Source organism: Callithrix jacchus, chromosome 6, assembly GCF_049354715.1.
Source record: "Callithrix jacchus isolate 240 chromosome 6, calJac240_pri, whole genome shotgun sequence".
NCBI classification, from domain to species: domain Eukaryota; kingdom Metazoa; phylum Chordata; class Mammalia; order Primates; family Cebidae; genus Callithrix; species Callithrix jacchus.
Genome location: NC_133507.1, coordinates 33,496,096 through 33,568,022, shown reverse-complemented (window position 1 = coordinate 33,568,022; position 71,927 = coordinate 33,496,096). Strand labels below are relative to the sequence as shown.

The following is a 71,927-nucleotide window of genomic DNA, read 5'->3' as shown; positions in this document are numbered from 1 at the left end:
TCTGTCACCCAGGCTAGAGTGAAGTGGCACAATCTTGGCTCACTGCAACCTCTGCGTCCTGAGTTCAAGCGATTATCCTGCCTCAGCCTCCTGAGTAGCTGGGATTACAGGTGTGTGCCACCACACCTGGCTAATTTTTATATTTTTAGTAGAGGCAGGGTTTCACCATGTTGATCAGGCTGGTCTCAAACTCCTGACCTCGTGATCTTTCTCCCAAAGTGCTGGAATTACAGGCATGAGCCACCTCGCCTGGCTATTCCTTTACTTTTCTAATAAACTTGCTTTCACTTTACTCTATAGACTCATCCTGAATTTATTCTTGTGTGAGGCCCAAGAACCCTCTCTTGGACTGGGATTGGGACCCCTTTCTGGTAACAATATGATGTGAAGAGGATGACACTTCACCTCCATGACCTTCCTCTCAAGAATCCAAAACAGTCCAACCATTAGAAAAACATTAGACAAACCCAAATGGAGGGACATTCTATGAAACACTAGACCAGTACTCCTTGAAACTGCCAAGGTCTTCAAAAACAAAGCCAGTTTGAGAAATTGCCACAGGTCAGGAGAGACTGAGATATGACTACTAAATGTGATGTAATATTATAGATGCCATCCTGGAACAGAAGGACATTAGTGAAAAAGCTAGTGAAATTTGAGTAAAATATGGAGGTTAGTTAATAATAATGAACCGGTTGGGCACAGTGGTACGTGCCTGTAGTCCCTGTTACCCGGGAGGCTGAGGAAGGAGGATTGCTTGAGCCCAGGAGTTCTGGCTCATAGAGCACTATGCCCATTGGGTGTCCACACTAAGGTTGGCATCAGTATCATGACCTCCTGGGAGTGGGGGACCACCAGGTTGCCCAAGGAGGGGTGAACCAGCCCAGGTCAGAAACAAAGTAGGTGAAAACTCCTGTGCTGATCAGTAATGGGATGGTGCCTGTGAACAGCCACTGCACTTCAACCTGGGGAACATGGCAAGACCCCATCTCTAAATATATACATCGGCTGGGCATGGTGGCTAGCACCTATAATCCCATAGGCTAGCGCCTATAATCCCATAGACCCCATCTCTAAATATAATACATAGGCTGAGGCAGGTGGATTGCCTGAGGTCAGGAGTTTGAGAACAGCCTGGCCAACGTGGCGAAACCCGTCTCTAACAAAAATGCAACAATTAGCCCAGCATGGTGGTGCTTGCCTGTAATCCCAGCTACTTGGGAGGCTGGGGCAGGAGAATCACATGAACCTGGGAGGCAGAAGTTGCAGTGAGCTGAAATTGGGCCACTGCACTCCAGCTTGGGCAACAGAGCAAGATTCCATCTCAAAAAAAATTAATTAATTAATTAAATACAAAACTATTCTAAAATTTAAATTTTTTTTTTTAAATTTTTTATTGGATTATAGGTTTTGGGGTACATGAGCAGAGCATGCAAGACAGTTGTGTAGGTACACACATGGCAGTGTGCTTTGCTTTTCTTCTCCCCTTCACCCACATTTGGCATTTCTCCCCATGCTATCACTCCCCACCTCCCCCTCCCACTGGCCCTCCCCTTTTCCCCCCAATAGACCCCAGTGTTTAGTACTCCCCTTTCTGTGTCCATGTGTTCTCATTTTTCATCACCCACCTATGAGTGAGAATATGCGGTGTTTCATTTTCTGTTCTTGTGTCAGTTTGCTGAGGATGATGTTCTCCAGATTCATCCATGTCCCTACAAACGACACGAACTCATCATTTCTGATTGCTGCATAATATTCCATGGTGTATATGTGCCACATTTTTCCAATCCAGTCTATTATCAATGGGCATTTGGGTTGATTCCAGGTCTTTGCTATTGTAAACAGTGCTGCAATGAACATTCGTGTACATGTGTCCTTATAGTAGAACGATTTATAGTCTTTTGGATATATACCCAGTAATGGGATTGCTGGGTCAAATGGAATTTCTATTTCTAAGGCCTTGAGGAATCACCACACTGTCTTCCACAATGGTTGAACTAATTTACACTCCCACCAACAGTGTAAAAGTGTTCCTTTTTCTCCACATCCTCTCCAGCATCTGTTGTCTCCAGATTTTTTAATGATCGCCATTCTAACTGGCGTGAGATGGTATCTCAATGTGGTTTTGATTTGCATCTCTCTGATGACCAGTGACGATGAGCATTTTTTCATATGACTGTTGGCCTCATATATGTCTTCTTTCGTAAAGTATCTGTTCATATCCTTTGCCCACTTTTGAATGGGCTTGTTTGTTTTTTTCCTGTAAATCCGTTTGAGTTCTTTGTAAATTCTGGATATCAGCCCTTTGTCAGATGGGTAGACTGCGAAAATTTTTTCCCATTCTGTTGGTTGCCGATCCACTCTAGTGACTGTTTCTTTTGCCGTGCAGAAGCTGTGGAGTTTCATTAGGTCCCATTTGTCTATTTTGGCTTTTGTTGCCAATGCTTTTGGTGTTTTGTTCATGAAGTCCTTGCCTACTCCTATGTCCTGGATAGTTTTGCCTAGATTTCCTTCTAGGGTTTTTATGGTGCCAGGTCTTATGTTTAAGTCTTTAATCCATCTAGAGTTAATTTTAGTGTAAGGTGTCAGGAAGGGGTCCAGTTTCTGCTTTCTGCACATGGCTAGCCAGTTTTCCCAACACCATTTGTTAAATATGGAATCCTTGCCCCATTGCTTGTTTTTATCAGGTTTATCAAAGATTGTATAGTTGTATGTATGCTGTGTTGCCTCCGGTGCCTCTGTTTTGTTCCATTGGTCTATATCTCTGTTTTGGTACCAGTACCATGCTGTTTTGATTACTGTAGCCTTGTAGTATAGTTTGAAATCCGGTAGTGTGATGCCCCCCGCTGTGTTCTTTTTGCTTAGAATTGACTTGGCTATGCGGGCTTTCTTTTGGTTCCATATGAAGTTCATGGTGGTTTTTTCCAGTTCTGTGAAGAAAGTCAATGGTAGCTTGATGGGGATAGTGTTGATTCTGTAAATTACTTTGGGCAGTATAGCCATTTTCACGATATTAATTCTTCCTAACCATGAACATGGAATGTTTCTCCATCTGTTTGTGTCCTCTCTGATTTCGTTGAGCAGTGGTTTGTAGTTCTCCTTGAAGAGGTCCCTTACGTTCCTTGTGAGTTGTATTCCAAGGTATTTTATTCTTTTTGTAGCAATTGCGAATGGCAGTTCGCTCTTGATTTGGCTTTCTTTAAGTCTGTTATTGGTGTAGACGAATGCTTGTGATTTTTGCACATTGATTTTATATCCTGAGACCTTGCTGAAGTTGTTTATCAGTTTCAGGAGTTTTTGGGCTGAGGCGATGGGGTCTTCTAGGTATACTATCATGTCGTCTGCAAATAGAGACAATTTGGCTTCCACCTTTCCTATTTGAATACCGTTTATTTCTTTTTCTTGCCTGATTGCTCTGGCTAGAACTTCCAGTACTATATTGAATAGGAGTGGTGAGAGAGGGCATCCTTGTCTAGTGCCAGATTTCAAAGGGAGTGCTTCCAGTTTTTGCCCATTCAGTATGATATTGGCTGTTGGTTTGTCATAAATAGCTTTTATTACTTTGAGATACATTCCATCGATACCGAGTTTATTGAGGGTTTTTAGCATAAAGGGCTGTTGAATTTTGTCAAATGCCTTCTCTGCGTCAATTGAGATAATCATGTGGTTTTTGGTTTTGGTTCTGTTTATGTGGTGAATTACGTTGATAGACTTGCGTATGTTGAACTAGCCTTGCATCCCCGGGATGAATCCTACTTGACCATGATGAATAAGTTTTTTGATTTGCTGTTGCAATCGGCTTGCCAATATTTTATTGGAGATTTTTGCATCTATGTTCATCATGGATATTGGCCTGAAGTTTTCTTTTCTCGTTGGGTCTCTGCTGGGTTTTGGTATCAGGATGATGTTGGTCTCATAAAATGATTTGGGAAGGATTCCCTCTTTTTGGATTGTTTGAAATAGTTTTAGAAGGAATGGTACCAGCTCCTCCTTGTGTGTCTGGTAGAATTCGGGTGTGAACCCATCTGGACCTGGGCTTTTTTTGTGTGGTAGGCTCTTAATTGCTGCCTCAACTTCAGACCTTGTTATTGGTCTATTCATAGTTTCAGCTTCCTCCTGGTTTAGGCTTGGGAGGACACAGGAGTCCAGGAATTTATCCATTTCTTCCAGGTTTACTAGTTTATGCGCATATAGTTGTTTGTAATATTCTCTGATGATGGTTTGAATTTCTGTGGAATCTGTGGTGATTTCCCCTTTATCATTTTTTATTGCATCTATTTGGTTGTTCTCTCTTTTATTTTTAATCAATCTGGCTAGTGGTCTGTCTATTTTGTTGATCTTTTCAAAAAATGAGCTCTTGGATTTATTGCTTTTTTGAAGGGTTTTTCGTGTCTCAATCTCCTTCAGCTCAGCTCTGATCTTAGTAATTTCTTGTCTTCTGCTGGGTTTTGAGTTTTTTTGATCTTGCTCCTCTAGCTCTTTAAATTTTGATGATAGGGTGTCAATTTTGGATCTCTCCATTCTCCTCATATGGGCACTTATTGCTATATACTTTCCTCTAGAGACTGCTTTAAATGTGTCCCAGAGGTTCTGGCACGTTGTGTCTTCGTTCTCATTGGTTTTGAAGAACTTCTTTATTTCTGCTTTCATTTCATTGTTTACCCAGTCAACATTCAAGAGCCAGTTGTTCAGTTTCCATGAAGCTGTGCGGTTCTGGGTCGGTTTCTGAATTCTGAGTTCTAACTTGATTGCACTATGGTCTGAGAGGCTGTTTGTTATGATTTCAGTTGTTTTGCATTTGTTGAGCAGTGCTTTACTTCCAATTATGTGGTCAATTTTAGAGTAGGTGTGATGTGGTGCTGAGAAGAATGTGTATTCTGTGGATTTGGGGTGGAGAGTTCTGTAAATGTCCACCAGGTTTGCTTGCTCCAGGTCTGAGTTCAAGCCCTGGGTATTCTTGTTGATTTTCTGTCTGGTTGATCTGTCTAGTATTGACAGTGGAGTGTTAAAGTCTCCCACTATTATTGTGTGGGAGTCTAAGTCCTTCTGTAAGTCATTAAGAACTTGCCTTATGTATCTGGGTGCTCCTGTGTTGGGTCCATATATGTTTAGGATCGTTAGCTCTTCTTGTTGTATCAATCCTTTTACCATTATGTAATGGCCTTCTTTGTCTCTTTTGATCTTTGTTGCTTTAAAGTCTATTTTATCAGAGATGAGAATTGCAACTCCTGCTTTTTTTGCTTTCCATTAGCTTGGTAAATCTTCCTCCATCCCTTTATTTTGAGCCTTTGTGTATCCTTGCATGTGAGATGGGTTTCCTGGATACAGCACATTGATGGGTTTTGGATTTTTATCCAATTTGCCAGTCTGTGTCTTTTGATTGGTGCATTTAGTCCATTTACATTTAGGGTTAATATTGTTATGTGTGAATTTGATACTGCCATTTTGATGCTAAGTGGCTGTTTTGCCTGTTAGTTGTTGTAGATTCTTCATTATGTTGAAGCTCTTTAGCATTCAGTGTGATTTTGGAATGGCTGGTACTGGTTGTTTTTTTCTATGTGTAGTGCCTCTTTTAGGAGCTCTTGTAAAGCAGGCCTTGTGGTGACAAAATCTCTGAGTACTTGCTTTTTCGCAAAGGATTTTATTTTTCCTTCACTTCTGAAGCTCAGTTTGGCTGGATATGAAATTCTGGGTTGAAAGTTCTTTTCTTTAAGAATGTTGAATATTGGCCCCCACTCTCTTCTGGCTTGTAGTGTTTCTGCCGAGAGATCTGCTGTGAGTCTGATGGGCTTCCCTTTGTGGGTAACTCGACCTTTCTCTCTGGCTGCCCTTAGTATTTTCTCCTTTATTTCAACCTTGTTGAATCTGACGATTATGTGCCTTGGGGTTGCTCTTCTTGCAGAATATCTTTATGGTGTTCTCTGTATTTCCTGCATTTGAGTGTTGGTCTGTCTTGCTAGGTGGGGGAAGTTTTCCTGGATGATGTCCTGAAGAGTATTTTCCAGCTTGGTTTCATTCTCTTCATCCGCTTCTGGTACACCTATCAAACGTAGGTTAGGTCTTTTCACATAGTCCCACATTTCCTGGAGACTTTGTTCATTCCTTTTTGTGCTTTTTTCTCTAATCTTGGTTTCTCATTTAATTTCATTGAGTTGATCTTCGACTTCAGATATTCTTTCTTCTGCTTGGTCAGTTCCGCTATTGAAACTTGTGCATGCTTCACGAAGTTCTCGTATTGTGTTTTTCAGCTTTTTTAATTCATTCATATTCCTCTCTAAGTTATCCATTCTTGTTATCATTTCATCATATCTTTTTTTAAGTTCCTTAGTTTCTTTGCATTGATTTAATACATGTTCTTTTAGCTCACAAAATTTCTCATTATCCACCTTCTGATTCCGTCATTTCGTCACAGTCATTCTACATCCAGCTTTGTTCCCTTGCTGGTGAGGAGTTTTGTTCCTTTGTAGGAGGTGAGGTTTTCTGGTTTCGGGTGTTTTCCTCCTTTTTGCGCTGGTTTCTTCCCATCTTTGTGGGTTTATCCGCTTGTCGTCTGCGTAGTTGCTGACTTTTCGATTGGGTCTCTGAGTGGACACCCAGATTGTTGATGATGAGGTATTTCTGTTACTTGATTTTCCTTCCACCAGCCTAGCCCCTTCACTGTACGACTGCTGAGGTCCACTCCAGGCCCTGCTTGTCTGGGGTGCACCTCTAGCAGCTGTGGCACAGTGAGGGATGCTACCCGTTTCTTTTTCTGCTGTCTTTGTCCCAGGATGATGCCTGCCAAATGTCAGTCTTTTGGATATAGAGGGGTCAGGGAGCTGCTTGAGGAGACAGTCTGTTCTTATTAGGATCTCATTTCTGAGCTGTGAGCTCTGTTGTTTATTCAGGGCTGTTAGGCTGCTATGTTTGATTCTGCTGCAACAGAGCTCATTAAAAAAAAACCCTTTTTTTCTCAAATGCTCTGTGTTTGGGGGTTCGGGCTTTATTTTTCCATGTCCGTTGAGGTGTCCTGCCCAGCTAGGATGCAGACTAGCCACTGTTTGCCTGCCGAGTCTCCGCCCTGCTGTTGTGTGATTTGCCCTGTTCCTGCAGGCTCTGCTGTGGTCTCCGCCACGCCCTGTGGCAGAGTCTTTTCGTTGTAGCATGTTGCCTCGGCAACGGCAGGCTGCGTTAGCAGTGGGCGTGTATTTCAGTAGGGACGGGTTGCCTCGGTAACGGGAGGCTGCGTCCGCAGTGGGCGTGTATCTCAGTAGGGACGGGTTGCTTCGGCAACGGCTGGCTGCGTCAGCAGTGGGCGTGTATCTCAGTTGGGGCGGGTTGCCTTGGTAGTGGTGGACACCCCTCCCTCACAGAGCGTCTCGGACCGTCTGCTCAGGATAGTTTGAAATCGCGGTTTTGTTCGTCCCACTGGGTACCCCGAACGCTCTGTCCCTTCAATCCCCTGGGCTGGCCTACTGTCCGAGTCTCATTCAGTCTCAAGTCCAGCCCTCTCAAGTCTCAGGTTGCCGGTTCAACAGGGCACCCGGACAAGCGTGCTCTGTGGGGATTGCTGGGTCGGGCCGGCCGCCGCTGCCCTGGCTGCCGTCTTCGCCAGGCAGACTTACTGCCTGGCGTCCCGTGTCTTTTTTATACTTGGGAGTTTCCCTGTTCTGTGGGCAACAAAGATCAGTCTGGAAATGCAACTCCAACTCACCTCTTTGCGGATTCAATGAGAGCTCCAATCCTGGGTTGTTCTCACAGCGCCATCTTGAGTGCTCCCCACACTTGTACCCTTTCTCACCCTTTTCATGGGTCTTTTCTGGAAAGTCTTTCTTTCTCTTTTTTTTTTCTTTTGTGTTTTTGAGATGAAATCTTGCTCTGTCACCCAGGCTGGAGTGCAAAGGAGTGATCTTGGCTTGCTGCAACCTCCACCTCCCAGGTTCAGGCAATTCTCCTGCCTTAGCCTTTCTAGTATCTGTGATTACAGGCCCCCACCACCACACCTAACTAATTTTTGTATTTTTAGTAGAAACAGCGTTTCACCATGTTGGCCTGGCTGGTCTCAAACTCCTGACCTCATGATCCATCTGCCTCTGCCTCCCAAAATGCTGAGATTACAAGTGTGAGCCACCATGCCCGGCCTTGAATGTCTTTCTTAAACACTTCCTCCCTCAGGAAATTTTCTTAGACAGTCAAGTAAAAACGGTTATCTGTGCTCCTTGATCTCTGGTTTAATGTCTGTAAGGTCCTGAGAATGCCTTGTCTCGTCTATGTCCATCACATTCTTGGTGGATGTGACCTCACAAATCTTTCAACTCAGCCCTCTAGGTCCTTGTGTGCATTAGTGGAGAATAGCATTAACATATGTGGGCTTTTGGTTCAGTGCAGTTTGAATCCTGAGTATGTCACTAACTAGTTGTGTAATCTTTGAAGCATTGTTAACCTTTCTGATCTCAGTTACCTCCTCATTTTTAAATTGAGAATTCTAGTAGTTCCTACCTCATAGGATTGTTGTGAAGGTCAAATGAGGTAATGCATATCAAATACTTACATAAGGACCTAAAGGGCACTTGTTATGAGTTAGCTGCTGTTACTAGTAACCCTTTGTCATCCCTGTTTCAGGGGTTTGCCATGGGGAACCCTGCCATGCAGGCTTGTCTCAGGTTCTAACCCTGTGATGGGGTCTGGTGTTCCATGCGTCATTTACCACTCTTTCCCCATATTTTGGTTTGACTCTCCAATGAGCTCATGATTCCCATGAGCTATTTCTGTCTTTTGATGAGTCCTTAGATTGGTCCTTTGTCTTAGGCCTTGAGACTGCAGTAGAACCCTGTGGCCTATTCTAACCCTTGCCTAGAAACCAATGCCCCAACTCCATTCTGGGCTGACTTCCTGGCCTCCTCCCACAACTTCCGGGTCTCTGCTGTTGTATATTGTCCTGAGATCAGGACATGGGTATTCATAAATGTTCGTTGGAAAGTTTTCAGAGGCAATTAGGGACATTTAGGAAGTAAATGAACACCTTCTCATTGATATGGTGTCTATAAACTAGGAGGTGGTGTTGAATGGAGATTTGACAGAGATTTTAGAATCAGAGAAGGAGGCTTGATCCTAACTCTGAACCTTATGATCTTAAGCAAAATATGCAACCTCTTTGTGCCTGTTTTCTCATTTGTAAACAAGGATAATTATACTTCCTCATAGGGTTATTGCGAAGATTAAATGAGACAATATAAATAAAGCACCTAGCATTTTCTGGAATATGGTAAGCAGTTGGTAAATAGCTGCAATTACCAACAGGTAGTTTAACACTTTTCCTCCATCTGAAAAACCAAGAGTTGAAGAAGTGGCTAAAGTCAGAATACATGACCTATGCTTAACCACAAGGTCCGGAATATCTGAATACCTTTAGGATAAGATAAATAGGTTTCTCTCAAATGAGTTGGTTAAGGAGTTAAGCAGTGAAAGGTAACACTTGAAGTTTCACAAAGATAAAAACTAGTACTTGACAGTCAGTCACTTAATGGTATTCTGAAGTTTATTGTCTCCTTTGTTCTATCTCTAGCCTTAGTTTCCCCAAGGTGTTCACTGTATAGAGAAACAAAGAAACAAGATCAGCAATTGCATAGACCAGGTGGAGTATCCAGTTTATTATGGGCTACATCTGTTCAGAAGACTTATGAACTATATGAAGTTGGTCCTAACAGAGAGGAGCAGGCTGCCTGGCTAGCTCATAGTCCTTTTTTAAAATTTTTTTTTTAAGATGAGGTTTCACCATATTGGTCAGGCTGGTCTTGAACTCCTGACCTCAGGTGATCTGCCCACCTCAGCCTCCCAAAGTGCTGGGATTACAGGCATGAACCCCTGCACCCTGTTCATCATCCTTTTTATGCAAAATTTTACCATTAGTGTATTTGGCAACATTACTTATAAGCTATCCCAACCCCTCCCCATACACTCAAGTTTCCTTAGGTGTATATATTAGTCTTCTGTTGAAGTCTAGGCAAGCTTGACTGGGTTCTTTGCGAAGAGTCTTACAAGGTCAAGATTAAAATAACCACTAGATTAAGGACTTATTTTGAGGCTGTGGGGAGAATCTGCTTCCAAGCTCTTTTAGGCTACAGGCAGAATCAAGTTCTTTGCAGTTGTAGTTCTGAGGTCCCTGTTTCCTTGCTGGCTATCAGTCAAGGGCCACTCTATTTTCTCAAACCTTCTCTCAAGTCCTTTCCATGTGGACCCCTCTATATTCAATAACAGGAATGGCCCATTGACCCATTCCATGCTTTGAGTCTCTGACTTCTTTTACCAGCAAAGGAATCTCTCTCATTATAAATGGCTCATGTGGTGAGCAGAATAATCTCCCCATCTTAAGATAAACTGTTTAGTAGCCTTAATTGCATCTGCAAAATCCCTTCAGAATGGTGCCTAGATTAGTGTTTGACTGAATAACCAAGAATTGAGAATCCTGGGAAATCATCTCAGAATTCTGCCTACACAGCATAGTTATAATCTCCTCAAGAGCTATCCTGTGAGGCCTGACAGTTACAGTACAAGCAATGGGTAAACATTCCCATTTCAAAATGGAGAAATCAGCCAACAAGAAAGGAGCTACAGCCCCCAGGCAAGTTTGAAAGCTAGAAGGGCAGTCACTAAATCTTAAAGCTCTAAAATAATATTTGACTCTATGTCCTATATGCTGGGAACACTGATAATGGGTGGGTTCCCAAGGCATTGGGCAACTCTGCCCTGTGGTTTTGCAGGACTCACCCCCTATGACTGCTCTCATGGGCTAGAGTTGAGTGCCTGTGGCTTTGCCAGGCACAGGGTGCAAGCTGCCGTTGGATCTGCCATTCTTGGATCTGGAAGATTGTGGCCTTCTTCTCACAGCTCCACTAGGCAGTGCCCCATTGGAGAATGTGTATTAGTCTATTGTCATGCTGCTAATAAAGATATACCCAAGACTGGGTACTTTATAAAGGAAACAGGTTTAATTGATTCACAGTTCCACGTTGTGGGGGATGGGGAGCTTACAATCATGGCAGAAGGCAAATGAGGAGCAAAGTCACATCTTACATGGCAGCAGACAAGAGAGCTTGTGCAAGGAAACTCCCATTTATAAAACCATCAGATCTCCTGAGATTCATTCACTACCACTAGAACAGTATGAGAAAAACCATCCCCATGATTTAATTATCTCCACCTTGCCCCACCCTTGACACATGGAAATGGTTATAAGTCAAGATGAGGCTTGTGTGGGGACACAGCCCAACCATATGAGAGTGCCAACCCCACAATTACCCTTGGCACTGCCCTAGTAGAATTTCTCTGTGAGGGCTCCACTCCTGCAGCAGTCTTCTGCATGGAAACCCAGACTTTCCATACATCTTCTGAAATCTAGGTGGAAGGTGGCAAGCCTCAAGTTTTGTGCTCTGTACACTCACAGGCTTAACACCGCATGGAAGCCACCAAGGTTTTTGGCTTGCACCATCTGGAACTGAAGCCCAAGCTGTACCTGGGCCCCTTTGACCTGTGGCTACAGGTGGAACAGCCTGGATGTGAGAAGCAGTGTCCCAAGGCTGTGCAGGGAAGCAGGGTCCTGGGCCTGGCCCAGGAAACCATTCTTTACTCCTAGGCCTCTGGGCCTGTGATCAGAGGGGCTGTAATGAAGGTCTCTAAAATGCTTTTGAGGTCTTTTTCTCATTGTCTTGGCTATTAGTTCTTGACTTCTCTTTTAGTTATACAAATTTCTCTAGCAAGTGGTGACTCCACAGCCTGCTTGAATTCCTCTCCTGAAAAGGCTTTTTCTTTCTTTGCCACATAGCCGGGCTGCAAATTTTTCTAACTTTTATGCTGTGCTTCCTGTTTAAATATAATTTCCAGGTTTAAGCCATTTCTTTGCTCCCAGATTTAAGGCTGTAGGAAGCAGCCATGCCACCTCTTGAATGCAGTGCTGCTTAGAAATTTCTTCTGCAGCTAGGTGTGGTGACTCACACCTGTAATCCCAGCAGTTTGGGAGGCCAAGGTGGACAGATCACCTGAGGTCAGCAGTTTGAGTCCAGCCTGGCCAACATAATGAAACCACATCTTTATAAAAATACAAAAATTAGCTGGGCATGGTGGTGGGTGCCTGTAATCCCAGCTACTCAGGAGGCTAAGGCATGAGAATCACTTGAACCCAGGAGGCAGAGGTTGCAGTGAGCCAAGATCATGCCACTGCACTCCAGCTTGGGTGATAGAGCAAGATCCCATCTGTAAAAAAAAAATTTCTTTTGTCAGATACCCTAGATCATCACTTTTTAGTTAAAAGTTCCACATATCCCTAGGGCATGAACAGAACGCAGCCAAGCTCTTTGCTAGGACATAACAGTTCTCAATAAGTTTCTCACTTCCATCTGAGACCTTGTCAGTCTGGGTTTCATTGTCCATATATCTATCAGTGTTTTGGTCAAAACCACTTAACCAGTCTCTATGAAGTTCCAAACTTTCCTTCATCTTCCTGTCTTCTTCTGAGCCCTCCAAACTCTTCCAACCTCCAAACTCTTCCAACCTATATTATTACCCAGTTCCAAAGTTGCTTCCACATTTTCAGTTATCTTTATAGCAGTGCCCTACTGCTTGGTTCCAATTTTCTGTGTTATTCCATTTTTGCAATGCTAGAAAGAAATATCTAAGACTGGGTAATTTATTTTATTTTATTTTTTCTGAGTCAGAGCCTTGATCCGTCACTCAGGCTGGAGAGCAGTGGTGCAATCTTGGCTCACTGCAACCTCCAGGGTTCAAGCAATTCTTCTGCCTCAGCCTCTGGAGTGGCTGGGATTACAGGCATGCACCATCACACCTCAGTATTTTTTGTTTTGTTTTTCAGTTGAGAATGGGTTTCACTGTGTTGGTCAGGCTGTTCTTGCACTCCTGACCTCAAATGATTCACCCACCTCTCCCTCCCAAAGTGTTAGGATTATAGGTGTGAGCCCCTGCACCTGGCTGAGACTGGGTAATTTATAAGAAAGGAAATTTAATTGGCTCACAGTTCTGGAGACTATATACAGGAAGCATAGTGGCATCTGCTTCTGGGAAGGCCTCAGGAAGTTTCCAATCATGGTAAAAGGTCAATGGGGAGGTGGCACATCACATGGTGAAATCAAGGGCGAGAGAAAGAGAGTGCCACACACGTTTAAATGACCAAATCTCATGAGAACTCACTATCACAAGAACAGCACCAAGGGGATGGTGCTAAATTATTCGAGAGAAAACCGCCCCCATTATCAAATCACCTCCTACCAGGCCCCATTTCCAATACTGGGGATTATAATTTAACATGAGATTTGGATGGGGATAAATATCCAAACTATATGAACTATATGAATTATGTTATTTTCCATCTACTTTTCTACCCTTTTCCAATAATGTCAATTAAAAAGACAAAATGTTATCTATTTTTTTGGTCATGGGGTCTCACTTGGTCTACCTGGGCTGGACCTCAGTGGCAGGATCATGTTCACTGCAGCCCTGACTCTCAGGCTCAAGCAGTCCTCCCACCTCAGCCTTTTGAGTAGCATGTCACCACGCCTGGCTAATATTTTGTATTTCTGTAGAGATGGGGTTTTGCCATGTTGCCCAGGCTGGTCTTGAACTCCCAGCCTCAAGCAATCCTCTCACCTCTGCCTCCCAAGTGCTGGGGGATTACAGGTGTGAGCCATCATGCCTGGCCAGCATGTTATTATCTTAATGTCTATTTCTCTGAATCTTGAGTTTATTGACCAGGAATGTGGGATTTGTCATTAGACAGACCCGGGTTTGAGTTCCAGCTCTGCCTCTTGCTATGTTGGCTTCACATAAGTAAACCAGTTCTCCATTTTCCCAAGTATAAAATAGACATAACAGTAGTTCCATGCAGGATTATTATGAGGATCAGCTAAGAAAATAATATGAAGCACTTAGGATAGTAAGGTCTCAGTGCAGTTGGTAACTGTCCTAACATCTCTGTGGCTTTCACCTCAGACCAACTTTATAATTAAGTACAGAAAGCCTTAATGGAATAAACAATCAGATTAATATGTTGGAGTTAAGAAGAAATATTTCAATGAGGCATGGTGGCTCATGCCTATAATCATAGCACTTTGGGAGGCCGAGGTGGGTGGCTCACCTGAGGTCAGTAGTTTGAGACCAGCTTGGCCAACATGGAGAAAAGTCACCTCTACTAAAAATACAAAAATTAGCTGAGTGTGGTGGTGTGCACCTGTAATCCTAGCTACTCAGGAGGCTGAGGCAGGAGAATCTCTTGTACTTGAGAGGTGGAGGTTGCAGTGAACCGAGATCACAACACTGCGCTCCAGCCTGGGCAACAGAGTAAAACTCCGTCTCAATAAAAAAAAAAAGAGAGAAATATTTCACTTTTTATGTACTTGCAATGTTTAAGACAATTTGGCCTATTTTAGTGACAGCTTTTTTGTAACTCATTTTAAAGTGTAATTGAGTTAGTTTTAGACTTTGGTTTTTGAGTTCAAACCTTACTAAGTTTACACATGGAATCAGGCCATCTAAGAGAATGTTAGCTTCTTTATGTTTGTATGGTTATAAGAATTGCTAAATTTTGAAAAAGATTTAAACAATTGAATGAATGAAAAAGAAAATCTAATATACACATAGTATTATAGGCACAATTTATTCTTTATTTTTAAATTTAATTACTTTTTTGTTTTTTTAAAAAGCCTTGTTCTGTTGCCCAGGCTGGAGTGTAGGGGCACAATTTTGGCTCACTGCAACCTCCATCACCTGGGTTCAAGCAGTTCTCCCGCCTCAGCCTCCCCAGCAGCTGGGACTACAAGTATGCATCACCATGCTCAGCTAATGTTTTTGTATTTTTAGTAGAAACCGGGTTTTAGCATGTTGACCAGGCTGGTCTTGAACTTCTGACTTCAGGTCTCTGCCTCCCAAAGTGCTGGGATTACAGGTGTGAGCCACTGTGCCTGGCCTAGTAGGCATAATTTAAAATATTTGAAGATGTTGAATTAACTGAGTGAAACTTAAAAAAAAATTTGGGAAACTTCAGAGTGCTCCATGTCCTCGCTGCCATTGCAGTTGCCTTTCTCAAGAATGCTTGGGCCAAGGAGCGGGTGCTTGTCCTGTCCCTCACCACTAGGGGCTTAGCTATAATTCTGACCCTAGTCAGCCCCTACAACAAGTACTCCAACAGAGTCAAACAGGCCAAACCCTACAACAACCCAACACACCTCTGAGATGATGAAAACATACTGGACGTGCTCGGCCATCCCCAAAGCACAAGCTCAGAGTGGCTGAAGAAACAGCAAGCACTTCCACTTGCTTGACACGGAGGAGACCACATCCCCTCTGGGCCCCAGTAAAAATGTGACCCCCCCCAAATAAATCATTTGGTTTCTAAGAAATACTTTGTGAAATGTGCTAGACTTATAAATAAAATAATACAATTTGTTTCTTTTTGTTTTTTAATTTATAATTATTATTATTTTTAAAAAGACAGAGTTTCACCATGTTGGTCAGGCTGGTCTTGAACTCCCGACCTCAGGTGATCTACCCACCTTGGCCTCCAAAGTGCTTGGATTACAGGTGTGAGCCACCACGCCCAGCCAGAATAATACAATTTGTAAAGTGAACTTAAAAGCTTAAGAATGAAATAATTTTTTACTTTGTAAGTTTAATAAACTAAACTCTTTCCCATTTTTCTATAGGGGTATTTTGCTCTTACAGGTTTTGAAGTATCTTTAATAGTTTGAAGAAAGACTGAATTGAAAATAGCTGGAGCAGTGGCCAGGCATGGTGGCTCATGCCTGTAATCCCAGCACTTATGGGGGCCGAGGAGGGTGGATCACAAGGTCAGGAGTTCGAGACCAGCCTGGCCAACATGGCGAGGCTGAGGCAGGAGAATCGCTTGAACCGAGGAGGCAGAGGTTGCAGTGAGCCGAGATCGTGCCATTGCACTCCAGCCTGGGCAACAGGTCAAGACTCAGTTTTAAGGAAGGAGAGAGAGAGAGAGAAAGAGAAAAAGAAAGGAAAGAGAAAGAGGAAAAAAGAAAGAAAGAGAGAAAATAGCTGAAGCAAAACGTCTGGATTCAGCCTATGATTTGGCATGCTAAATCATGCTGAACTTGGCCCATTATCTTGACGGGAGTAATAGGAAAAAAATAATTTAAAAAGAGGAATGCAATTGCATTTGTACTTTAGAGAGAACACACTGGTAACTGTGAAGATCTGGTTGGCAGAAGGGAGACTGAATATGATGACAATCTAAGCAGTATAATCACAACAGGGATGGAGACAAAAGCAGACACTTCAGAAATAGACACAGATTGAATGTAGGGTGTGAGGCAAGGAGTCTGGGGTGTTCCCACTGGGAACTGAGTACTTCTATGAATAGAGAATATAGCAGGAGCAGGGTGAATGTTTGACGCATGGGATCTGAGGTATCTGCCCTATACACAGGCGAAAGTGTTCATTAGCTGAAAATATTGAGTGGCTTCCAGACGTCTGGCCTGGATATACATATTGAAGGGTCTTCAGCAGTTAGAGACAAGTGCAGAAAAAGTTACTGAGTTGGCAAAGAAAAAAAACGAAGCGGGCCGGGCACGGTGGTTCACGCCTGTCATCCCAGATCTTTGGGATGCCGAGGCAGGTGGATTACCTGAGGTCAGGAGTTCGAGGCCAGCCTGACCACCATGGTGAAACCTCGTGTCTATTAAAAATACAAAAAGAATTTAGCTGGGTGTAGTGGCGGACGCCTGTAATCCCAGCTACTTGGGAGGCTGAGGCAGGAGAATCGCTTGAACCCAGGAGGCAGAGGTTGCAGTGAGCCGAGATATCGCCACTGCACTCCAGCCTGGGCAACAAGAGCGAGATTCCATCTCAAAAAAAAGAAGGAAAGAAAACAAAAAAGAAAAAACAGAAGAGGGCTGCCGACAGAATGCCGTTGAATACCAATATTTAAAGGGCAAGCCACAAGGTGCGGGGGGAGAGATGTCCCTGATATGGGAAGAGAGTTATCTAAAAAAGAAGAACTTGTAAAGAACAATGTCAAGGGCTCTAAAGGTTGGAGGTTTGGACAGAGCTCGGCTTCAGCATCCACATCTCAAACACCTGGGTAATCTGGTGACTGCTGCTGAATCTGAGAGGACTGAGGCCTTGTTGCTGAACTGCGGAGCGTGGGGCCGGAGGACCTTTACGGCAGTCTAGGGACTGCTTGGGTCCAACCAGACACCCTGGACCTCCTCAAAGGGCGCCTTCTCTGAGTTTGGTGCAGAGGTTAGCTGGGGGACCAGCGAGAGAAGAGAGACGACCCAAGATTTTGATTTCAGGAAGCAGACACCGGCAGCCTTTCGGTTAGAGTTGCAGGTAGGGCGGTGGCCCTGGGGCGGAGCTGTAAACCTGGGCTGGCATTGCTGGCAGGGCAAGCTCAGCGGGAGCGGGTTTGGAGGACGGGCTTTACCTTCTTCCGCCTACCGAGACAATAGCGGGATGCAGAGCAGGGCGTGGTGAGGGGGCGGGGCGGGGCGACTCTGGCCCCACCTATTCCCGGCCGCTCAGGCCAGTGCGGCAGGGCGGGGCCGCTGGGGCGGGGCCTGCGGCGTGGGGTTGATGGGCGGGGCACGTGGCAGGATCTGCATCTGCTGCCTCCCGCACCTCCAAGTTTTCACGGCTTCCTCAGCAGAGACCTGAGGTCAGCCACCATGTCCGCCGCAGGGGAGGTTGATGGGCTGGGTTTGGCCCAGCCGCACTATGGCTGTGAGTGCGGGGCTCCATGGCGCGGGGGCTTCGGAGCCGGGCTAACTGCAGACGAGGCGCGGTTTTCCTGGGGGCTCGGCCGGCCGGGTGGGGCAGGGCGGCTGCCGGTAGCTCGGACCCAGAAGAGCAGCCCCGGCGGGGCAGCTGGCGGAGGGCGGCGAGGCCCCAGGTGCGAGCCCCCTCAGGCTCCGAGGCGGCGGCGAGGACCGCCGTGGCCTTCCCGCCTTAGCTGGGGCTACGGTAGGGGGAGCCCCACCCAGCTCTTCCCACAAACCAGGCTCGACCGAGATTGGGGAAGGCGGCCTAGGGTGAGGTGGCAGGAGGACCACGCAGGCATGTCCCGGGGACTGGGGTTTGGGGACGCGGGCTCTGCCACTGCTCTGTGGAAAGGCGCTGCCCTAGTGTTGCCTGCGGGGTGGACCCAGGGGCTAGACCTAGGTCCAGACCTGCCCAATCCTAGGCTAGCTGAGAGGTGCCATCCTGGGCAAGTGACTTCGGTTTTCTTGGGCTTAGTTCCCTCCTCAAAATTTCAAAAGTAAAATAAAAAATAAAAAAGCAGAAAATCCTCTGACTTCCTCATTTTCTGTTGCCTGCCTGGACTTCATTGAACTGCAGGCATGATTGGCTAAAGGAGGACCCTTGGGGATTTTGAGGTTTTAAAGTATCAACATTTCGCACATCAACAGTTATATGTGTGGTATTGTGCAGCGTTTGTAAAATTAAAGATAAGTAAGATCAGGCCCTGCCTCCAGAGAACATTTTAATCAGACAGACAGGTGTGCAAGCTAATGTTTATAAGGTGCAATAGAGATAAACAATGCTGAACCTGCTGGCCATACAGAATAATGTAAAGTAGAAGGGGCTTGGGGAAGACAGTCTGAGTACGGGAGGTGACTTTTTTTTTTTTTTCGAGACAGAGTCTTGCTCTGTTACCCAGGCTGGAGTGCAGTGGCACAATCTCAGCCCACTGCAACCTCCACCTCCCAGGTTCAAGCGATTCTCCTCCCTCAGCCTCCCAAGTAGCTGGGACTATAGGTGTTCACCACCACACTTAGCTAATTTTTATATTTTTAGTAGAGAAGGGGTTTCACCATGTTGGCCAGGATGGTCTCAAACTCCTGACCTCAAGTGATCCCCCATCTGGGCCTCCCAAAGTGTGAGCCACCACCCCCAACCAGAAGGTGACATTTGAACAGAGCCTTGAACAATGCTGTATAGAAAGTTTGACAGGTGGCCAGGTGTAGTGGCTCCCACATAATCCCAGCACTTTGGGAAGCCGAGGTGAGAGGATTGTGTGAGGCCAGGAGTTTGAGACCAGCCTGGGCAGCATAGCGAGATCCCATCTCTCGAAAAAAAAAAAAAAAAAAAAAGAAAGAAAAAACCAGTGTCCCATGGCTGTGATCCCAGCTGCTCAGGGCTGAAGGTAGGATCATTTGAGCCCAGGAAGTGGAGGCTGCAGTGAGCCATGACTGTGCCACTGCACTCCAGTCAGAGTGACAGAACAAGACCCTGTGTTAAAAAAAAAAAAGTGTTAGGGCATGGTGGAACAAGAGACGGCACATGAGAGAAGGGCATGGATGAAGGTGGTGAAGAGTCGAGGGACACTGTGTGTGCTGGGTACTGAGTGGTGTGGAGTGCACCGTGGTGGGAGGAAGTGCAGAGGAGAGTTTCCAAAAATAGTGGAGACCAGACTGGGAAAGGCCTTGAATGTCTTCCCAAGGAGTTAGGAATTTATTCCATACCTGGTACCCAGGAAGGAAGCAGATGGCTTCAAGGTTAAGCTCGAGCTTTGGAGACAGAGTCTCCAGTGTGAATTCAGGCCCTGCAATTTGTTTGCCATGGGGCTGAGCTCAACCAGCCTCAGTTTCTTCATCTGTAAAATAGGAGCAGTAATCAGGGGATTGTTATGGGGTCTCAGTGAGAGAATGCAGGTAAAATACTTAGTACAATTACTGCCACTTATTTCTGAATAACTGCTGGCATTGGTCATTAATAAAAGAGGGAAACAACATTATCAGATCTGTATTTAGAAGTTCTGGCAGGTAGGGACAGATTTGGGCCAAAATCTCAAGACAGTATTTTTCAAGTTTACATTAAATTTAGTACATATTTATATTATACATTTTTAAAAAGGTCAAGATGAGTATTGTTGAAACCACATAGTTCTTTTTTTTAGGAAGGTCATTGTAGTACATCTGGCTAGCCACACATTCATCAGTTACCCTGACTTTCTAGGTGAGTAGCAGGAAATTGATGCTGTGGCAATCTTTTATCACTCAGGAAGGCAACAGATCCTGGTGTTTACATTTTTTCTTTTATGTTTTAGCTGTCCTGGATAATGAAAGACTTACTGCAGAGGAGATGGATGAAAGGAGATGTCAGAATGTGGCTTACAAGTACCTTTGTCATTTGGAAGAAGCAAAGAGGTAAAGATTGGCTGGCTGGAGAGAAGATTAAGAGAAAGGAACTGATAATAGTGTGAATACAAATAAAGATCTCTTTGAGGCTGAGCTTGGTGGTCCATGTCTGTAATCCCAATGTGTTGGGAGGCTGAGGCAGGAAGATCACTTGAACCCAGCTGTTTGAAACCAGACTGGGCAACATAGTGAGACCCTATCTCTACAAAAAAATTTAAAAATTAGCTAGGTATGGTGGTACATGCCTGTATTCCCATCTACTCAGGAGCCTGAGGAGGGGGGATCACTTCAGTCCAGGAGGTCAAGGCAGCAGTGAGCCATATTCTCACCACGGCACTCCAGCCTGGGTGACAAAACTCCTGTTTTGGGGGGAAAAAAAGAAAAAGATTTCTTTGAGTATGTTGCAGATATAACTGGGAAGCTGGTGGTTGAGGTGGTTGAAGTATAGGTAGGGTATTTATTTATGGCAGTAAGTAGCCTTGATGAGGGTTTATCATGAATCACTGTGATGGGCATTAAGTGTACTGAAAAATTTTCCAAGTTTGTGTTGTTCAGTTTTATGATGACTGTGCATGTTTTGGGCATTACCAACTGTGGGGTGGAAGTAGCATCTTTAGAATTTGAAGTTTATTGGCTTTAATATTTCACTAATTCTTCATGAATTTGGATTATATATGAATTGAGTCTTCTCCCATGACCTGTGGAGTGGGTGCTTGGTTTGAGAGGCTTAGAAGTGTAGTGCTGTTGGTGTAGGTCCATTTGTTAGGCAATATTCAGAGGCAGCATCCTCTGCACTCTTTGTGAAGTGAATGTAAAGCTATTCTTTTCCTTTTTCAGATGCCCCAAGACCTTGTGGTCTTAATTTTAGAGTGTCAATTTGTTAGCAGTGATTCATTTCTTTTGTTCTGGTGCTGGTGTTCTTTTGCAGAGTCCCAGGGTGAATGTAACTATAGATTATGTAGTCTATAAGTGAGCTTTGGTGAAGAAGGCCGGGATAATGAAATATTTATAATTAACATTTAATAAAAATCAAGGATGTTTCAAATGGTGCTAATAGGACTGTGTGTGTGTGTGTGTGTGTGTATGTGTGTGTGTGAATTCTGAAAATCTTAAAATGCTACAAGAAAGTCCAGAGAACAATATAACAAACATCCTTGTGTCTCAGAACTAACAGATGTTAACACTTCAGATATTTCCCTTTCCTCTGAAAACAAAACAAAACCAACACAGCTACATTTAAAGTCTCTTTTGGGCCAGACACAGTGGCTCACGCTTGTGAGCACTTTGGGAGGCTGAGGTGGGTGGATCACCTGGGGTCTGGAGTTCAAGACCCTGTTCAACATGGAGAAACCCCATCCCTTCAGGGAAAACACTAGCCGGAAGCTCACACAGAAGCAGGCTCAGGCCTCCTGTACAAGTATGTAAAGTAGTGGAAGAAGGAAGCAGCTGGTGGGGTGAAGTGGCTCATGCCTGTAATCCCAGCAATTTGGGAAGCAGAGGCAGGTAGACCACTTGAGGTCAGGACTTTGAGACCAGCCTGGCCAACATGGTGAAACCTCATCTCTAATAACATAAAAATTAGCCAGGCGTGGTGGCACACACCTGTAATCCCAACTACTCAGGAAGGTGGAAGCAAGAGAATCACTTGAACTTCGGAGTTGGAGGTGGCAGTGAGCCAAGGTTGCACCACTGCACTCCAGCCTGGGTGACACAGTGAAACTGTGTCTCAAAAAAAAAAAAAAAAAAAAGGAAGCAGCTGATGAAGGAAGAGCTGGACTCCTGAGAGCCAGGGAGGAGCACCCTCCCACTCCCCAGCCCACACCCTACCCTGTCTCAAAAAAACAAAACAATAAAAGATAAACCAAGTTCTTTCCTAGAAAGGACATAGACATGTAAGCAATTAAGCACCATGAAGTATTGTGAATATTATGACCAAATTCAGGGTCCAGAAGAGATACAAAATAGGAGTGAGGCAGCAAAGCCTTCACAGAGGGCAAGACGAGAGCGCTGTTTTGAAGGCTGAGCAGGTGTGGGGAGCAGAGAGGAGGTAGAGCTGGATCAGAAGAGCAGTCAGGACCAACATGGACAAAGAGCCTAAGGCATAAAGTAGCGGCCCTGTACAGAGGGACAAATATTGGCTCTGCTTGAATTTAAGTACAGGAGAGCATGCAAAGAAAGGCGCAGCTGAGGACACAGGCAGGGCTGAGTTCCCGTGGGCCACCGAGCCAAGGCCGAACCTGGGTTGCATTCTAAGGCAGGAAGGAACTCTTAAAATCAACAGTACACCAAGCACAGATGTGCATGTTAGAAAAGCTGCTTGATCGGCGATGGCTCACGCCTGTAATACAAGCACTTTGGAGGCCAAGGCGGACAGATCACCTGAAGTCGGGAGTTCAAGACAAGCCTGACAACATGGTGAAACCCTGTCTTTTTTTAAAGAAAAATAATAAATAAATAAAAAGAAAAAGAGAAAAAAAGAGAAGTTGCTTGATCATGCAGTTGATGGATTAGAGGAAATGGAAAATGGAGGTACAGAGACTATGTTCTAATTCTGGCAATACACTGAATTAAATCATATTAAAATTCCCCAGCTTACCAAAAAAAAAAAAAAAAAACACTCAATGAAATAGAACATTCTTTAAATGCAGTTAATCTTAAAGAGTGAGGGAAACTCTTGGAAACATAAATGAAGAGGAAACCAGACTGGAAAGTGAAATACATGAGGCTGTGAGTGTCTTCAGATATGTAGTCAGTCTCACTTAGCCATGCTATCTAGTATGTGGCTATCTAAATTTAAATTTGGGCCAGGCATGGTGGCTCATGCCTGTAATTCCAACACTTCGGGAGACTGAGGTAGGTGGATCACCTGAGGTCAGGAGTTCAAGACCAGCCTGGTCAATGTGGCAAAACCCCATCTCTACTAAAAATACAAAACTTCGTGGGGATTGGTGGCACAGGCCTGTAGTCCCAACTATTCAGGAGGCTAAGATGGGAGCATCGCTTGAACCCTGGAACTGTACTTTAGCCTGGGTGATAGAGCGAAACTCCATCTCCCCAAAAACATTTTTTCAAGAAAAAAGTGTTTTGCATATTTCTTTTCCTTTCTTCTCTTAATCTTTTCAAAAAGCAATTGCATAAAACTCTAACTGTTGGCTAAGCGTGGTGGTTCATGCTTGTAATCCAAGTACTTTGGAGGCCAAGGCGGGTGGATCACCTGAGGTCAGGAGTTCAAGACCTGCCTGACTAACATGGTGAAAAAAGAAAGAAACAAATACTATAACTGTATTGTTGGGCCTTTAACATATAGACATGTAATACATTTGACAATAACAGCACAAAGAAGGTAGTTGAGAGCACAGCTGTATTAATGCAAGGAAATGACATCAGATGGTAATGTAAATTCATTCAAAAATAAAGGAAGACCACCAGAAATGGTAAAATACAAATACAGTTAGATATTTTTTAGTATCTTATATATAGGCCAGGAATGGTGGCTCATGCCTGTAATCCTAGCACTTTGGGAGGCCAAGGCATGCAGACTGCTTGAGCTCAGGATTTGAGACCAGCCTAGAAAACATGGCGAAACCCCATCTCTACAAAAAATACTTTTAAAATTAACCAGGTATTACAAAAAAAAATTTAGCAGGGCATAGTCCCAGCTACTCTACTGGGGAGGCTGAGGGAGGATAATTGCTTGAACCCAGGAAGCAGATGTTGCAGTGAGCTGAGATCTCACCACTGCACTCCAGCCTGGGTGACAGAGCGAGACTCTGTCTCAAAGAAAAACAAGCAAAAATTAGCCAGGCATGGTGGCACATGCCTGTAGTTCCAGCTACTTAGGAGGCTGAGGTGGGAGGATCCCTTGAGCCCAGGAGACTGAGGCTACAGTGAGCCCCAATTGCACCACTGCGCTCCAGCCTGAGCAACATAGCAAGACCCCGTATCAAAAAAAGTTATATATGTATAGTGTACAATTACAATAGCACCAGAAAAGCAAAGAAGGAATAGAAATAAAGTTTTTTAACTCACTGGCATTAAGTTGGTATAAATCTGAAGTGAATTTTGATAAGCTAATATGTATAAGCTCTAGAGTGACACTAAGACAATAATCCAAAACATAGTTTAGAAATCATTAAAGGAATTAAAATGTTACACTATAAAAACTCAATACAAAAAGGAAAACAAATATAAAATAAAAAAACACTAGCCAGGCGTGGTGGCTCATGCCTGTAATCCCAGCACTTTGGGAGGCCGAGGTTGGTGGATCATGAAGTCAGGAGTTCGAGACTGCCTAGCCAACATGGTGAAACCCTGTCTCTACTAAAAATACAAAAAATTAGCTGGGTGTTGTGGCTCACTCCTGTAATCCCAGCTACTCGGGAGGCTGAGGGAAGAGAATTGCCTGAACCTGGGAGGCGGAGTTTGCAATGAGCTGAGATTGTGCCACTGCACTGCAGCCTGGATGACAAAGCAATACTCTACCTTAGGAGAAAATAAACAAACACACACTTCAGTCCAACCAGAAATGCTCAAAAATAAACAAACAAAAAACCTGGTTGGATGCATTCGAGATCAGCCTGGGCAGCATAGCAAGACCTCATCTCTAAAATAACTTTTTTTTTTTTTGAGATAGAGTCTCGCTGTATCCCAGGCTGGAGTGCAGTGACACAATCTTGTCTCACTGCAAACTCTGCCTCCTGGGTTCAAGAGATTCTCATACCTCAGTCTCCAATGTAGCTGGGATTACAAGCACCTGACACCACAGCTCGCTCATTTTTATATTTTTAGTAGAGACAGGGTTTTGCCATGTTGGCCAGGCTAGTCTTGAACTCCTGACCTCAGGTGATCCACCTGTCTCAGCCTCCCAAAATGCTGGGATTACAGGTGTGAGCCACTACACCCAGCCAAAAAAATATGTTTTTAAATAGCCGGACATGGTGGCATAAGCCTGTAGTCCTAGCCACCCAGGAGGCTAATGTGGGAGGATCATTTGAGGCCAGGAGTTTGAGGTTATGGTGAGCAATGATCATGCCACTGTACTTCAGCCTGGGTAACAGAGCAAGACTCTGTCTCAAAAAAAGGAAAGAAAAAATAAAAGAAGCCTTCAGATTTCAAGTATATAGTAGTCCTCAAGGGATTCATTCCAAGACCTCCAGTAGATGCCTGAAACTGAGGAGATACACACACACACACACACACACACACACACACACACACACTGTTTTTTTCCCTATACATAGCTATGATAAAGTTTAATTCATAAATTAGGTACAGTAGGAGATTAACAATAACCAATAATAGAACAATTATAACAATATAATGGAAGTGAATGTGGTCTTTCTTTCTCTCTCTCTCTCTCTCTCTCTCTCTCTCTCTCAAAATGTCTGAATATTTTCAGACAGTGCTTTACCATGGAACTGAAACCATGAAAAGTAAAACTGCAAATTGCAGACATTACTGGACAGTCATGAAAAAATATTAATGGATGAGCTCAACAGCCAATGAGACACAAGTGAAGTGAGTGAATGTAATAATATATATGAAGATAGTCTCTAGACTGTAGCACAGAGAGAAGACTGAAAATATATGAGACAGGAGACATGAGAGATAGATTGGAAGATCCAAAATATGTCGACAGAAGCTCCAGAAGGAGAAAACAGAAAGAATAAAAGAAAGACAGTAAAGAAATGTGAACTGAGAATTTTCCAAAATTGATGAAAGAACTCCAATTCACAGATTTAGAAATTCATCCTCCTAAACAGGATGAATAAAAATAAACACGCTCCTAGATGTTTTCAAGTAAAATTGTAGAGCTCTAGACAAGAAAAGGATCTTAAGAAAAATCAGTGAAAAACAAATGACTTACAACAAACAACAATTAGATTAATGGCGGACTTCTCATCAGAAGTAACAGAATTCAGAATGCAATGGATGGTAGAAATGAAGCTAAATATTCAGTAATCACAATGGATGTCATATTAAACAACAGATGATCAGCTTGGATTTATTTTTTTAATTTCCACTTATAGGCTTTTACAATAAATAACCCATGGCCTGGCATGGTGGCTCATGCCTGTAATCCCAGCTCTTTGGGAGGCTGAGGCAGGAGGAATCCTCGAGCCCAGACTGGGCAACAAAGTAAGATGCCATTTCTACCCCCCAAAAAATCATTTTAAATTAGCCAGGTGTGGTGATACATGCCTGTAGTTCCTGCTAGTTGGGAGGCTGAAGTGGGAGGATCCCTTGAGCCCAGGAGTTGGAGGTTGCAGTGTACCCCAGCCTGGTTGACAGAGCAAGACCCTGTCTCAAAAAATAAAGAAATAAAATAAACAGAAATATCCCTAAAATATAAAGACAAAGTTTAAAAATGCTGAAAAAAATACACAAATATGATTTAATGCATGTATATAATTAAACTAGGCAAACACCAACTTTAAAAAGTGGGTTTAGCAATATTAATACTGGAAAAAATAAACTATATGACAAAGAATATTCTTAGAGATAAAGTTTACTATATAATCATAAAAGACAGTATACCATAGTAGTGAAGAGTACACACTCTAGAGCCAAACTACCTGGATTCAAACTATTTTATTTCATTTTATCCTATTTTATTTTGAGACAGAATCTCACTGTGTCACTCAGGCTGGAGTGCAGGGGCGCAGTCTGGGCTCACTGCAACCTCTGCCTCCCAGATTCCAGAAATTGTCCGGTCTCAGCCTCCCAAGCAACTGGGACTACAGGTGCCCACCAACACACCCGGATAATTGTTTTGTATTTTTAGTAAAGACAGGGTTTTATCGTGTTAGCCAGGCTGCTCTTGAACTCCTGACCCCAGGTGATCCACCTGCCTTGGTCTCCCAAAGGGCTGGGATTACAGGCATGAGCCACCATGCCAGGCTGACTCCACCATTTAGAAGCTGAGTGACCTTGGGCAAATTACTTAATCTCTCTTTCCTTGATTTTCCCACTAGCAAGTGGGGAAAATAATAGTAGCCACTTCACAGAGTAATTACATGAAGTAAATGAATTAATATACAGAAAGTGCTCAGCACAAAGTGTTATATAAATATTTGCTGCTGTAAAAGGACAAAGTTCCAGAAAACTGTAATTCTGAATGTGTATGTACTCCATAACATAGCCCTAAAATATATAAATAAAAATGGATAGTATTTATGAAACATTGGCAAATAACCTAATTATAGTGGGGAATATAAACATATCTCTCAGTAAGTGATAGATCAAACAGGTAAAACATTGGTACAGACATATACAAGTTGAACCACATCATTAACAAGCTTGATCTAATGGCTGAATTGAGAGCTTTGTACCTCCAAATTTAGATACTATACATTGTTTGCAATTTTACATGCAACATTTACAGAGCCTATGTACAGACCAATTCTTTTTATTTTTTATTTTTATTTTTTAAAAAAGATAAGATACAGGGTCTTGCTATGTTGCCCAGGCTGGAGTGCAGTGGCCATTCACAGGCGTGATCCCACTACTGATCAGCATGGGAGTTTTGAACTGCTCCCTTTCCAACCTGGGCCAGTTCACCCCTCCTTAGACAACCTGGTGGTCCCCTGCTCCCAGGAGGTCACCATATTGATGCCGAACTTAGCGCAGACACCCGATTGGAATAACGCACTACACAGCCCAGAACTGCTGGACTCAAGAGATCCTCCTGCCTCAGCCTCCTGAATAGCTGGGACTACAGACACGTGCCACCAAGCCTGGCCAGACCAATTATTTGACCTCACAGCAATTAGATTAGAATACAATAAAAAGAATAATGACCAATCACCCCCGCCTTCACATAGTTGGAAGTTTAATGACATACTTCCAAATAAATCATCCAAAAATTAGAAAATATTTAGAACTAGCCAGGCTCAGGGGTTTATGCCTGTAATCCCAGCACTTCGGGAGGTGAAGGAGGGTGGATCACCTGAGGTCAGGAGCTTGAGACCAGCCTGGCCAACATGGTGAAACCCCATCCTATGGAAAAAAGAAAAGAAAATATTTACAACTAAATGATCATGAAAATACTGCTTGTCAAATGGATGGGATATAACCAAAGCAGAAAAGGAAAATGTATAGCCTTAAATGTTTGTGTTCCAAAAGGAGAAAATTGAACATTTAATAAGGTAAGCATCCAACTTAATAAACTGGCTGGGCACAGTGACTTGTAATCCTAGCACTTTGAGAGGCTAAGGCAGGAGGGTCACTTAAGGCTAGTAGTTTGAGATCAGCCTGGGCAACATAGCAAGATCCTGTCTCTAAAAAAAATAATAAATTCGCCAGGCATTATGCCATGCCAGTAGCCTCAGCTACTTGGGAGGCTGAGGTGGGAGGACCTGTTGAGCTCAGGAGTTTGAGGCTACAGTGAGCCATGATCACATCACTTCCAGCCTGGGCAACAGAGTGAGATCTTGTCTCAAAATTAATAAATAAAAGTGGGAGAAAGAAAAGCGAGTGCAATGAAAACTCAAAGAAGGAACTATGGCTGGTCATGGCGGTTCATGTTTGTAATCCTAGCACTTTGGAATTGGGTAACGGGTAGAGGCTGGAAGAGTTTTGAGGTATATGCTAGAAATGTGGATGTTAAGGGTGACTCTGATGAGGTCTCAGAAAGAAAAGAGGAGAGCTGTAGAGAAACCCCAATCTTCTTAGAAAATACCTAAGTAATCCTGAACAGAATGTTGGTAGGAATATGGACAGTAATGCCATTCTTTTTTTTTTTTTTCTTTTTTGAGACACAGTCTCACTGTGTTGCCCAGGCTGGAGTGCAGTGGTGTGAACCTTCCCAGGTTCAAGTGATTCTCCTGCCTCAGCCTCCCAAGTAGTTGGGACTACAGGTACATGCCATTACACCTGGCTAATTTTTGCATTTTTAGTAAAGATGGGGTTTCACCATGTTGACCAGGCTTGTCTAGAACTCCTGGCCTCAAGAGAGAAATGACACAAGACTTTGGAACCAAGAGCTAGAGAAACCTTGAGGCAAAAGCTGAGGCTGTCAGCTGCCCAGCAGTTCACATGGACAGCATCTTCCCACTTCCAACACCCACAGAAGCTGCCTGCCAAGGGCCCCCAGTGTCCCCACATGGCCCATCTCAGCAGCACGATGCAGCACTGGGGAAGTGACAGAATGTAACAACAACAACAAAAAACTATTATAGCTGAGATACTTTAAAATTCCACACACCCCCCGGTAATGGTTCAGACCCAAGGTGATTTTATCTGTTCAATGTGGACACCTGATAAAGTTTTGTCCCATGTTAATAATTTCATTAAAAATATGGCCTTATGTCCTATCCGATGCACTCAGTTTTTTTTTTCATTCACTTGGCTTCATCAAAACACAAAGGAGAACATTTTCATTCATTCTGGGATTGAGCAAATGATGGCAGCTGGATGTGAGTTTTGGTTCCAGGGTTTAGACAAAGCCCCCCAAGGGACATGATTGGAATCAGAGCTGAGTGGCTAGCCCTGATCTCTAGATTTGCATAAGTCATGTGGTAGGACACTTGCTCTTTTGCACCCAGCCTGAAATAGCTTATGGTATCTTGAGGAAATTCAAACAAGTAAGAAATAGGGGACTGCGCACCATGGCTCATGCCCGTTATCCCAATACTTTGGGAGGCTGAGGCAGGGGTATCACTTAAGCCCAGGAGTTCCAGACAAGCCTGGATGACATAACAAGTTCCTGTTTCAATAAAAAATTATAGGCCAGGCACAGTGTCTCACACCTGTAATCCCAGCACTTTGAGAGGCCAAAGTGGGTGAATCACCTAAGGTTAGAAGGTTGAGATCAGCCTGCCCAACATTGTGAAACCCCATCTCCACTGAAAATACAAAAATTAGCTGGGCATGGTGTTGGGTACCTGTAACTCCAGCTACTCAGGAGGCTGAGGCAGGACAATCACTTGAACTCGGGAAGCAGAGATTGCAGTCAGCCAAGATCACGTCAATGCACTCCAGCCTGAGTGTGTGGTGTGTGCTGACACACACCTGTAATCCCAGCACTTTGGGAAGCTGCGGCAGGAAGATTGTTGAGTCCAGGGGTTTAAGACCAGCTGGGTCAACATAGCGGGATGTTGTCTCAAAATATTGTAAATAAATGAAAGAATGGTTACAAAAAACTAGCTGGGCATGATGGCACTCGCCTGTAGTCCCAGCTACTCAGGAGGCTGAGGCAGGAGAATTGCTTGAACCCAGATGGCGGAGATTGCAGTGAACCAAGATGGCACCACCACATTCCAGCCTGGGCGACAGAGCAAGACTCTGTCAAACTAAAAAAGGAGAATGAATGGTTTCTGACTTTGTGCCCTCATTTCTGAAAATGGTACAGGTAAGAATTCTCTCTCCATGAGGGGCTCTGTGAGGCTCTAACAGAGAAGGAACAGATGATGCCACTTTCAAAATGCTTTGAAAAATGCTGACCACCATGGAAATATGAGCCAGCAAGACTGTCCCAGCCAACGGCTCAGATGGCCGTCACCAAGGTGCTTCAGAGGCCAGAGCCTGCCCCACTTCTCAGAGCTTTGTGTCATGTCTTGGAGCAGCTGCTCCAAATGCATCCCAGATGTGCTCTCAAGTCAGACAGGTCAACAGGTCACCTCACCATGCAGATTTATGAAATAACCCAGCTCAGGTGCCACAAGGTACCTGCCAGGCACATGTTCCGTGAGCCTTTCACACACAACCCAAATTTTGAGCAACAACATTCAGGTTTCTGCTTGTCACTGGGGGTGTCTGTGTGACCCCCTCATCATCACCTGCAGAACTGGAGGACAGAAGGGGGCACTCCTGGGGATAAGCTCCATGAGCTCTGCTCTGGGCCCTTCCCTCCCCTTTCCAATGGGGCTGAGGGACTTGCACGTGTAAGGGGCCACCTTGCCACCGGACATAGCACAGGCGCTAAGGATGATGGGGTGGGCATTGAGTACTGCAGGATGGTGGGGTGGGCATTGAGTCCTGCAGGATGGCCTAGCACTGCTCCCAACACTGATGTGCCACCTCTGACCTGCCCATCACTTAGAAAAATAACCTCCTGTTGGGTCAAGCCATGAATCAAACTTGTTAGAGGCCAGGTGCAGTGGCTCATGCCTGCAATCCCAGCACTTTGGGAAGCCAAGGTGGAAGGGTCACTTCTTGATGCCAGTTCAAGACCCGTCTGAGCAACACGGCAAAACCCTGTCTCTACCAAAAATACAAAAAAAAAAAAAAAATAGCCCAGCACGGTGGCATGTTCCTGTAGTGCTCACTATTCGGGGGGCTAAGGTGGGAGAATTGCTTGAACCCAGGAGGTTCATAGAAAAAGAATGAGGAAAGGAGACATCAGCTGTGTCAAACACAAATGGCCACTGGAGTAAAACGAGGTCGAAAACCGAATGGGGGATTTGCAGACGCTGAGGCCACCAGTGACACAGATGAATGAAGGGATGAAGTTGGTTACTCCTAGAGGAACGGAGGCAAGAAGCAGCACATGTTTTCTAGAGTCACTGCAGGAAGAGCTGCTTCCTTTAGAACAAAACAGTGACAAGGTCCCTCTTCTTTTCCACACTAGGGAAGTTGCTAAGTGTATGCCAAAGCCAGGCATAGCTCATTCCTGGACAGCCTCAGGCTTCACAGCCCAGAATGGGTGTGGGCTTGTGGGCGGGACATAGGAAAGGAGACATGGGTACCTCGTGGAGTTTAAATGCCACCCATCTCCCAGCCCCCAGGCTGCCCAGGACCACTCCCTTCCTCTCCTCTGCCCACAAAACTTTGAGTGCACTCCAGACAGAGCTTCACAAGAGAGGGCATCATGAATATTTATCATGATTATTTTAATTTTGAAAAATAAGCTCCAAATCTCTGGGTAATAAACTACAATGAAAAGTAGAATCTGGTGTTAGATACTCTGCCAACTGGTCACACTCATTCAGTGCTGGCAAAGGCTCTGCAGAGTCGTCCACAGTATTCCACACTGCCCCCCCTTTCCAGAAGTCCCTACTGAAATGAGAAGGACACTGAGGCACACGGGTGAAGATACTGACCCGAAGTTAGACTGCCAGGAGAGGCACATGGGAACTGGGCCCAGAAAATTCCAACAGTTACATAGAGAATGCTACCCAGCAGGGAAAAAGAGCCATGTCTTCTTCCAAGTGACCAGTAACACCACACTCATGAAGCAGCAGAAAGGGTGGCAAGGGAACCAAGCCCTGACCTGAGCCCAGTGATGGGCCAGAGCCCAGCCAAAGGGCTTCACCCCTCACCTCCACCAAACTGCCCTCACTCCCAAGCCCAGCCCTCCTTGTAGAAGACCAGCTGCACAGCCTCATTCACATCCTTCACCACATGGGAGGCCTCCATGAGTCCTCAACTGAAGCAGAAGTCTCAGTGCCCATGGAATGGAGGCTCCTCTCTGCCAAGCACAGGCTCCATGGACTGCAGGTCCCTGGGATTGTACATGCCCTTGCACATCAGGATGGAGATGCAGCTCTGGCTTGCTGAGGGCTGTTGCTGCCATGGGCCCCCAGCCCCTAATTCTGGTGCCCCGTTATGTGTTGCCTTCTGCAGGTATTGGTGGAACAGGTTGGCACCATACACAACAGGCATAGGGTTATCCCTGGCAGGGGCAGCCACACCGGGAAAGGAAAAAGAAGAAAGCCCTAACTCAGTGTTGCAAAGCAAAGGGAGCAGAGAAGAGTTTCGGGGCAGAAGAGTGAATCAGATACAGGGAAACGGGGGTGAGAGAAGAGAGGGAGGGAAGGGGACATCATGAAAGGGATGGAGGAGGGGAAGTAGAGCCTACCCCACAGCATAGAGCTTCTGGATGGGGGCGGCCCAGCCTCACCTCTCCTCCTGTCATCTGGGCAGCTCCTCTGTGTACTGGTAAGTGAGGATGCTGGGTTTGCCCGTCAGGCCGCCGTATCTCAGCTCCTTGCCCGTCACTTTCTGGTAAATGGTTTCCAGGCACAGCAGAAAGGTGCCATGGCCAAACCTGCCAGAAACAACCACGAAGCAGTTCAGTCTTCCTGATCTCTAGGCCCTTCTAGAGAACACAACTGCCATTCTTTAAGCAGCATCCATGCAGACTGGCCTATTTCCCAGAGTAAGAGCTGGCATGTAGCAGACACTGTGCTGGCACTGGAGGTGGCGTTTCACATTTCCCTCTCAGAAAACTCCTAGGAGAGGACACTAGCATCCTCATTTTACAAACAAGGAAACCAAAGCACAGCAAGATTCAGTAATGTGTTCAAGAAGGCAGAACCAGTATTGCAACTCAGTCTGATTCCAGAGCCTAAATCCTGCTGTAGAGCTGGGCAGACCATGGTTACCCTTCTCCCCTTCTTTGCTGGTGTCCGCTTCAGCTGACCATATTACTACTAGGTGTGAAAAAACCTTCCCTTGCAATGAGGCATGGCTATGTGATTAAGCCACAGTCAAGAAACACACAAATGCTGGGCTAAATTTTTTCCTTTTTTTGAGGCGGAATCTCACTCTGTTGCCAGGCTGTGCTGCAGTGGTACAATCTCGGCTCACTGCAACCTCTGCCTCCCAGGTCCAAGTTATTCCCCTGCATCAGCCTCCTGAGTAGCTGCGATTACAGGCATGCACAACCACGCCTGGTTAACTTTTTGCATTTTAGTAGAGACAGGGTTTTGCCATGTTGGCCGGGACGGTCTCAATCTCCTGACCTCATGATCCGCCCACCTCAGGCTCCCAAAGTTACAGGAGTGAGCCACTGTGCCTGGCCTGGGCTAAACTTTTAATAAGCAGCCTTAAAATTAGGGACAGGAGATGGGAATGGTGGCTCACGCCTGTAATCCCAGCACTTTGGGAAGCCAAAGCAGGTGGATTACCTGAGGTCAGAAGTTCAAGACCAGTCTGGCCAACATGGTAAAACACTGTCTCTACTAAAAATATAAAAATGTGCCAGGTGTTGTGGCACACACCTGTAGTCCCACTTGGGAGGCTGAGGCAGGAGAATCACTTGAACCTGGGAGGCGGAGGTTGCAGTGGGCCAAGATTCTACCACTTCACTCTAGCCTGGGTGACACAGTGAGACTTCATCTAAAAAAATAAAATAAAATAAACTGGTCACAGAGTATTCCTCTCTGCCTTCCCCAACTCCTTCCTGCCACCTGAAATAGTAATATGATAGCTGGCGATTGGCCGTAATATTGGCTCACTGCAACCTCCACCTCCTGGGTTCAAGCAATTCTCTTGCCTCAGCCTCCCGAGTAGCTGGGATTACAGGCGCATGCCAACATGCCCAGCTAATTTTTGTATTTTTTTTTTTTTTGGGATGGAATTTCGCTCTTGTTACCCAGGCTGGAGTGCAATGGCGCCATCTTGGCTCACCGCAACCTCCGCCTCCTGGGTTCGCGCAATTCTCTTGCCTCAGCCTCCTGAGTAGCTGGGACTACAGGTGCACGCCACCATGCCCAGCTAATTTTTGTATTTTTTTTTTTTTTTTGAGACAGAGTTTCACTCTTGTTACCCAGGCTGGAGTGCAATGGCGCAATCTCAGCTCATTGCAACCTCCACTTCCTGGGTTCAAGCAATTCTCTTGCCTCAGCCTCCTGAGTAGCTGGGACTACCGGCGCACGCCACCATGCCCAGCTTATTTTTTTTTTTTTTTGTGTGTGTGTGTGTGTGTGTGTGTGTGTGTGTGTGTGTGTGTATATATATATATATATATATTTTTTTTTTTTGAGATGGAGTTTCACTCTTGTTACCCAGGCTGGAGTGCACTGGTGCGATCTCGGCTCACTGCAACCTCTGCCTCCTACGTTCAAGTGATTCTCTTGCCTCGGCCTCCTGAATAGCTGAAATTACAGGCACCCGCCACCATGCCTGACTAATTTTTGTGTTTTTTTAGTAGAGACAGGGTTTTGCCTTGTTGGCCAGGCTGGCCTCAAACTCCTGACCTCAGGTGATCCACCCACCTCGGCCTCCTGCCACATGCTACACCTGCACTGTAGTGCCAAGTGTTCAGACTACAAGCGTGAGCCACTGCATTTTTCAGTGTCATGTATGCAGCGATTCGATTTTTAATTAGAAAAGTTCACCTCAAATCTGGTTTAAAACTAAAATCTGCTACTTGCTTTTCAGTTCACAGGACATAAGCAACCAAGCGCACTGGTGTAGTGTCAGCATACCCTCCTCTAGAAATAATACTTCAGAGACGATGTCAAGCTTCAAGTTGCAGCCGCTCCCCCTTCGCATGGGTGCTGGATGCCCACTCTGAGCCAGCCAGGTCAATCAGGCTCATCTTGGCCACATGGACGGCCTGGGTCAGTCCTGGAACCTGGTCCTGCTGCTTCACAAAGATCTGGAAGATGGCATGGGAGTGGGAGGAAGTTGCCTTGGCATCGGTGGGGTGCTGCGTATGGTTACAGTTCCCCCGGTCAGCATCTCCAGCAGCTGCTCGGCTGAGGCTGGCTAGTGGAAAGAAAGTCCTTGCACCACCACTCCTTTCTCAGGGACCTCATGAATGGCATGGGGCCCCTTGGGCTCCAGGAGGTCATGGATCTGCTCATTGTACACCTCCTGGTAGCTGACGAGCACCTCGAAGTGCTTCTCCTGCTGGTGGGCCTCCAGGCATTTGTAAAGTTCTACAGTGGTCAGGTACATGATGCCGGGGTCCTCCTCTCTTCCAAGCATGGTGTGTGTCTTCCCAGCCCTGGTGGCCCCGTAGGCAAACACTGAGCAGTTGTAGCCTTGGAGGATGCTGTCCAGGACACTGTGTGTGCTGTGCTGGAACACGTCCTGTTGGCCGGCCACCTCACCAAAGACCCATCAGAGACAAATGTCAGGTCTTTGCTCTTCTTCTTGGAGCCATGATGGGTCTGCCCCATTTCAGGCCAGGGAACCCTCTGTCCAGCTCCTTAGGGTTAAACACCAGCACCCATTCATCCGCCACCTGCACCACCGGCCACCATGGACTGTCCAGCTCCCAAGGCGTGGGGGGCCATACCTGCACCACCACCTGCAGTGTACTGTCTTCCACTGCCATCACCATAGTGACACCCTTCGTTGGTTCTCTGCCGCTGGCATCGCTGCTCACTCGCAGGTCCCACAGCCACAACACAGACGAGCAGCCACCCAATGAGAGCACACCCCACACCATGCTGTTCTTCCCCCACCCAGGGGAAAGAGAGAGTTTATTTTATACAGTAATGTTACAGTAATTGAGGGAAAACGTCAGGCGGTAGAATACGATGGAGCCAGCTAGAGGCTGGCTGATGCAGCTGGGGCACACAGAGGAGGGGCCTGGGTACCCCTTTTGGGGAAACTGAGACAAGGGAAGCTATTTAGAACAGCTTGAAAATAAGACTTCTAGAGTGGGATGACAGCAAAAGGAGCTTCTTTTTCTTTCTTTAAGAATGTTGATATGAAAGGTTACACTGGTTCTTTAATATACATGTGAAATTCGAAAACTGTACATTCAATGAGATTAAATTTTATATACAACTAGCGATTGTCCAGCTTTGTTGCTCATTTTCAAGCAAGGCTAAAGTGTTCAACATGAGAAAATATGATACATTTGATACAGTGCAGGGTGGGAATGAATGAGCAGCTCTTAGTGATACTGGACCTTCCTTTCACAAGGCTGTGTCCACCCAGAATCCATGCTGGCAAGAGGGAGGCAGAGGCATCAAACAAAACCTCTCACCAAGTGGCCCAGGAGGGGCAGCTGTTCCTCTTGTGACAGCACAGGCCCATGAGGCAATGTCTTCTCTTCGCCTGTGTGCCCCCCACCAATTACTGCCATGGCTGGGCCTGCTTTGGCGTCTCCTCTTGTACATCCTGGTCATCGGCCTACTCACCTCCCTCATTGGGGACCTTGCTTCCCACTTCGGCTGCACCGTTGGCCTCAAGGACTCTGTCAACGCTGTTGTCTTTGTGGCCCTGGGCACCTCCATCCCTGACACGTTCGCCAGCAAAGTGGCGGCGCTGCAGGACCAGTGCGCTGATGCGTCCATTGGCAACGTGACCGGCTCCAACGCGGTGAACGTGTTCCTGGGCCTGGGCGTGGCCTGGTCGGTGGCCGCTGTGTACTGGGCTGTGCAGGGCCGCCCCTTCGAGGTGCGCACAGGCACGCTGGCCTTCTCCGTCATGCTCTTTACCGACTTCGCCTTCGTGAGCATCGCCGTGCTGCTGTACCGACGCTGGCAGCGCATCGGCGGTGACCCACGCAACCCGCGTGGACCCAAGCTCTCCACCACTGCACTCTTCCTGGGCCTGTGGCTCCTGTACATCCTCTTTGCCAGCATGGAGACGTATTGCCACATCAGAGGCTTCTAGGGCCTTGCCCAGAGACTCGGCCCCACTGCCTGCCCGGGGCTGGGGGGCTCCGCCGAACCTGCTCTTGGACCCTGGTCTCCTTTTCCCTCCAGACTCAGCCTCTCCTCCTGGGACTCGGCCTCTCTCCCCACCCAGCTCTGGCTTTGATCGTCCCTGTCTTCTGTCCCCAGTAGCTCAGCCTTCCCTCTCCCCCTCGGGAGGCTGTCCAGTTCCTCCCTTGCAGTGACCCCAATCTAGCCCATCCTGTCGGTGACCATCTACACCCCTGGGAGAATTTCCATCCCAGTCCCCTCCCCAGGAATCCACCCCCAGTGATCAGCCTGAGGATTTTTTTTGGAGGGTGGGGAGAGAGGGACTGCACCCGGCTGGGTGCAGTGGCATATCTGGGCTCACCACAACCTCGGCCACCCAGCTTCAAGTGATTCTCCTGCCTCAACCTTCTGAGTAGCTGGGATTACAGGCATGCACCACCATGCCCGGCTAATTTTGTATTTTTTTTCACCTTTTATCAATGTTTTATTTTTAAAAACAGGTAAATCCACTTTTTTATACATCATTGCACTTCAATAATTACACAAAACACAAGTACATGCATCTACAGTTACTCACCGCATAAGAACCCTGTTAGGTTATAAAATCTACCATCAACCAGTAAATCAATGTGAAAAAATACAGTGTCAAACCAAAAAGTATAACTAGAGTTGCATAGAATATCACCATGCTATACCATTTCAAGGTCATTGAAAACAAAAGAAAAATTATAAAAGTTGGCCTTGATTGAATGTACAAGAATAAGGTTCAACACATCAGTGCAAAAGGATTTATGAATTTACATGACTTAACAAAAGAAAAGATCACTTAAAAAGCACTCATATGTATATACTGCAATTCATTATACCCAATCGGTGGACTGTTCCAGCTTATTAAAGTCACAGGTTAAGACCTTAAAAATTATAGATTTCTGTTTATATTATTCATCTTTATGTACCAGGACTGCACAATTTCCTCATCTGACAACATACAATAAGGAATGAATATCAGCAGCTTAAAAATGAAACAAGCATTTATTTTGGATTTCTCCCACCCCTAACAATATATATATATATATAACAATATATATATATATATATATATATATACTGTATATATCTGTAGGTTTCTCTTCTCACTTTGACGTGCCCACATAACTCATCTGAAGTTTTTTTAATGATTTTAATATACTTTTTAAAAAAGTACACAGTTTTAAATTGGTTTCAATAGGTTTCAAGCAGAAGGGACACTGCCTACCACTTGCAGTCCCATTTCTGATGAAGGGTGATTATCATGTGGCAAACTCACATTTGAATGACTGGCAAAGTAGAAAGATAACTTTTTGTCAACATATCTTTTAGAGTTTATATCATGCACAGTTTAAAATCATGATGAGATGCTGATGGACTATATTCATGTCTCGTATGTTGCCCCATATTTTGGTTCACAGTTTATCCATGATTTAGCATGCCAAGAGACCATCTCAGTCAGTGTCACCTTGAGAAGAGCATCAAAAGCAGAGGGAGCAGTAGGAGGACTGGCAGGGCCTGGAGACCCAGTGCAGCCCCACACTCCCTTGTGTTCTCCTCAGGATGGAAGCCATGACAAGATTCTGGGTACCTTCTGATCTTCTGGGCCTTTAGACATTCACACTTAAGGGATTCATTATACCTAATTTCAATGGGTGCCATGGTGATGGGGGCCACAGATTTGCAGAGGCAGCTGCTGTCCACCACCACCATGAACAGGTTGCTGCTTGGGATTTGCTGGATGACAAAGGACTTGGAGCAGTCTTCACAAGCAGTATTCCCTGTGGTCTCCTTGATGGTGCACTCAGAGACAAATGCTGGATATTCGGTATCACAAGGCTCCAGGGTCTGTTTCAATTTCTGGACTTTAGCTGTCATATCAGAGTGCCACCAACTGCAGAGGTTAAATTCCACCAGGAACAAGACAGGTTCTGTCATTATCCATTTTACTGCAGAGAGGAAGGCATTATAAGGATCCAGGAGGCCATGGGTACCATCGCTGCTTTTATGTATATATATATATATATATATATATATATATATATATATATGTTTAATAGCAGTTCAAATCAAATGTAAACACAATTCACTCTTTCTTATAACATTTTTGAAATTGTAACACAAATTTTGTCCATATATCTGAAAATTATGGCTGAATCTATTTCTTAAATGGTAAGCACTTAAAGGCTACCTAACCAAATTTGACCTTGGGCAGTATACTTAACTCTTGGGAATTATCTTGCTTAAAAATGGATATAAGCATCTTCCTATTTTTAAGAAGTATACAATCAGGCAACATTCTAGATGCTGGTAATAAAACAGCGAACAGCCTTAGGGTTCACCCTGCTAGGATGTGTGGTTAATCCAGCAGAAGATGCACCCAAGAAAAGCCATTCAGAGTGTGATGAGAGTTTTCAGGGGTGTGAGGATGGCCATGGAAGTTTCTACAGTGCTTCTGGATGTGTTTGGAGAGAACTATCCCAGACTTGAAATCAGGGGTCAGGGAAGCCCTTCTTTGTAACATCCAAGCCAGTTGGTATGCATGAGCGTGTTTGTGCAAATGTGCACATGGACATGTGTGCACTTGGTGACTGGGAGGAATAGGATCAGAATAAGGGCTTTCAGGGTGAACAGAATATTATTTTCTACAACTATAACATGTCTAATGGCTCAACTTGAAATAAATTAGTGGGGGATTTAGAGCCAAATATCATTGGAAAATACAGGGAGTAGATCACATCAAACATCATAAGTCTTCTCAAAAATGCCTTAGCGGAATGAGAAATTATTAAGAGGGGAATGTACCAGAATTGTATTTTTAAAAAATTTACACTAACTGCAGTGGAGAGACTACAAAACTGGAGACCAGTTAGAAGGCTGTCAGTAATAATTCAGATGACAGAGGAAGGTGATTTCGACCTAAGAAGTGGTAGGGGGGGCCGGGCGTGGTGGCTCAAGCCTGTAATCCTGGCACTTTGGGAGGCCGAGGTGGGTGGATCAAGAGATCGAGACCATCCTGGTCAACATGGTGAAACCCCGTCTCTACTAAAAATACAAAAAATTAACTGGGCATGGTGGCACGTGCCTGTAATCCAAGCTACTCGGGAGGCTGAGGCAGGAGAATTGCCTGAACCTAGGAGGCAGAGGTTGCGGTGAGCTGAGATCGCACCATTGCACTCCAGCCTGGGTAACAAGAGCGAAACTCTGTCTCAAAAAAAAAAAAAAAAAAAAAAGAAGTGGTGGGGGCAGGAAGAAATAAATATTTTAGAGATCACAGAAGTATAGAATTGACAACCGATTGTGGAGTCTAAAAAAGAAAAGAATCAAGGAAGACATTCATATTTCTGGCTTAGGTTTGGTGGGCAGGGGAGCCAGTCACTGGAGGTAACAGTCATGATGTCATGATAACCTGTTTCCTTTGGGACTCAGAATTGTTTTGAAGATTAAGTAAAATAGTTTATGTGACAGCAACTACCACAATGTCAGTCCATAATAGCTCATTTATGCAGTCATTTCCATTCCCTTCTTGTCTTTTCTGAAGTTGTACCAGTAATTTAGTAACCAAACTGGGACTAAAATCTCAGGCCTCTGTTTACCAGTCCAGAGTATTTTTGTTAATGGACTGCTGATCAGTGCTGTCATCATATACAACTGTAACAGTTTTCCACTTGAAAAATGGCACCAGGTATAAAATGGCATGGCTGAATGAAGAGAAGTGTGGGTAGAGACTGACATAGAAGGAATCTTTGTTGTCTGACACCTGGTGCTTCTAGCAGGTCTGTATGTGGGGAACTCCCAAAGCATCGCAGATGAACTGCACTGCATTTGCTGATGAGCTGTGTGAAGGCCTGAAGATGGCAGCCACCCCAAAAGATAGCTGATCACTGGCTTTCTTGGATGCTTCAAAACTATCATAAAGGTTTATCTTCTGGGTGTCATAAGTAAGGGTAGTATTGGGAAGGTCTGACCTTGAGGTTTCATCGGGTGATTGCTCTTGATTTCTTAGGCTTTGGCTTCAGTGACAAACTGAGACTGCATCACTATTCCATATTTGAGCAGGCCAGCATCGTGGAAGCTCTTTTGAGGCATCTGGGGCTCCAGAACTGCAGGATCAACCTTCTGTCTCATGACTGTGGAGATACTGTTGCTCAGGAGCATCTCTGCAGGTACAAGCAGAATCGATCCGGTTGGCTTACCATAAAGAGTCTCTGTCTGTCAAATGGAGGTCTCTTTACTGAGACTCACCTTCCACTCCTTCTCCAAGAGCTACTCAAAGATGGAGGTGTGCTGTCACTCATCCTCACCCAACTGATGAACTTCTTTGTATTCTCCCGAAGTCTCTTACAGTACATCAATCAAAGGAAGAAGTTCAGAAGATGCTGGGTGGGAGTTCTTGCCTCTGTAACTATCCCCATTCATTTTATCTATGGGCCAGTAGATCCTGTAAATCCCTATACAGAATTTTTGGAGCTGTACAGGAAAATGCTGCTGCGGTCCACAGTCTTGATTCTGGATGACCACGTTAGCCACTATCCACAGCTAGAGGATCCCATGGGCTTCTTGAATGTATATATGGGCTTCATCAACTCCTTCTGAGCTGGAAAGAGTAGCTTCCCTGTATTACCTCCCCTACTCCCTTATCTGTTGTGTATTCTACTTAGGAAGAAATGCCCAAAAGAGGTCCTGGCCATCAAACACTATTCTCTCACAAAGTCCACTTTACTCAAATTGGTGAACAGTGTATAGGAAGAAGCCAGCAGGAGCTCTGACTAAGGTTGAAATCATAGTCCACCTCCCATTACTCTGACATCTGATCAAATGTATGGACTTGGCTTTGTTTTTGTGTTATTGGGAAATTCTGATGAGTGTTACTATTCACTGATGCTGAAAGACGTTCTTTTGCATAAAAGATTTTTTAACACTTTGGACTTCTCTGAAATATTCAGAAGTACTAATTTCTGGCCCAGGCCCAGTAAGGATTCTAAAGTAAGAATGAGGAGAAGGGGGCCTCCTTCCCTCTCCTTGAATGGCTTTATGGGTGCATGCATTTTAAAAGTTCTTTAAGCAACAAAGAAAAAAAAAAAAAGAACAGCATGGTGTGGGGCATGCTCTTGTTGGGTGGGTGCTCCTGTCTGTGTTGTGGCTGTGGGACCTGTGAGGGAGCAGCGATGCCAGTGGTGGAGAACCGATGAAGGGTGTCACCAGGGTGATGGCAGTGGAGGACAGTACACTGCAGGTGGTGGTGCGGGTGCGGCCCCCCACCCCTTGGGAGCTGGACAGTCAGTGGCGGCCAGTGGTGCAGGTGGTGGATGAACGGCTGCTGGTGTTTAACCTTGAGGAGCCAGACAGAGGGTTCCCTGGCCTGAAATGGGGCAGACCCATCATGGCCCCAAGAAGAAGAGCAAAGACCTGACGTTTGTCTCTGATGGGTCTTTGGTGAGGCAGCCAGCCAACAGGACGTGTTCCAGCACAGCACACACAGCATCCTGGACAGCATCCTCCAAGGCTACAACTGCTCAGTGTTTGCCTACGGGGCCACCAGGGCTGGGAAGACACACACCATGCTTGGAAAGGAGGAGGACCCCGGCATCATGTACCTGACCACTGTAGAACTGTACAAATGCCTGGAGGCCCACCAGCAGGAGAAGCACTTCGAGGTGCTTGTCAGCTACCAGGAGGTATACAATGAGCAGATCCACGACCTCCTGGAGCCCAAGGGGCTCCTTGCCATCCACGAGGACCCCAACAAGGGAGTGGTGGTGCAAGGACTTTCTTTCCACTAGCCAGTCTCAGCCGAGCAGCTGCTGGAGATGCTGACCAGGGGGAACTGTAACCCACTGATGCCAAGGCAACTTCCTCCCACTCCCATGCCATCTTCCAGATCTTCATGAAGCAGCAGGACTGGGTTCCAGGACTGACCCAGGCCATCCAGGTGGCCAAGATGAGCCTGATTGACCTGGCTGGCTCAGAGTGGGTATCCAGCACCCATGCGAAGGGGGAGCAGCTGCAGGATGGTGCCAACATCAACCACTCTGCGGGCACTCATCAACGTCCTCAACGCCCTGGCCGACGCAAAGGGCCACAAGACCCATGTGCCCTACAGGGACAGCAAACTAACCCGCCTGCTCAAAGACTCCCTTGGGGGCAACTGCCACACAGTGATGATTGCTGCCATCATCCCCTCCAGCCTGGCCTACGAGGACACAGACAACACCCTCAAGTATGCTGACCGGGCCAAGGAGATCAGGCTCTCACTGAAGAGCAACGTGACCAGCCTGGACTGTCACATCAGCCAGTATTCTACCATCTGCCAACAGCTCCAGGCCGAGGTAGCCACTCTAAGGAAGAAGCTCAAAGTATATGAAGGGGGAGGCTACCCCCACAGGACGTCCCAGGAGCCCCCAAGTCAGAACCACCACCACAACACCAGCCCTGCATGCCAGAGCTCCCTGCAGGGCCTGGAGCCCTGTAAGAGGAGAGCTTGGGGACAGAGACCCAGGTGGAGAGGGCCATGGAAGGGACCTCTTCAGACCAGGGGCAGTGCCCAAAGGACCAGGATGAAGGCCCAGCTGAGAAGGTTCTAACCCAGATGCCAGAGCAGAACCCCACACATGCACTGCCAGAGTCCTCTGGCCTGACCCTGCAGCCGAAGCTAGTCATGGGCCACCTCTCAGCACAGGAACTGGACAAGGACTGTTCTAAGCAGTTGGCCCTAAAGATGCTGTGCCTGGCCCAGCAGCAATACTCCCTGCTCCAAGCAGCCAACCTTCTGACCCCCGACATGTTCACAGAGTTTAAGACCCTACAGCAGCTGGTGCAAGAAGAAAACATTGAGCCTGAGGCAGAGGCCTCTAGGACTTCTGGCCTTGCCATGGGGGTGTCACCTCTGGCTCAAGAGCTATGTTCAGAGTCAAAGCCTTTGGGATATACTGGCCCTGTGACCCAGACCATGGTGAGGCAGCTGAGTGGCCCCCTACACACATTGGGGATTCCACCTGGACCTAACTACTCCCCAGGCCAGGGATCCCAATGGCCCATGGAGAAGAAGAGGAGGAGACCATGCTCCTTGGAACTAGACAGTCCCACGGCCCTAAAGCGGGGCACCAAGTGCCAGCGCCAGTCCTTTCTGCCCTGCCTGAGGAGAGGGTCTCTGATGCCCAATCTTCACTGGGGCCCAGAACCCCCGAAGGAGAAAGGGCCTCTTCCCCCTGCCCTTCCCCTCACTTGTGCTCAGCCACAGTCATCAAAAGCCGGGTGCCCCTGGGTCCTTTGGCCATGCAGAACTGTTGACCCACTTGAGACCTCAATGCCACCTTCGATATTTCTGAGGAGCCTCCCTCAAAGCCCAGTTTCTATGAGTGCATTGGCTGGGGCAGAGTCCCCCAGGAGCTGAACAGGCTAAACCAGCCCTTCATCCCCAGGGAACCCATGCTCCTGTTCACCACAAAGGGCCCTAAACCAACATTTTCCCTCCCTGGGACCTCTGTCTGCAAGAAGAGGCATGTTGCGAGTTCCTCCATCTCCTGTGGCTGCAGCCGCATCACCCACAGCACCTTGAAGAGGCCAGCTGGACTCCTTGAACTCCCAGAGCTGCCCTTGAGTCCCCAGTGCCCTAGCAACCAGAGGAGTGGAAAGGACCTTGTCAGGGTGGGGAGAGTGCTGTCAGTGGGGAACAGTGTCACCAAGGTGTCCTGACCATCAGGATGTCCTAATCCCCCAGCCCCACTATGCTGAACACCCCTCTTGGACCTGGAAACACCTGAACCAGGAGCCCAGACCTGCTTTCCTTCCCTGGGAGCAATTAGTGCCAACACACCTTAACTGTATTACCATCCCTCCGCAGCCATCTGTCCTGCTACTCACCCCTGTTAATCCTGTTATACTCAGCTTCTTGCTGTCTACTTATTCATTTGTGAGTGTTAACATGTTGCTGTTTTTTTGTTTTTGTTTATGAGATGGTGTTTCACTCTGTCGCCTAGGCTAGAGTATAGTGGTGCAATCTCAGCTGACTGCAACCTCCGCCTCCTGGGTTCAAGTAATTCTCCTGCCTCAGCCTCCCAAGTAGCTGGAATTACAGGTGCCTGCCACCACACCCAGCTAATTTTCAAATTTTTAGTAGAAACAGTGGTTTCACCATGTTGGCCAGGCTGGTCTTGAACTCCTAACCTTGCCCAAAGTGCTGAGATTACAGGTGTAACCCACTGTGCCCGGCCCATGTTGCTGTTTTAAAGGTGCTGCCATGTTCCCCCCTCATTTTTTGTTTTAATTTAATTTAATTTAATTTAATTTAATTTAATTTAATTTTTTGAGACAGAGTCTTACTGTCACCCAGACTTGAGTGCAGTGGCGTGATCTCAGCTCACTGTAACCTCCACCTCCTGGGTTCAAGTGATTCTCCTGCCTCAGCCTCCTGAGTAGTTAGGATTAAAGGCATGTGCTACCACACCTAGCTTTTTTTTTTGTATTTTTAGTAGAGATAGGTTTTCATTGTGTTAGCAAGGATGATCTGGATCTCCTGACCTCATGATCCTCCTGCCTTGGCCTCCCAAAGTGCTGGGATTACAGGTATGAGCCACTGCGCCCAGCCTCCCCCTTCATTTATGATGCCTCCATGCAGGCAGATGGTTTTTGGGCTCTCTTCCCCACCTGTCTCTAACACAGGCCCCACACTGATGGCCATGGGCAGTGGAGGAGGAATAAGGATGAGTTGGGGAGTGGGGAGTCACAGCTTGGCTCTTCCTGGTTTCTGAGAGAGGGACATCTTCATCCTTACTCCTCTGAGTCCCCAACTACAGTCCTGGTGAAGATGTGGATGATAATGGTGCCTTGATTTCCAAATGAAGACAGCTTTATTGTTTCATTCTATTGTAAATAGGATATACATTCAGTGTAAAATAAAGTGTAAAGAAAGGGGACTTCAGCCTTAACGCTGCACCTAGAAAAAAAAAAGAAAAACCAATACTTGGCTACTTCCCTACAGCTGCTAATCTTAGCGGTGTCCCTCCACAGCCTGGCACGGTGGTCAGAATGCAGGGCCTGGCCTACAATACTGGAGTTAAGGAAATTCTTAACTTCTTCCAAGGTTACCAGTATGCAACCGAGGATGAACTTATACACACAAATGACCAGGCCAGGACTCTACCCAAAGAATGGGTTTGTATTTAAGGGCCCCAGCAGTTAGACCATCCTCAGAAAAGAAGTGTTTGAAAGGTGTATAGGGATCTTGAAACTACCAGATGCAAGAAAACTTCTAGCAAATTCAGGGGAAGTTTGTCTACACTCAGGATGCAGTATTTTCAGCAAACTTGATTGGACAAGTGGGCCTGTGCCTTATCTTTTGGTGGAATGAAAAAATTTGAACCAGTGATGCCAAATCCTTATAGCAAGCAGCATGCAGCATACCTGGCTCTTTGCCAATTGCAAATAGGCATTTAAAATGTGAATTTGGAATCAGACGTCTCTATTACTTCCAGCTAAGGTGGCATCATGGTTGTTTCCTAAGTTTTAAGTGTTGAATAAAAACTCCATCAGTGTCTGCCATCTCCACCATGATCTCTGTTAAGGAAGCTTTTGTATATTCCCACTCTTTTCTCTTCATTTTCCTGTCTTCTGCATAGTCATGCCCTCTTGCTAAGTAATTCAAGCATAAGGTCTTGGAATACTAAAATTGCAAGCTTAGGAGAAAGAGTAAAATTGTTATTTTCCAAGTCTTTTTGCCATAATGATCTTATAGTTAAAAACAAATAATTTTAAAACACCTGAAGATACTTTAAAAAACATGGTGCACCCTCCACAAAACATAGAAAGTTTAAAAGTTTGGACCTTTTTCTCAGTAGGTATCAGTTGTAAATAATGAACTAGGGGCCAAAATACAAAACAAAAAATGAAGCAGCTACATGTAGTTAGTAATTTGTAGTTTGAACTGTAACTGAATATTGAGGCTTCATATGCATTATTTTATATTTTATATTTTAATAAGAGAGATTCCATAGTTTCTAATATCACAGAAGTGAGACTATTTGAACAGTGTATTCTAGAAAACAATATACTAACTGAACAGAAGTGAATGCATGTATATATTATGATAGCATTAAACCTTTTTCTCTAAGGCCTTAACTGTCAAATGATTATAAGCTTTTAAAGCATAGGACTATAGTCAGCATGCTAGATGAGAGGTAAACACTGATGCAGTTAGAACAGGTAATGATGCTGTCAGTGTTTAACACTGTGTTTAGCTGCATTTATGCTACAAAAGTGCAATATTAGACACTAGCTAGCTAGTACTGCTGCCTCATGTAACTGCAAAGAAAACAGGATTTCATTAAGTGCATTGAATGTGGATATTTCTTTAAGTTACTTATATTGTCCTTTGCTTGAATGCAATGCCATGGAGATTTATGTGGCTGCTATTTTTATTTTCTTTGCATTACACTGATTAACAGCTTAAAGGGAGAAGCAAGCATTTCCCTCTTCAGCTGACTGGCAATGGCCCTTTAACTGCAATAGGAAGAAAAAAAAAAGTTTGTGTGAAAATTGGTGATAACTGAAAAAAAATTTTTTTTAAGTGCTCGCTTTATTTTTTATGTACAAACTGTTCCTGTCTAAAGCTTTCAGAAGAATGTGTACAGACACCCTGCAGAGATGAGGGTCATGATGGGGCCCTACTGCCTCTTGTGGTGGGGCAGGGGCAAGGGGGTGCATCACAGAAATAGAGAAATGACATGTTCCACTGCAGTTAAACTCTAGTCCCTGATTAGGTCCATCCAGAAGTGGGGGTGGGGCTCCTCAGTAGGTGATTGTCCACTCCTTGACAGAGGCATTGTGGGAGGTGGTGACCAGCATGTGCTCATCCAGCCAGGCCAGGCTGCTGACATGGTGCAGCCAGTGTGCATCTTGGATCTTGACTCTGGTTTCTGGGTCACTCAGGGTCCAGACATACACCAACATGTCCATGCCACCAGATGCAAAGTGTTCCTTGTCTGGGGACCAGGCCAGGCAGACGATTTTTGCATGGTGTCCATAAAAACATTGTTTTCCGAGTAGCCATCAGCAACGCTGAACACTGTGACCAACTTGCTGGCGTTTTACATGGCAAGGAAGGCACCATCATGGGAGTAGGCCACATAGGTCATGGGGTCCTTGGCCTCTAGGAGCTTGCCCTCATCCTTCAGTGTGATACCCAGGATGGAGTACAGGTGGATGCTGCCATCCGCACCCCCAACCGCCACCGTGTCCCCACCTGGGTGCACTGCCACAACTTCAGGCTGTCAATGCTAAGCACTTCCTCTGATCTTTCAGCCGGATGATCTGCCCGATGCACAGCACCACAGTGTATCCCCCAGGGCCCACAGTGACACACTTTGGCTGAACGTCCAGTTCCACTACTCCTTGTCCCCTGTAGTCCCACAGTGTGAGGTTGGTGTACCGCTCAGTGTTATCCATGCTGCAGGTGATGAGCTGCCCCAACTTGTCCATGGTCATCCTGGACACCTGGTTCATGTGGCCCTTCCCAGCGAAGGAATCGTTTTTCCTTGTCTCTGAATCCCAGTAATTAATGTGTCCATCATGGCTCCCAGAGTAGATGTAGGACTTGCCGCCATTTTTATGCACTGTCAGACACTGGATCAATTTACTGTGACCCTTGATGACACGCAGGGGCTTGCTGGGGTTGTTCTGTCCAGATAGTTGATGTACCCGGACAGGGAGACACTGAGCAGGTGGTCCTTCTGCCACAGTCAGCCCAGCTGCTGGTCCAGAACCATGGAGCCCATGGGAAACACGCTGACCACGGAGTTTATATTAACATCCCAGATCTTGGAAGTTTTGTCCCTGGAAGCAGAAAGCAAATGGGTGTTGTCAGGACTCCAACTAATGGCATAAATCCCACCGTCATGGGCCTTGCTTCCACCCAGCGTGCACACCTTCTCCCCAGTCTTCCCATCACAGATGTATATCTGGCCTTCGGCACTGGCTGTGGCAAATCTGTTCCCATCAGGAGAGAATCACACACAATTGACAAAGCGGCTGTGATCACCAATTGTGAACTTGAACTTGAATGGGGGTCCCTCAAAGAACATAGTGTAGTTATTGTCGCTTCCTGTGGCCAACCGGTATGGCTGGCTTTGCTCAATGTCCACACTGTTGATGACTTTGTTGTGGCCCATGATTTCGCCCACAGAAGAGCCACTATCCCACAGGAAGACTGCTCCGAACTTTTCCCTTCCTTCACCGACCAGGGCAATCCTCTTACTGTCTTCAGTCCAGGCAATGTCTTTGATGTTCCTGGCGAAAGGCTGGTATTCATACTTCAACAGGTGCTCCTTCTGTGTGGTATCCTAGATCTTCAGCTTCCCAAACACATCTCCGGAGGCGATGTAGAATCTGCTGGGCGAATACTTTGCCGCCACCGCCTGATGGGTGTGCTCTGTGTAGACGTCAGCAAGGGCTGGGTTGTCGATGTTCCTTAGGATGACGCACTTTCCATTGGCATACAGAAAATTGTTGCCCTTAGGGTCGCCGCTGATGATTTTGGAGATGCTCCTCTCCACCTGGGGGAGGCTGGTGAACACCTTCTTGATCTCGTACGACGTCCTCACCCACTTGCTACTGCTTCATGCTCACCAAAAGCCTCCCGGGCCAGCACTTGCTGGGAATCACACCTCACCAAGGTGTGATTTTTTTTTCTGGGAATCAGCTTTCTGTATTTCACCTCTTGAGAATGTTCCCCCTGCCGAATGAGACAGGATCACAATAACTCAATAACTGAGGAGTCCACATGCAAGTTATATTTTTCTCTAACAAGTTTACAGCAGTGTACAGCAGTTACAGACATTTACTTTATAGTAAAAAAAGTACAACCATATTTATTAAACTTAAGGTGAGGTGGGCAGGAGAGAGGGAGGAAAGCACATTTGGGAATGAGTTCTCAAACTAACGCTCAGAACTGGTGTCCAGTGACATAGAAACCACCTTCCCAAATGGTGGGGCCTTCCCTTGCCTGGGGATAGTGGCAGAGGGCATGGCAGCCACTACAGCACTTCTGACTCCCTCTCCAGTCCCACTTTCCATTTCTATTTTTTATCAGATGGCATTATCAGAATCAGGAATCATGACTGTCACCTATAAGTTACTCATCAAGTTGAAAGTTGTTAAAGAAAAGGAATATCAGGAGTAGCTGCTCACATTGTGGGACAGGAAGATAGGATTTGAGGGCTGGAAAAGAAAATCAAGGAAGATACACTCCTGTCCCCGAATAATTTTTTCATAAGTTAATTATTACTTCTTAACTTAAGGACAAAACTATAATAGAAAGCTGAGTAAGACTAGCGCTGAAAAACTGGAGAGAAGGCCCCAAAGGTGTCCTTTCATTTTTTCTTCTACCTCCAATCTTTCCCGTTTCAAACTACAGGTAAAAGCTCCACCACTATTAAGGTATTAACTTATTCTATGAATTTGATTCTTTCTTTATTCTCCTGAGTTCTAAGATAGGTTTTTTTTTAGTCCATCAATTTTTGTGCTTGATACTGAGGGCTAAAGGGAAAGGATGGGATAAAACACAAAATTTAAAAAAAAGCTTGGAATGCAGGCTCAAGCTGACACTGAGCCTTAGGTCACTGAAAGTCAGGCGAAGTCCTCGGCCTCGGCCGTGGCAGATCCTTCCCCAGACATGGCTTTGGGAGGCGGCAGCACATAGCGGCCACGGCAGCCATGAGCGCGCCCCCGACCCACCCCTGTCCCCCCTAGAGGCCGCAGCCCCAGCCCACCCACCACAGCCCCGCCGCCCCCTGCCTGCACCCGCACCCCGGCCGCCACCATGGGCGTGCAGGGCTTCCAGGACTACATCGAGAAGTACTGCCTGAGCGCTGTGGTGCCGGTGAAGCTGCAGAAGCTGGCCCAGGGCAGCCTGGTGGGCGGCGGGCGGCAGCGGCCCCGGCAGACCCTGCTGCTCCTGCTGGTGGATGCCAACTGCCTGCACCGCTTCTATGGCGGCTTCTACACCGACTGGGTCAGCGGCGGCCAGTGGAACCACATGCTCAGCTACCTGGTGGTGCTAGCCAAGGCCTGCTTTGGCGGCAACATTGAGCTCTTTGTCTTCTTCAACGGCATGCTCGAGAAGGCCTGGCTGCACGAGTGGGTCAAGCGGCAGGGCAACGAGTGCCAAATGGTGCAGCAGATCATCAGCCATGTCCAGAACAAGGGCACCCCGCCGCCCAAGGTCTGGTTCCTGCCGCTCATCTGCATGGCCCACTGCAACCGCCTGGCTCTCATCCGCTTCCAAGTCAAGGTTGCACAGAGCATTGAAGATCACCATCAGGAAGTGATTGGTTTCTGCAGAGAGGATGGTTTCCATGGCTTGGTTGCATATGACTCTGATTATGCACTGTGCAACATCCCCTACTATTTCAGTGCCCATGCCCTAAAACTGAGCCAGAATGGGAAAAGTCTCACCACAAGCCAATATCTGATGCATGAAGTTGCCAAGCAACTGGACCTGAATCCAAATCATTTTCCTATTTTTGCTGCTCTCTTAGGAAATCACATTCTGCCTGATGAAGATCTGGCTTCCTTTCATTGGAGTTTACTTGGTCCAGAACATCCACTAGCCTCACTAAAGGTCCACGCCCACCAGCTGGTCTTGCCACCTTGTGATGTAGTGATCAAAGCTGTTGCTGCCTATGTCCTCAACATTCAGGACACCTCTGACTTGGATGCCATAGCTAAAGATGTTTTCCAGCATTCACAGTCTAGAACAGATGACAAAGTTATACAATTTAAGAGAGCAATTGCATATTATTCAGCGACTAGTAAGCCTATGTCTTTTCATCCACCTCATTACTTACCCGGACCCGGTCTGTTTGGAATGCCTGGGATGGTGCCGCCACATGTTCCTCCTCAGATGCTCAACATTCCACAGACCTCTCTGCAAGCAAAGCCCATGGCCCCACAGGTGCCCAGCCCAGGGGGGTGCCCCGGGCCAGAGTCCATACCCGTACAGCCTCTCTGAGCCAGCAGCTCTCACTTTGGACACGAGTGGGAAGAATCCAATGGAGTAGAACAGCTACAGCAACGTTCCTCATGAAGGGAAACACACGCCTCTGTATGAGCGGTCCTTGCCCATCAACCCAGCCCGGAGTGGCAGCCCCAACCACGTGGATTCTGCCTACTTCTCTGGATCTTCTACATCGTCATCTTCCGACAACGATGGGGGCAGTGGAGGGACGACAAACCATATCAGTGGGAACAAGATTGGCTGGGAGAAGATGGGAAGCCACTCAGAGCCTCAGGCACGAGGAGACCCAGGAGACCAAACAAAGGCAGAAGGCTCATCCACTGCCTCTTCAGAAAGCCAACTAGCTGAAGGCAAGGGAAGCCAGATGGGCACTGTCCAGCCAATGGACAGTGCCCACCAGGAACCACATGGACATCACCACACCTCCCCTGCCCCGCATTGCACCTGAGGTGCGGAGAGTGGCCGAGCATAGGCACAAGAAGGGGCGGATGTACCTCTACATCTTCCATGTCCTGATGAAGGGTGAAATCTAAATTGCTGTTTCTATTGAAGATGAAGTCAACAAGGACCTGCCTCCAGCCGCTCTGGTCCATAGGCCAGTTCATCAGTATGTTTATGGAGTCCTGTTTAGTTTGGCAGAAAACAGAAAGAAAACTGAGAGACTTGCTTTTAGAAAGAACAGATTTCCACCAGAATTCTCACCAGTGATCATTAAAGAATGGGCAGCTTACAAAGGGAAGTCTCCTCAAACCCCAGAACTGGTTGAAGCTCTTGCCTTCAGGGAGTGGACCTGTCCCAACCTGAAGAGGCTATGGTTGGGAAAGGCTGTGGAGGACAGGAACTGAAGGATTAGGGCCTTCCTGGCCTGCATGAGGTCAGACACCCTGGCCATGCTCAACCCTGCCAATGTGCCCACTCACCTCATGGTGCTCTGCTGCATCTTACGGTACATGGTGCAGTGGCCAGGAGCACGCATCCTCCAGTGTCAGGAGCTGGATGCCTTGCTGGCTCAGGTGCTGTCCCCCAAACTCTATGAGCCTGATCAGCTCCAGGAACTCAAGATTGAGAACCTAGATCCCCGAGACGGCCAATCCCCTGGGAACACTGTTGTCCTTGGATGTATTTTGATGGGAAATTCTTCCAATCCAAACTCCTCAAAGCCAGCTGGGAAAAGACCCCGCTCATTGACCTCTGTGATGGTCAGGCTGAGCAGGCTGCCAAGGTAGAGAAGATGCACCAGAGCGTCCTTGAGGGGCTCAGCTTCTCCCAGCAGAACCACATACTCCCTTTCCCACCACCTCCTGCCCTGCCCTTCTACCCTGCCTCTGCATACCCCCGGCAGTTTGGACCTGTCTCACCCTCTCAGGGCAGGGGCAGAGGCTTTGCAGGTGTCTGTGGCTTTGGAGGCCCCTATGGGGAAATGGTAGCAACAGACCCCTACCATGCCTTCCATGTGGTGGCAGCATCGGGACACCGTGGAGCCTTCTCAGGCAGTGATAGCAGCAGGACTAGCAAGTCCCAGGGTGGAGTCCAACCTGTACCTTCTCAGAGAGGCAAACTAGAAATAGCTGGCACTGTTTCTGTTGAAGGACCAGCTAGAGGGTGTCCAATAGGAGTTATTTCCACCCCAGTGATTAGAACATTTGGAAGAGTTGGAAGGTACTATGGCAGAGGTTATAAAAACCAGTCATTGATTCAGGGCAGACCTTTTTATGCTGCTTCAGCAGAAGAAGTGGCCAAAGAACTTAAGTCAAAATCTGGGGAATCGAAGTCCTCTGCTACATCTTCAGACGGGTCCCTGGCTGAAAACAGAGTGATGGCCGAGGAGAAACTGGCTCCCCAGATGAATGGGAGCGTGGGTGACACCAGGACCCCCAGCCACTCTGAAAGTGCCTTGAATAATGACTGTAAAACATGCAATACAAATCCTCATCTAAATGCACTAAGTACAGGCAGCGCTTGCCACAGAGAAGCTGCTCTGGAGACAGCTGTCTTAAATAAAGAAGAGTAAACTTATTTTTTATAGAGGATGAAGGATGCTGGAAGGGTAAAGATTTAGGAATATCTGCAGAGAGAGAGCCTGCAGTTATGTACATTTTGTCTTTTCCATAAGAGAAAAATGAGGACTTTGGAAATTCAGATCCCACTTTGATATCAGAGATTTAAACAACACATTTTTAGTTTTAACCAGTTGTAGTCAAAATGCTACAATAAAACAAAAAAGAGGAAGAAAATGAAGAGCATTTGACTCCCGCACTTAAAATGAAGTACACATAAAGTTTAAACTGGTTATGACAAAAGCCTATAGTTGTTTCTTGAACTATAAAGAAAACAAATTTGGGCAGTCTTTAAGTATATATAGCTTAAAATATAATTTTTAGCAGTTAGTGCCATATGTATGCCATTATATTTGATTTTGCATTACTGTTTTACAATGAAGCTTTCTTTAAGGCTTTGATTTTTACGATTATGAAAAAATGAGGCACAACCACAGTTTTTCTTTCTTAAATTTCATCACAATTAATGTGGTTCTTTTGTGTTAAAAAAAGAGTGCAACTATGAAAACTAAAAAATTATAGAGTAATATTGCTGTTCTGCTGATTTTAAATATACAATACATCAAACATACATTACAAGCAAGTTAAATGGAGATAAAGTTGAAATCATAGAAGATGCAAATGACCTTTCAAAATCAACACAATGTGTTCTGAAACTTTTCGTGACTAATACCATGCATCTATGATCAATGAACTATGTGGTTTTGAATCTGATGTAGACCATTAGTACTACTACTTGAGCTAAACTTCTGCATGGTTCATAATTTTTAAAGTGTGTAGTTAATATGCATACTATCATCCTTTCTTCCATTCTTACCAGTATGTGCCCATTTTCAAAACAAAGATGCTAATAATCAGTAATAGTCCTATAAAAGATGTTAACTCTCTTTAGTCATTGACTGATCTTGCTCTAACCTTAAAATTTTGTGATTATTGACCTCTGTTGCATTTATTCTAAAGCTCCCCTCCCAAAATTATCTAGCCATTTCAAATATCAACATTACCCTGGTGTATTCACTGCTGTTTGCATTAATGTTCTTTGTTGCTGTTTTATGCCTTCATATTAGCAAATATGAAATTCTGTGAAAAAAACCCCTTTGATATATAAAAAGAAAAAAAAAACACCCCTGCTCTGCAGCAGAAAACATATTGCTTGTTCTTGAGAACTTTCCCATCAAGAATTTTTTTTTTTTAATTTTTTATTGGATTATAGGTTTTGGGGTACATGAGCAGAGCATGCAAGACAGTTGCGTAGGTACACACATGGCAGTGTGCTTTGCTTTTCTTCTCCCCTTCACCCACATTTGGCATTTCTCCCCAGGCTATCCCTCCCCACCTCCCCCTCCCACTGGCCCTCCCCTTTTCCCCCCAATAGACCCCAGTGTTTAGTACTCCCCTCCCTGTGTCCATGTGTTCTCACTTTTCATCACCCACCTATGAGTGAGAATATGCGGTGTTTCATTTTCTGTTCTTGTGTCAGTTTGCTGAGGATGATGTTTTCCAGATTCATCCATGTCCCTACAAACGACACGAACTCATCATTTCTGATTGCTGCATAATATTCCATGGTGTATATGTGCCACATTTTTCCAATCCAGTCTATCATCAATGGGCATTTGGGTTGGTTCCAGGTCTTTGCTATTGTAAACAGTGCTGCAATGAACATTCGTGTACATGTGTCCTTATAGTAGAACGATTTATAGTCTTTTGGATATATACCCAGTAATGGGATTGCTGGGTCAAATGGAATTTCTATTTCTAAGGCCTTGAGGAATCGCCACACTGTCTTCCACAATGGTTGCACTAATTTACACTCCCACCAACAGTGTAAAAGTGTTCCTTTTTCTCCACATCCTCTCCAGCATCTGTTGTCTCCAGATTTTTTAATGATCGCCATTCTAACTGGCGTGAGATGGTATCTCAATGTGGTTTTGATTTGCATCTCTCTGATGACCAGTGACGATGAGCATTTTTTCATATGATTGTTGGCCTCATATATGTCTTCTTTCGTAAAGTATCTGTTCATATCCTTTGCCCACTTTTGAATGGGCTTGTTTGTTTTTTTCCTGTAAATCTGCTTGAGTTGTTTGTAAATTCTGGATATCAGCCCTTTGTCAGATGGGTAGACTGCGAAAATTTTTTCCCATTCTGTTGGTTGCCGATCCACTCTAGTGACTGTTTCTTTTGCCGTGCAGAAGCTGTGGAGTTTCATTAGGTCCCATTTGTCTATTTTGGCTTTTGTTGCCAATGCTCTTGGTGTTTTGTTCATGAAGTCCTTGCCTACTCCTATGTCCTGGATAGTTTTGCCTAGATTTCCTTCTAGGGTTTTTATGGTGCCAGGTCTTATGTTTAAGTCTTTAATCCATCTGGAGTTAATTTTAGTGTAAGGTGTCAGGAAGGGGTCCAGTTTCTGCTTTCTGCACATGGCTAGCCAGTTTTCCCAACACCATTTGTTAAACATGGAATCCTTGCCCCATTGCTTGTTTTTGTCAGGTTTATCAAAGATTGTATAGTTGTATGTATGTTGTGTTGCCTCCGGTGCCTCTGTTTTGTTCCATTGGTCTATATCTCTGTTTTGGTACCAGTACCATGCTGATTTGATTACTGTAGCCTTGTAGTATAGTTTGAAATCTGGTAGTGTGATGCCCCCCGCTGTGTTCTTTTTGCTTAGAATTGACTTGGCTATGCGGGCTCTCTTTTGGTTCCATATGAAGTTCATGGTGGTTTTTTCCAGTTCTGTGAAGAAAGTCAATGGTAGCTTGATGGGGATAGCGTTGATTCTGTAAATTACTTTGGGCAGTATAGCCATTTTCACGATATTAATTCTTCCTAACCATGAACATGGAATGTTTCTCCATCTGTTTGTGTCCTCTCTGATTTCGTTGAGCAGTGGTTTGTAGTTCTCCTTGAAGAGGTCCCTTACGTTCCTTGTGAGTTGTATTCCAAGGTATTTTATTCTTTTTGTAGCAATTGCGAATGGCAGTTCGCTCTTGATTTGGCTTTCTTTAAGTCTGCTATTGGTGTAGACGAATGCTTGTGATTTTTGCTCATTGATTTTATATCCTGAGACTTTGCTGAAGTTGTTTATCAGTTTCAGGAGTTTTTGGGCTGAGGCGATGGGGTCTTCTAGGTATACTATCATGTCGTCTGCAAATAGAGACAATTTGGCTTCCACCTTTCCTATTTGAATACCCTTTATTTCTTTTTCTTGCCTGATTGCTCTGGCTAGAACTTCCAGTACTATATTGAATAGGAGTGGTGAGAGAGGGCATCCTTGTCTAGTACCAGATTTCAAAGGGAATGCTTCCAGTTTTTGCCCATTCAGTATGATATTGGCTGTTGGTTTGTCATAAATAGCTTTTATTACTTTGAGATACGTTCCATCGATACCGAGTTTATTGAGGGTTTTTAGCATAAAGGGCTGTTGAATTTTGTCAAATGCCTTCTCTGCGTCAATTGAGATAATCATGTGGTTTTTGTTTTTGGTTCTGTTTATGTGGTGAATTACGTTGATAGACTTGCGTATGTTGAACCAGCCTTGCATCCCTGGGATGAATCCTACTTGATCATGGTGAATAAGTTTTTTGATTTGCTGTTGCAATCGGCTTGCCAATATTTTATTGAAGATTTTTGCATCTATGTTCATCATGGATATTGGCCTGAAGTTTTCTTTTCTCGTTGGGTCTCTGCCGGGTTTTGGTATCAGGATGATGTTGGTCTCATAAAATGATTTGGGAAGGATTCCCTCTTTTTGGATTGTTTGAAATAGTTTTAGAAGGAATGGTACCAGCTCCTCCTTGTGTGTCTGGTAGAATTCGGCTGTGAACCCATCTGGACCTGGGCTTTTTTTGTTAGGTAGGCTCTTAATTGCTGCCTCAACTTCAGACCTTGTTATTGGTCTATTCATAGTTTCAGCTTCCTCCTGGTTTAGGCTTGGGAGGACACAGGAGTCCAGGAATTTATCCATTTCTTCCAGGTTTACTAGTTTATGTGCATAGAGTTGTTTGTAATATTCTCTGATGATGGTTTGAATTTCTGTGGAATCTGTGGTGATTTCCCCTTTATCATTTTTTATTGCATCTATTTAGTTGTTCTCTCTTTTATTTTTAATCAATCTGGCTAGTGGTCTGTCTATTTTGTTGATCTTTTCAAAAAACCAGCTCTTGGATTTATTGATTTTTTGAAGGGTTTTTCGTGTCTCAATCTCCTTCAGCTCAGCTCTGATCTTAGTAATTTCTTGTCTTCTGCTGGGTTTTGAGTTTTTTTGATCTTGCTCCTCTAGTTCTTTCAATTTTGACGATAGGGTGTCAATTTTGGATCTCTCCATTCTCCTCATATGGGCACTTATTGCTATATACTTTCCTCTAGAGACTGCTTTAAATGTGTCCCAGAGGTTCTGGCACGTTGTGTCTTCATTCTCATTGGTTTCGAAGAACTTCTTTATTTCTGCCTTCATTTCGTTGTTTACCCAGTCAACATTCAAGAGCCAGTTGTTCAGTTTCCATGAAGCTGTGCGGTTCTGAGTCGGTTTCTGTATTCTGAGTTCTAACTTGATTGCACTATGGTCTGAGAGGCTGTTTGTTATGATTTCAGTTGTTTTGCATTTGTTGAGCAGTGCTTTACTTCCAATTATGTGGTCAATTTTAGAGTAGGTGTGATGTGGTGCTGAGAAGAATGTGTATTCTGTGGATTTGGGGTGGAGAGTTCTGTAAATGTCCACCAGGTTTGCTTGCTCCAGGTCTGAGTTCAAGCCCTGGGTATCCTTGTTGATTTTCTGTCTGGTTGATCTGTCTAGTATTGACAGTGGAGTGTTAAAGTCTCCCACTATTATTGTGTGGGAGTCTAAGTCCTTCTGTAAGTCATTAAGAACTTGCCTTATGTATCTGGGTGCTCCTGTGTTGGGTCCATATATGTTTAGGATCGTTAGCTCTTCTTGTTGTATCGATCCTTTTACCATTATGTAATGGCCTTCTTTGTCTCTTTTGATCTTTGTTGCTTTAAAGTCTATTTTATCAGAGATGAGAATTGCAACTCCTGCTTTTTTTTGCTTTCCATTAGCTTGGTAAATCTTCCTCCATCCCTTTATTTTGAGCCTTTGTGTATCCTTGCATGTGAGATGGGTTTCCTGGATACAGCACACTGATGGGTTTTGGATTTTTATCCACTTTGCCAGTCTGTGTCTTTTGATTGGTGCATTTAGTCCATTTACATTTAGGGTTAATATTGTTATGTGTGAATTTGATACTGCCATTTTGATGCTAAGTGGCTGTTTTGCCTGTTAGTTGTTGTAGATTCTTCATTATGTTGAAGCTCTTTAGCATTCAGTGTGATTTTGGAATGGCTGGTACTGATTGATCCTTTCTATGTGTAGTGCCTCTTTTAGGAGCTCTTGTAAAGCAGGCCTGGTGGTGACAAAATCTCTGAGTACTTGCTTGTTTGCAAAGGATTTTATTTTTCCTTCACTTCTGAAGCTCAGTTTGGCTGGATATGAAATTCTGGGTTGAAAGTTCTTTTCTTTAAGAATGTTGAATATTGGCCCCCACTCTCTTCTGGCTTGTAGTGTTTCTGCCGAGAGATCTGCTGTGAGTCTGTTGGGCTTCCCTTTGTGGGTGACCCGACCTTTCTCTCTGGCTGCCCTTAGTATTCTCTCCTTTATTTCAACCCTGTTGAATCTGACGATTATGTGCCTTGGGGTTGCTCTTCTTGCGGAATATCTTTGTGGTGTTCTCTGTGTTTCCTGCAATTGAGTGTTGGCTTGTCTTGCTAGGTGGGGGAAATTTTCCTGGATGATGTCCTGAAGAGTATTTTCCAGCTTGGATTCATTCTCTTCGTCCCCTTCTGGTACACCTATCAAACGTAGGTTAGGTCTTTTCACATAGTCCCACATTTCTTGGAGACTTTGTTCATTCCTTTTTGCACTTTTTTCTCTGATCTTGGTTTCTCGTTTTATTTCATTGAGTTGGTCTTCGACTTCAGATATTCTTTCTTCTGCTTGGTCAATTCGGCTATTGAAACTTGCGTTTGCTTCGCAAAGTTCTCGTATTGTGTTTTTCACCTCCTTTAATTCATTCATATTCCTCTCTAAGGTATCCATTCTTGTTATCATTTCCTCGAATCTTTTTTCAAATCTTTTTTCAAGATTCTTAGTTTCTTTGCATTGATTTAATACATGATCTTTTAGCTCACAAAAGTTTCTCATTATCCATCTTCTGAAGTCTAATTCCGTCATTTCGTCACAGTCATTCTCCGTCCAGCTTTGTTCCCTTGCTGGTGAGGAGTTTTGGTCCTTTCTAGGAGGCGATGTGTTCTGGTTTCGGGTGTTTTCCTCCTTCTTGCGCTGGTTTCTTCCCATCTTTGTGGATTTGTCCGCTGGTCGTCTGCGTAGTTGCTGACTTTTCGTTTGGGTCTCTGAGTGGACACCCAGAATGTTGATGATGAAGTATTTCTGTTGCTTGGTTTTCCTTCTACCAGTCTAGCCCCTTCGCTGTACGACTGTTGAGGTCCGCTCCAGACCCTGCTTGTCTGGGGTGCACCTCTAGTAGCCGTGGCACAGCGAGGGATGCTACCAGTTTCTTTTTCTGCTCTCTTTGTCCCAGGATGATGCCTGCCTAATGACAGTCTTTTGGATATAGAGGGGTCAGGGAGCTGCTTGAGGAGACAGTTTGTACTTTATAGGGGTTTAATTGCTGAGCTGTGCACTCTGTTGTTCATTCAGGGCTGTTAGGCTGCTATGTTTGATTCTGCTGCAACACAGCTCATTAAACAACTTTTTTTTTTTTTTCTCAAATGCTCTGTGTTGAGGGGTTTGGGCTTTATTTTTGGATGTCCGATCAGGTGTCCTGCCCAGCTCAAAGGCAGACTAGCCACTGTTTGGCTGCCGAGGCTCCGCCCTGCTGTTGTGTGATTCGCGCTGTTCCTGCCGGCTCTGCTGTGGTCTCCGCCACGCCCTGCGGCGGAGTCTCTTCGTTGTAGCGTGTTGCCTCAGCAACGGCAGGCTGCGTCAGCAGTGGGCGTGTATCTCAGTAGGGACGGGTTGCCTCGGCAACGGCTGGCTGCGTCAGCAGTGGGCGTGTATCTCAGTAGGGATGGGTTGCCTCAGCAAGGGCTGGCTGCGTCAGCAGTGGGCGTGTATCTCAGTTGGGGCGGGTTGCCTCGGCAACGGCTGGCTGCCTCAGCAGTGGGCGTGTATATCAGTTGGGGCAGGTTGCCTTTATAGTGGTGGACGCCCCTCCCCCACAGAGCGTCTCGGACCGTCTGCCCGGGATAGTTTGAAATCGCGGTTTTGTTCGTCCCACTGGGTATCCCAAGCGATCTGTCTCTGCAATCCCCTGGGCTGGGCTACTGTGCAAGTCTCGTTCAGTCTCAAGTCCAGCCCTCTCAAGTCTCAGGTTGCCGGTTCAACAAGGCACCCGGACAAGCGCGCCCTGTGGGGATTGCTGGGTAGGGCCGGCCGCCGCCGCCCCGGCTGCCGGCTTCGCCAGGCAGACCTACTGCCTGGCGTCCCGTGTCTTTTTATACTTGGGAGTTTCCCCGTTCTGTGGGCAACAAAGATCAGTCTGGAAATGCAGCACTGACTCACCGTTTGCGAATTCAACGCGGGCTCCAATCCTGGGTTGTTCTCACAGCGCCATCTTGAGTCCCCTCCTCCCATCAAGAATTTAGTAGAAGCAGGCATACTTCGATGATTTTGATGTTTTTGTTAATGTTTCCAAACAATGTACTTTGAAATCGGAATCACTTCTTATCGTTTTCAGATACTTCTGATGCTCTTCATCACATTAGTGATCAGAAATGAGGTGTAATTCCCCAACCCCTGCCTGCAAGAGCTAAGTAGGATCTTACTGTAAGTTGAAGGGAGTTTTGCCCTAACTCATGGATTGTGCAAGAATGAACTGCTGTTGAGTTTGATTGACTGTCGATGGATTGTGGTGTGGTGTATCTGAAGGCTATTGAATGCAACTTACAATGCTTAATAAAGATCTTTATTCTTTTAGTGTAAAAAAAAAAAAAAAGGCCAGGAGCGGTGGTTCAAGCCTGTAATCCCAGCACTTTGAGAGGCTGAGGCTGGTGGATCACGAGGTCAAGAGATCGAGACCATCCTGGTCAACAAGGTGAAACCCTGTCTCTACTAAAAATGCAAAAATTAGCTGGACATGGTGGCGCATGCCTGCAATCCCAGCTACTCAGGAGGCTGAGGCAGGAGAACTGCCTGAACCCAGAAGGTGGAGGTTGCAGTGAGCCGAGATCGTGCCATTGCACTCCAGTCTGGGTAACAACAGTGAAACCCCATCTCAAGAAGAAAAAATAAGTTTTTTGTTTTTTAGTAGTAGTAAGGATGACTCTATTTAAACTAAAAACATTGGTAATATACAAATTGTTTTTTCTCATTTCATTGAAAGAGCTATAAAATTCAATATACTGACAAAAGAAGCAACATAATCACATAGATAACGTCTCTGCGAATTCCTTTTACCTCACTTCATCCTTAAAGGTGAGCTGCACACTCAGCTATACAATTTTCTAGACTGTGCGATGGCTTCAAGGCTGGCCTACCACAAGTGACTGAAAAAAAGTCTTGTTGGTAAGCTGACACTGGCTTGTATGTTTTTAAAAACGGAGAGAGAATGGCAAATTGTGCCTTACGTTTTTATAGAACCCAAAGGATAATACCGAGTAAATGTGAAATAAATAAAGTGATCCATGAGTAAATACAGTCTCTGGGATGACTTAAACCTAGGAGGGTGAGCCAAGTGAGCACTAACAATACCATTTAGAAATGTCTAGAAACATCATTTCTAGAACTCAGCTTGGGAGACCATATCTTGCCTGAATATGTACATATGTTTACAAAATATTTCCTTTTGGCCTCTGGAATTTAGCCATTTTAGTTTGGCTGGTAGCTGTTTTCTTTCCATATGCTAGCCAATACTGCAGTTATAACTATCATTAAAATACCCTTATGCATGAATTACAAATATTAATAAAGTAACTCTGCATGTATAAATATCTCAGTATTTCTAGCAGAATTTAAAGCATTCAGAATGTACATAAAAGTATTTGTTTTTGGTAGGGCCAGTATTTCTTTTTATAGTATCGCTGTTTCAATAATGCTTTGTACATTGCAAAGCCCAAAACTTGCTCGAAGCCAAAACGTGGAGCTCTTGAGGTCAGCTTGTGTGTCGTGCGAATACATGGCCATTGTTGTCAGTTTAACGAAGATATCCTTACTGGGGGCATCAGCAGTATTGCAAGTGAAGGCTTGTTGTGGAGTCATTTTGTGTTTCCTGCAGAAATCAGTAGGTGAAATACTATACTCTTGTTTAACCTCATGCAGGTCTGACTTCGTAGCTATGATTAAGCAGGCTATTCTGCTGTCCATAAAGTGTTGCTCAAAAATCCTGGCAAATAATTTGGGGTTACTGACATTATAGACCAGGCACACAACATCACAAATGATCTCAGCTTCAGTTAGAAATTCTGATTCTGAGATATCATGCAACAACAAGTATTTCTCTTGCCCATATACATAAACAGTGTTAATCACATAGTAGGATTTATAATCTTCTTGAATTTTCTTCTGCCTCATTAGGTTTCTTCCAAGAAGAGCCTGAAGAACTCCACTTTTCCCACAGTTTTTCATTCCAATTACATTACATCTGAACACATTTCTTTGAGTGTGTTTTTTCTGCAGGTCTATCTTTTTATCTCTTGTTACTGTAATAGCTGAAGCTTGAGACTCTTGCTCAGTCAATATTGAATAGCCTAGATATCCCAAATACTCCAGGCACCACTGTACATTTAAATAAGTTATTAGTGTCCACTGGGAAAGGAATTCCTGGTAGGTGATAGAAATTTGCTGACTGTATTAAAGTTTTCAAGCCAAAAAAGCTGACTCTGAAAGGTTACAAGCAGTATTGGTGCACCTTCAAAGACACATTTATTTCTTGCTATAAGAGCAAAGAAGAATCCAGTGGGACCCCAGCTCATCAGATGAACCTCAGGGGATGTGAAGTTACCCCAGATGTAAGTAAATATTTCAGGCCAAAAATTTAACATTAATCTCCTGATTCCAGTTGCAGAGGGCATGAATGAAATCTGGCTTCATTTTGACAATGGAAAACAGTATGCACACTGGATGGCAGCCTGCAGATTAGCCTCCAAAGGCAAGACCATGGCGGACAGTTCTTACAACTTAGAAATTCAGAACATTCTTTCCTTTCTGAAGATGCAGCATTTAAACCCAGATCCTCAGTGAATACCAGAGCAGATCATGACCAATACCAATCCTTAATGTTTGGTGTCTCCTCACTATCTAAAAAAGTATAAGAACAAGCAGCCAGGCTATATAAGAGGTTTGATAACAGCAAGAATCTTGGAGTCCCATCAGAATGTAGCTCAGATGAGTCTAATTGAGGCCAAGATGAGATTTATTCAAGCTTGGCAGTCATTATCTGAATTTGGCATCACACACTTCATTGCAAGGTTCCAAGGGGGCAAAAAAGAAGAACTTATTAGAATTGCATACAACAGACTGATTAGGATGGGTGCCAGCACTGGAGATGCAATTAAAACATGGCATTTCAGCAACATGAAACAGTGGAATGTAAACTGGGAAATCAAAATGGTCACCATAGAGTTTGCAGATGAAGTACGATTGTCCTTCATTTGTACTGAAGTAGATTGCAAAGTGGTTCATGAACTCATTGGTGGCTACATATTTTTCTCAACACATGCAAAAGACCAAAATGAGAGTTTAGATGAAGAGATGTTCTACAAACTTACCAGTGGTTGGGTGTGAATAGAAATACTGTGTAATGAAACTCCACAGCCATAACAATATTTAACTTTAAAAGCTGTTCATTATATGCTGCTTAATTAAAGTAAGCTTAAAATGTCTTATTTTACCGTGAAAACTTTTTGCCTTACCAGACCAGTTAATATGTGCACTAAACAAGCATGAACGTTAATCTATCATGATATAATAAACATGAATTTGGCACACATTCCTTAGGGCCAAGAATTGAAAACTGAAAAATAGCAGGCAAATCAGGAACAAACCATCACTGATGTAAGCTAGCCAAACTATGAGAAACAAGCCATCTATTTTAAAGCTATCCAGGGCTTAACCTATATAAAGTCTATTTATCATGTCTAATGCATGTGTTTTAGTGTATGTTTAATTTGATATCATGTTTTAAAATATCCTTCTGGTAGCCATTTATTTCCTCCTCCTACCCCCAAATAGATCAGGCATGCAGGAGGCCTGCTATTTAATAATGTCATTGTGTTTGACCTTGAAGAAAAATGCTATTAGTCTGTTATGCTTGATTTGTTTTTGTCCTTGAATAAGCATGTGATGTATATTGTCCTGTGTTTTTTGTTTTTATTTTTATACTATATCATATTACACTTCTAGTATTCACCAGCATATTCACTGTCTGCCTAAAATATGCAACTCTTTGCATTACAGTATGAAGTAAAGTTCTATGAAGTATGCGTTTTGTAACTAATATACAAACACAAATTAGTTTGTAACTAATATACAAACACAAATTTTATAAAATTGTACAGTTTTATAAAAACTACTCACAACTAGCAAATGGCTTACATGTAGCATCTCTGCATTAATTAAATGCCTTTAAGAGATATAATTAGAGGAGGACTCAAGATGGCGCTGTGAGAACAACCCAGGATTGGAGCTCTTCTCGTTGAATCCGCAAATGGTGAGTCAGAGCGGCATTTCCAGACTGATCTTTGTTGCCCACAGAACGGGGATACTTCCAAGTATAAAAAAGACACGGGGAGGACTCAAGATGGCGCTGTGAGAACAACCCAGGATTGGAGTTCTCGTTGTGTCTGCGGAGAGGTGAGTCTGAGCTGCATTTCCAGACTGATCTTTGTTGCTCACGGAACGGGGAAATTCCCAAGTGAAGAGGAGAAGTGGGACGCCAGGCAGATATTCCACCTGGCGAAGCCGGCAGCCGGGGTGGCGGCGGCCGGCCCTAACCAGCGCTCCCCACAGGGCACACTTGTCCGGGTGCCCCGTTGAACTGGCAACTGGAGACGTGAGAGGGCTGGACTTGAGTCTGAGCTAGACTTGAACAGTGGGCCAGCCCAGGGGATCGCAGGAACAGAGCGTTAGGATTGGCCCAGTGGGACGAACAAAACCGTGATTTCAAACAAGCCCCGTGCAGAGGGCCCAAGACACTCTGAGGAAGAGGGGCGGCCACCATTACCGAGGTAACCAGCCCCAACTGAGATACACGCCCATTGCTGACGCAGCCAGCCGTTGCCGAGGCAACCCGTCCCTACTTAGATACACGCCCACTGCTGACGCAGCCAGCCGTTGCCGAGGCAACCCATCCCTACTTAGATACACGCCCACTGCTGATGCAGCCAGCCATTGCTGAGGCAACCCATCCCTATTTAGATACACGCCCACTGCTGACGCAGCCTGCCGTCGCCGAGGCAACCCGCTACAACAGAGAGACTCCGCCACAGGGCATGGCGGAGAACAGCAAAACAGCGGAGCCAGGGCGAGCCTCACAACAGCAGGGCGGAGCCTCGGCAGGCAAACAGTAGCTAGTCTGCATCCTAGCTGGGCAGGACCTCAACGGACATCCAAAAATAAAGCCCAAACCCTTCAACACAGCATTTGAGGAAAAAAAGGGTTTTTTTAATGAGCTCTGTTGCAGCAGAATCAAACATAGCAGCCTAACAGCCCTGAATGAACAACACAACTCACAGCTCAGCAATTAAACCCCTATAAAGTACAAACTGTCTCCTCAAGCAGCTCCCTGACCCCTCTATATCCAAAAGACTGACATTAGGCAGGCACCATCCTGGGACAAAGATAGCAGAAAAAGAAACTGGTAGCATCCCTCGCTGTGCCACAGCTGCTAGAGGTGCACCCCAGACAAGCAGGGTCTGGAGCGGACCTCAGCACTCGTACAGTGAAGGGGCTAGACTGGTAGAAGGAAAACCAGGCAACAGAAATACTTCATCATCAACATTTAGGGTGTCCACTCAGAGACCCAATTGAAAAGTCAGCAACTACGCAGACGACCAGTGGACAAATCCGCAAAGATGGGAAGAAACCAGCGCAAAAAGGAGGAAAACACCCGAAACCAGAACACCTCGCCTCCTAGAAAGGACCAAAACTCCTCACCAGCAAGGGAACAAAGCTGGACGGAGAATGACTGTGACGAAATGACGGAATTAGACTTCAGAAGATGGATAAAATATTGGCAAGCCGATTGCAACAGCAAATCAAAAAACTTATTCATCATGGTCAAGTAGGATTCATCTTGGGGATGCAAGGCTGGTTCAACATACGCAAGTCCATCAACATAATTCACCACATAAACAGAACCAAAACCAAAAACCACATGATTATCTCAATTGATGCAGAGAAGGCATTTGACAAAATTCAACAGCCCTTTATGCTAAAAACCCTCAATAATCTCGGTATCGATGGAACGTATCTCAAAGTAATAAAAGCTATTTATGACAAACCAACAGCCAATATCATACTGAATGGGCAAAAACTGGAAGCAATCCCTTTGAAATCTGGCACTAGACAAGGATGCCCTCTCTCACCACTCCTATTCAATATAGTACTGGAAGTTCTAGCCAGAGCAATCAGGCAAGAAAAAGAAATAAAGGGTATTCAAATAGGAAAGGTGGAAGCCAAATTGTCTCTATTTGCAGACGACATGATAGTATACCTAGAAGACCCCATTGCATCAGCCCAAAAACTCCTGAAACTGATAAACAACTTCAGCAAAGTCTCAGGATATAAAATCAATGTGCAAAAATCACAAGCCTTCCTCTACACCAATAACAGACTTAAAGACAGCCAAATCAAGAACGAACTGCCATTCACAATTGCTACAAAAAAGAATAAAATACCTTGGAATACAACTCACAAGGAATGTAAGGGACCTCTTCAGGGAAAACTACAAACCACTGCTCAACAAAATCAGAGAGGACACAAACAGATGGAGAAACATTCCATGTTCATGGTTAGGAGGAATTAATATCGTGAAAATGGCTATACTGCCCAAAGTAATTTACAGAATCAACGCTATCCCCATCAAGCTACCATTGACTTTCTTCACAGCACTGGAAAAAACCACCATGAACTTCATATGGAACCAAAAGAGAGCCCGCATAGCCAAGTCAATTCTAAGCAAAAAGAACACAGCGGGGGGCATCACACTACCAGATTTCAAACTATACTACAAGGCTACAGTAATCAAAACAGCATGGTACTGGTACCAAAACAGAGACATAGGTCAATGGAACAGAACAGAGGCATCAGAGGCAACACAACATAGCTACAACCATACAATCTTTGATAAACCTGACAAAAACAAGCAATGGGGAAAGGATTCCCTGTTCAACAAATGGTGCTGGGAAAACTGGCTAGCCATGTGTTGAAAGCAGAAACTGGACCCCTTTCTGACACCTTACACCAAATGTAACTCCAGATGGATTAAAGACTTAAACATAAGACCTGGCACCATTAAAACCCTAGAGGGAAATCTAGGCAAAACTATCCAGGACATAGGAGTAGGCAAGGACTTCATGAACAAAACACCAAAAGCATTGGCAACAAAAGCCAAAATAGACAAATGGGACCTAATAAAACTCCACAGCTTCTGCACAGCAAAAGAAACAGTCTCTAGTGTGAATCGGCAACCAATAGAATGGGAAAAAATTTTTGCAGTTTACCCATCTGACAAAGGGCTGATATCCAGAATTTACAAGGAACTCAAACAGATTTACAGGAAAAAAACAAACAAGCCCATTCAAAAGTGGGCAAAGGATATGAACAGACATTTTACGAAAGAAGACATATATGAGGCCAACAATCATATGAAAAAATGCTCATCGTCACTGGTCATCAGAGAGATGCAAATCAAAACCACATTGAGATACCATCTCACGCCAGTTAGAATGGCGATCATTAAAAACTCTGGAGACAACAGATGCTGGAGAGGATGTGGAGAAAAAGGAACACTTTTACACTGTTGGTGGGAGTGTAAATTAGTTCAACCATTGTGGAAGACAGTGTGGCGATTCCTCAAGGCCTTAGAAATAGAAATTCCATTTGACCCAGCAATCCCATTACTGGGTATATATCCAAAGGACTATAAATTGTTCTTCTACAAGGACAAATGCACACGAATGTTCATTGCAGCACTGTTTACCATAGCAAAGACCTGGAATCAACCAAAATGCCCATCGATGATAGACTGGATTGGGAAAATGTGGCACATATACACCATGGAATATTATGCAGCAATCAGAAATGATGAGTTCGTGTTGTTTGTAGGGACATGGATGAATCTGAAGAACAACATTCTCAGCAAACTGACACAAGAACAGAAAATGAAACACCACATATTCTCACTCATAGGCGGGTGATGAAAAATGGGAACACATGGACACAGAGAGGGGAGTACTAAACACTGGGGTCTGTAGGGGCAAAAAGGGGAGGGCCAGTGGGAGGGGGAGGTGGGGAGGGATTGCCTGGGGAGAAATGCGAAATGTGGGTGAAGGGGAGAAAGCAAACAAAGCACACTGCCATGTGTGTACCTATGCAACTGTATTGCATGCTCTGCACATGTACCCCAAAACCTAAAATGCAATAAAATAAATAAATAAATAAATACATAAATAAACAAATAAATCACCAGGCATGGTTTCTCAGGCCTGTCATTTCCCAGCGCTTTGGGAGGCTGGAGCGGGTGAATAGCCTGAGGTCAGAACATGGAGACCAGCCTGGCCAACGGGGTGAAATACACTAATTAGCTGGGCGTGGTTGCATGGGCCTTTAGTCCCAGCTACTTGGGAGGCTGCGGCAGGAGAATCACTTGAGACCAGGAGGCAGAGGTTGCAGTGGGCTGAGACTGTGCCACTGCATTCCAGTCTGGTGCCTGGTGACAAAGTGAGAGTCTGTCTCAAAAAAAGAAAAAAAAAGGAACCATAAGAAATCACGTAGTGGGTGCGAATGAAGGTGGTAAATAAGTACTGAAGTTAATGAAATAAAATGTTTACACACACATAGATGTAGAACAATTATTCATTTTATTTCATATGTAATATATGCTTATTTGTATATCTAATACTGCATGTTATTTATAATTTATAAATGTATTTATATATACAAACACCAGCGTGCAGAAGATAAGATTGAAGAAAGAAATGGGCGACAGAGAGAGACCCCGCCTGCCTCTAAATCAATCCATCCATACGTCCATTAAACAAGAAAACCAAGAAAGGATCAATGAAACACATGGACGACATGAAAAGAAATGGTAAGAAGAAACAAGCAAACAAGAGGGCGGGAAGAAAGATAAAAGGTAATCAAGGTCACAATGAACTCTTTTCTTCTACCCCTCCTCCTCCTGCCATGAGTTTACGGCACACAGACACACAGACAGACACAGACAGACACAGACAGACACACACACACACACAGACAAACCCGCACAGAGACACATACAGAGACACACACACACACACACTTGCTGGAAATGAAAGTGTGCGATCTACCTCCCGGGCTTATTAGAACCCTGTAGTCTCAGCTACTTGGAGGTGGAGATACCTGAGTCCAGAGAGGGGCTCTCGATGCTGCCGTGAGCTGCAATTTTGAGGTCAGGGCAGATAGAGAGGTCAGGAGTCCGAGACTGGCTTGGTAAATGTCGTGAAACAGAGGGAGACCCTGTCTCAGAAAAGATGAAAAGCACCAAAAACACACACACACACACAAAACAAAAACAAAAACAAAAACAAAACCCTTGCGGATGTCACCGTGCCCCCGCCCCCACCCCCACCCCCCACACCCCATCGCCTGCCCCAGCCCAGTTTCCAGCCCCCGGCCTTGTCCCCGGTGCTGGCCCTGGCCCCACCCCCAGCCACACACGTAAAAAAAAAAAACGCCGGACACAGCAACGACCTATTTGCTTCTCAGACCTCCCGACGCAAACGGAAAGTGGAATTGAAGAGCAACTAGGAGAAGAAGTTGGGCGCGGGCAGTCCCCGCTATGCTGCCATCAATAGGGGGTGGGTGGGCCAATGGGAAAAAGGCAACCCCTGTTTGCTGCCATCGTGGGACCGTCCCCGGCATGCTGCAGTTCGACCTCATACACAGCCAGCCAGAGACCAAGTCCGGTAGCCACCGCCGACATCTGGTTGACCCCAGAGCCACCGATTGCATGCATGCTGCACATGGCCACACAACCGCTTTGGACGAGAGGGCCTGCTGGTCGACCTCAGATTCAGAGGGCCAGAGGCTAAGTCCGGCGCCTGCAGCCACCATCGACATCTGGTCGACCTGGGA

The 71,927-nt window shown here is 45.2% G+C and overlaps 7 pseudogenes across 1 annotated transcript; 4 read left to right on the top strand and 3 right to left on the bottom strand.

Moving 5' to 3' along the window:
• The first annotated feature begins 36,867 nt into the window (after nt 1–36,867).
• On the top strand, nt 36,868–37,451 carry LOC100390266 (sodium/calcium exchanger 2 pseudogene; annotated as a pseudogene).
• A 1,448-nt stretch (nt 37,452–38,899) lies between these two features.
• LOC100390626 (voltage-dependent calcium channel subunit alpha-2/delta-3 pseudogene) lies at nt 38,900–39,517 on the bottom strand (annotated as a pseudogene).
• A 1,802-nt stretch (nt 39,518–41,319) lies between these two features.
• Nucleotides 41,320–42,343, top strand: LOC100390992 (mesoderm-specific transcript homolog protein pseudogene; annotated as a pseudogene). Its single transcript, XR_013536477.1, has 2 exons — nt 41,320–41,367; nt 41,462–42,343. The product of XR_013536477.1 is annotated as a mesoderm-specific transcript homolog protein pseudogene (transcript).
• A 367-nt stretch (nt 42,344–42,710) lies between these two features.
• On the top strand, nt 42,711–45,205 carry LOC100391343 (kinesin-like protein KIF18B pseudogene; annotated as a pseudogene).
• Nucleotides 45,206–48,240: 3,035 nt separating this feature from the next.
• Nucleotides 48,241–51,325, bottom strand: LOC100391707 (WD repeat-containing protein 1 pseudogene; annotated as a pseudogene).
• Nucleotides 51,324–54,383, top strand: LOC103790814 (constitutive coactivator of PPAR-gamma-like protein 1 pseudogene; annotated as a pseudogene).
• A 9,230-nt stretch (nt 54,384–63,613) lies between these two features.
• On the bottom strand, nt 63,614–64,750 carry LOC100401909 (mitochondrial Rho GTPase 1 pseudogene; annotated as a pseudogene).
• Nucleotides 64,751–71,927: the final 7,177 nt, after the last annotated feature.